At 41.4% G+C, this 71,889-nt stretch overlaps 3 protein-coding genes across 4 annotated transcripts; all 3 read left to right on the forward strand.

The window, feature by feature from the left end:
- Window positions 1–911: 911 nt before the first annotated feature.
- On the forward strand, window positions 912–17,961 carry rab3b (RAB3B, member RAS oncogene family). The gene is made up of 5 exons (XM_084922320.1): window positions 912–1,148; window positions 3,441–3,665; window positions 10,021–10,139; window positions 10,217–10,341; window positions 13,666–17,961. The coding sequence occupies exons 2-5, from the start codon at window positions 3,441–3,443 to the stop codon at window positions 13,848–13,850; spliced, it is 654 nt and encodes a 217-aa protein (XP_084778446.1). The 5' UTR covers window positions 912–1,148; the 3' UTR covers window positions 13,851–17,961.
- Window positions 17,962–18,965: 1,004 nt separating this feature from the next.
- On the forward strand, window positions 18,966–39,090 carry nrd1b (nardilysin b (N-arginine dibasic convertase)). Its single transcript, XM_084922316.1, has 31 exons — window positions 18,966–19,066; window positions 19,871–20,071; window positions 20,486–20,744; window positions 20,871–20,952; window positions 22,019–22,172; window positions 23,353–23,426; window positions 23,543–23,638; window positions 23,994–24,116; window positions 24,376–24,433; window positions 24,768–24,841; window positions 25,329–25,398; window positions 25,918–25,995; window positions 26,100–26,220; window positions 26,503–26,561; window positions 28,180–28,234; window positions 28,461–28,565; window positions 28,662–28,785; window positions 29,667–29,753; window positions 30,108–30,227; window positions 31,096–31,147; window positions 31,521–31,671; window positions 32,349–32,476; window positions 34,216–34,378; window positions 35,771–35,802; window positions 35,931–36,069; window positions 36,486–36,533; window positions 37,028–37,080; window positions 37,428–37,511; window positions 37,587–37,794; window positions 38,218–38,307; window positions 38,430–39,090. The coding sequence occupies exons 2-31, from the start codon at window positions 19,884–19,886 to the stop codon at window positions 38,634–38,636; spliced, it is 3,282 nt and encodes a 1,093-aa protein (XP_084778442.1). The 5' UTR covers window positions 18,966–19,066; window positions 19,871–19,883; the 3' UTR covers window positions 38,637–39,090.
- Window positions 39,091–45,140: 6,050 nt separating this feature from the next.
- On the forward strand, window positions 45,141–58,518 carry LOC146361838 (sterile alpha motif domain-containing protein 9-like). 2 transcript variants are annotated; one of them, XM_084922313.1, is made up of 4 exons: window positions 45,141–45,287; window positions 49,400–50,126; window positions 50,262–50,547; window positions 53,439–58,518. In XM_084922313.1, the coding sequence occupies exons 2-4, from the start codon at window positions 49,410–49,412 to the stop codon at window positions 57,056–57,058; spliced, it is 4,623 nt and encodes a 1,540-aa protein (XP_084778439.1). In that variant the 5' UTR covers window positions 45,141–45,287; window positions 49,400–49,409; the 3' UTR covers window positions 57,059–58,518. The 2 variants fall into 2 exon arrangements, with proteins under 2 accessions (XP_084778439.1, XP_084778440.1); XM_084922314.1 differs by having other exon boundaries at window positions 50,265–50,547.
- Window positions 58,519–71,889: the final 13,371 nt, after the last annotated feature.

The raw sequence follows: 71,889 nt of genomic DNA on the forward strand, positions 1-71,889 counted from the left end.
AGATGCCTGCATGGTTGTAGGTCTGTTGTAACTGCGTGGTCTCGACTGCAGAGGCTGCGCTACAAGGCAGATGCCCTGCAGATGGACTGCAACAGCTCTGCTCTGTGAGTGTTGGGGCAGCACATCTCTTTCTACTTGTTCTACTTGTTTATTCAGTGAGCTAGTTTCAGTCATTGTGTAAATTGTGTCTCTTTTTAAAATGCCAGCCCCGCCCCCTGCTGCTCCACCTGTTCTTACAGCACTGCACCATCTGCATGTGGTTCCTGCACATGCATGAACCGATCAGATCCCTCAGCTGAAGTTTCTCACAGTGTGAATCTGCAAGTGAAAGCTTTGTCTGCCTGCTGCTGCTGAGGATGATGATGCTGAAGATGATGATGAACGTAATGATGATGATGATGAAGATGAAGACGTTGATGATGAAGATGATGATGGAATGAAGATTATGAAAATGATGTGATGATGATGATGAAGATGATGTGATGATGATGGGATCAAGATGATGAAAATACTGATGATGAAAATGATGGTGATAAAGATGATGATGATGTGATGATGAGGAAGATGATAATATGATGATGTGATGAAGAGGATGATGAAGAGGATGAAGAAGATGATCATGTGATGAAGATTATGAAAATAATGATGATGACGAAGATCATGAAAATCATGTGATGATGATGATGTGATGATGATGAGATAATGATGTGATGAAGTTAATGAGAATGAAGACAATGGTGATGAAGAGGATGAAGATGATGATGGTGCAGTAGCTCCAACAGGCTGCTGTCCTCGCGCTCCTTCAGCCTCCTCCGTTGTTATGAGTCATCGCGCGCAGCGTCTGCGGAGCGGCGCGCTGTGATTGGTTGAAGAGGAGCCGCCTGCGCGCGCACGGAGCCGCTCGTTGACCGTGGAAGAGCCGCTGCTGGCGCGTGAGGAGCAGCAGGAGTTGTGTGCAGCATGTCATCCTGCCGCCGTGCGTGAAGCATCTGTGCGCGGACAGATTCAGACTCTTCAGCTCGTTTCACAGCAAACATCCGGTCTGCACGCGCCTCCTCCTCTCCCCAACACAGGAGCCACTGCTGAGAAGACACGGATTTTATCTGCACACCGAGACACCGAGAGAGCGTCCGATCCGCCCAGCAGAGGTGACACATACGGACACACACACACACATACGGACACACACACACTGATCCAGAAACGTCGGTCACACCTGCACCGGTGCGACACCGGGGCTCGTGCATCTCTGTGATTTTCCTCCAGCCTCATCATCATCATCTTCACATCATCGTCGGTGATCGATGGCTTCGATCCTTCTCTAATCGATGGTTTGTATTTTTCGACGCTGAAGCTTGATGACGTCCATGTGGGATGATGATGATGGTGATGATGAAGTCAGAGGTGCAGCTGGTCTGCGGGGATTCAGGCTGCTCCGTGGCTTCTCCTCCCTGCTGAGGCCCTATTGGAGGGATGGCTGCTCATTCTGATTATCAAACAGCACCTTCATCAACTTCACCTTTCATTTAGCGATAATAAGCGTGCTGATGTTAACCTGGTGATGATCAGATAATCCTCTCTGGTATGATGCTTCTGATCAGGAGAGCAGCACGTGAGCTCAGACCTGCTGGGTGTGATTCTGTGGTCCCTGATTGGTCCCGTGCCTTCACACACGTTTTACATGATACTTCATGAAGTTTAAACCTCTTTTGTTCGTTATACTTTTCAATCATTTTTATCCAAAGAAGCGAAAACGCGACTATTTCCATTGGCCTCTGCAGCATCTGTGTTAGTCATTGCACTCCATACAACGAGGTGACTGTTGTTGTGATTTGGTGCTATAGAAATAAAATAAAATTGATTAATTTTCTTATTCAGCTGACGAGTCTGTCCCAGCTGTCATAGGGTGACAGGCGGGGCACACCTGCACAGGTATCACAAGGTTAACTGAGAGAGAGAGACAACCATTCACACGTACAGCCAGTATAAAATCTCTATGGTGATTATTGAGTCATTAAACCACCAATTGTTGCTTCTTTAATGTGTTTATGACTTTAATGTTGCACCTTTGATGTGTTAATTAATTTATATTTTAAATCTACAGAAGAAGAAGAAACAAAGTATCACATCCAAAATAATTAAAGTGGCTGAGATCAGAAATACTTCAAGGATAAGTACATTAAGTACATTAAGACTGTATTTAAGTAAAGTACTTGAGTAAATGTACTCAGTTACATTATCTACAGTATGCTCTCCACTAGTGGTTGTTTTGGGGGGTAACAATCATATTGCATTATGACATGCGCTAATGGAAGCGGCACGAGATGGCTCGGGTTCAGCTTCACCTGATGGATATTTCCAGCTCGGGCTGAACCCTCTGCACCTGTAGTTCTTCTCTTCATGCTACACACAGTGCTTCCTCATGTTTTGATGTAACTTCCAGACCTTTGACCCCTGAATGGACCAAGCTGTGATGTGTCCTCTTCTGATGGATCTGCTTGATGTTTTCACCCTAAGAATGTCCTTTTTTATTCAGCTCCTTCAACCACACCTTCAAATCAAACACCTGGAATCATCTGCACATCTTTGACGATTTATTTACGATTTACATTGCACCGCGTCTTTCTGTGGAGGAGCAGGCAGATACTGGATGCCGTGCAGAAAACACCCACAGGCCGCAGAAAAGACTAACGCAGCTTCAGGTGTGAAAAATGAAGCCAGTGTGGAAAATGCCTTAAAGCTGCCTTCTTTTTAGTGGCCACCAGGGGGCGAGAGCTGTGGCTGCAAACAGACTTCGGTCCTGTAGAAGTCTATGAGATCTCTGACTTCTGTGTGTTTTATGTGCTCAGCCACTTGTTTTAGGTTGTACTGAATAAAACATGAAGTCAGTGTTGGTTATTCTACGTTTCCTTTGTCTGCATGTTATGGACTCACCAGTGAGGCAGTCGCTTGATGTTGTTGGTGGTGAAGCTGACTGGTTACACTAGGTTAAAACGACGCTCACGCCACCATGAAATCTGCTCCTGTAGTCCACACGTGCACAACACTCTGCATCCCACCTCAGAAACACCACTGAAACCATTAGTGCATCAGACCTGAGTGAGTTTTAGGCGACCACAGACGTCTGCTGTTCAGGTGTTCTCTTCACTAAATGTTGAATCACCTTCAAAGGATTTTCTTTACCCTTTTTCTATACATTCATGGGTCTAAATAATCAAGAGAGTTTGGAATACTGGGTGACAACACTGTAAGCAGACAGATTCTTCCCATCCCAACTGATCCCATCAAAGTAAAAGAGCTTTTATACCACTGACATGCTTAGACTGTGACATAAGCAAATGTAAACTCTGCAATCTCAGGTGAGACTTAAAAGAAGCTCTCAGTCTGGATGAAAATTCATGTTGCTGATTCTTGTGTTTTTGTCCTTTTCAAATCTTCAGATGGCAAAGGCAGACCAGCGTTTCGGCCAGCGGGATGGCTCTGACCAGAACTTCGACTACATGTTCAAGCTGCTGATCATCGGCAACAGCAGCGTGGGGAAGACGTCCTTCCTGTTCCGCTACGCCGACGACTCCTTCAGCAACTCCTTCGTCAGCACCGTGGGCATTGACTTCAAAGTGAAAACGGTGTATCGCAACGACAAGAGGATCAAGCTGCAGATCTGGGTGAGGACGGTTTGCTTGTCTGAGATGCCGGAGATGGACTGGCTTGTGAAAACAGATGCTGATGTCACAAATTATGCACATGGTGTCTTGTTGCATCGATGTCTTCACTCTCTGCCTCTGTGATATATATATTTTTTTTTTTTAGCTATGAAGTAAAAAATAATAGAAAGAAGTTGGAAGGCTGGTGGTTAGATGTTAAACCTGGTTCGCATTGACGTCAGAGGACACCTGCATTGGTGTCAGGCCTCAGAACCAGCCCCTCTGTTAGGAAGAAGTGGTTTTGCAACCACAAAATGTTTTAGTCATAAAATTAATTATTGATCATCAGATTATCAGTTTAAACTCTGTGTTTGTGTGTCTGTTTTTTTGTGTGGCTCTTTTGTTAGTCAGGGAATGCGATGGTAGCGTCAATTAGCAGTGAGGAGTCAGCAGGAACTTCTCTTTGTTTATATTTTGTCTCATTTGCATCACCCTTAACTGGGCAGGTGGTAGGGTCCATGCAGGTAAGGCTGAGACGCTGAAAGGTAATGCAACATTACCTGGATTCTGTAACAGCCCTTTAAAAAGTTGGTACCAAACAATAACCTCTTTCCCTCATACAGACTCAGGGCTCAACACTGATGGTCATTCAGGGACGTAACACACAGCTGCTTCAGTATCTCAGGATGTTGTTTAAAAGTGATGATAAAAGCATGAGATGCACCAATGGGTCAGTCGGACCTTGGACTTAATGCAAGCTTCTTATCGGTGTGTCGTGGTGACGATGAATGCTGAAGGCGGAGCTGGTTTACAGAAAGGTTTAAAGGGGGAATAATGATTTGATCCCAGTTGAAATGAAGAGTCTCTGTTTTTTTTATGGTGGTTTCATTTTAATGATGAGAGATGAATATCAACCAAAAATTTAAAAAAACACATTACATAAAAATTATAAACTGACTTGCATGTCTTGTTGGCGAGCAGAGCAGTAAGATGTTTCTTGTTGTTGGTGATCAGGTTTGCTCACTTCTCAAGTTGCCAACTCAAAGCCTTAGTAGCTTCACAGGACTTGCTTCTTCTTTAGCCACTCCTTTGTTGCCTTGGCGATATGTTTTGAGTCATTCTCATGCTGGAAGTCCCATCCTTGACCCATCTTCAGTGATCAGGCTGAGGGAAGGAGGTTCTGGTTCTAGTTTGGCTTCATACATCGGCCCCTCAGTGCGGTGAAATCATCATGTACCCGCAGCAGAAAAACAGCCCAAAGCATAATGTTTCCACCTCTGTGCCTGACTGTGGGGATGCTATTCTTTGAGTCGTACTCAGCATTTCTCTTCCTCTAACCTCAGCAGGAGCCCGATTTTGGTTTCATCTGACCACAGGTCTTTCTCCCAAGCCTTCTCTGATTCATTTAGGTGTTCACTGGTAAACTTAAGATGGGCCTGAACATGAGCCTCCTTGAAGATTCCAATCCATTACAGTGTAACACGATACCATTATCAAGCTCATCCCATGGAGTTCTGGGCTGATCCACCACTTTTCCTATGATTATCCTCATCGCATGAGGCAAGATCTCGCATGAAGCTCCAGACTTAGACTGATTGATGGTCACTGAGTTTTTGATTGATTGATTGATTGTAATCTGTTTGCCACATGGCAAACAGCCAGTCTGTAGGAGGTTCTGGCTGGTTCGCAGAGCATCAAATACTTATTTCCCTCAATGAACATACAGATGTATTTATAACATTTATGTAATGTCAATTTCTGGATTTTCAAATGATATTCCGTCTCTGTCCATTAAAATGAAACTATCATAAAAAAAATAGAGACAGTTCATTTATTTGTAAGTGAGCAAACTTACACATTCCTACCCCACATATGACCAAGAGCTGTAGGCAGTGATGGCAGACTGAGTATACAGGCAGCAGAAATGAGCTTCCTCTGAAGGTTGTCTGAGCTCACCAAATACAAAGTTAACCTCAGGTTACCGCTCAGATACAGTCACTGGAAGAGTGACACATTTTCTCCAAGGTCTCTCCTTTTTTTAGATGCATCTCTGTGCAAAAGTGAAGATGAACCATAGAGAAAGTCACAGTTTGTGAGCCAATCAGCCCCTCTTACAATGCTGAGCATCTCAGCTGACACAGCACCAAGTGAGCTGTTAACAAGAATGAAAGGTTTTCTAAGAGAGATCTTTCAGCTGAAAATGTTGTTGGGGAAATGGATGTCTGCTCACCTGCAGCCATTGGGAAAGTCTGGAGGTCGAGCCAGCTCCATGGACGCACCATGTTCCTCAACCTGTTCCTGGTGAGGTTTTGTGGTATGGCAGAACACGCTGTCCTGATGGGTCAGGAGGACGCTGACTGAGCGGACCCATTCTAAATACTGGAAATACTCCATGTGGTTTAGATGTTGAGCTGCAGAGCCAAAGTGCTTGAAGATGCACTTTTCACCAATCAGCAGAAATTCGGAAACACCTTAAAGCACTTGCCTGATCGGATCTTATGTGATTTAACTTCCTGTTCAAAGGGAGTTCTTTCTTCCTCCTGTTGCCACGTCCTGCTCACACAGGGGATCGTCTGATTGTTGGTGTTTTCTCTTTATCTTACACTATAAAGCATCATGGGGCAATTGTTGCTGTGAATTGGTGCTGTCTGAATTAAACTGAATTGAACTGGAGCAGTTATTGTGAAGAATTACTGAAATTAACTCTTTTTTTTTTTTTTTTTTTCTTTCATGTCCATAAATAAAAACTGCATGAATAGAATGATCTCACATTAAGTCGAGATCAGACCACAGCTTTCATGCATGCTACACCAAAACAATCAAAAACCTTCCACAAACTGACCACAGACATCATCTGATGTTCATTTGACAGCCCAATGCTGATCTAAGGTTTGATCGAATCTTTAGCCGCTGCAGATCGCACTGATGCTTCCTGCTCTGTTTTTTATTCGATTGGCTTGATTGATGTGGATTTTGAGCCTTTACTTGTTCCATTCGGGCAGTTTTTGTAAAATTGTCTGTTTATTCCTTCAAATTAAAGTTTAAAAAGCATCTTTTCCCTGCAGGTTAAACTTGTGCCTCCATCTTTGCTGATGCTGAATCTCTCAGAGGGTTCAGTGATGTGTCTCCTCGTCCTTTAATGTCTCTGCTCTCGCTGCTTTAATACACTGCGACGAAACGTTACAATTCTGTGACGTCAGCTGTAATGTTGAACGTGCTGTGACAGAGCGCACGTCTTCATAAAGCGCAGTAATGATCAGCTGCATGCGTTTAAAGTGGATCAGCAGACTGAGCTCTGCTTGCAGCAAAAACACACTCACAGCTCCTTTTATCAGTGGTGATGTTGTTGCCATGACAGCGGCCCTTTACGCTCACACACACAGGCACACAAACACACACTCCGTTACTGTGTTGACTTTAGTGGCAATTAAAAGGAGCTCTCAGGGTGGAGAGGTTGAGACCTGGCGGGAGACAAAGGGCCCTGAAGGTGTTTGTGTGCATTCATGTGTGTGTGTGCGTGTGTGTGTGTATGTGTGTTGACATAATTGGAGCCAATCAGAGCCAGCTGATTCAAACTGAAAGCATCGTTGTGAGTAAAAATAGACTGAACACAAACTGTTGGATGGAGAGCTATAACCAAAGCATCATGGGAGGTGTAGTTTATGGCTGTTAACTTCAACATGTTAACACAGATTTTAGATCACTGGCTCTGCTTACAGACACATGTAGTCACTACGGGCGACACCTCTGGTTGTCAAAAGTGTGATTGGATAGAAGTTTAAGAGGAGATTGATCCTCCCGCTCAGCCAAGCTCAGTGCAAACCTCTGATGAGTTTATGGCCTCAGGTCTTATGGAATAAAACATGATATTCATTTTGGACATTTTGGCTCTGTTAGTGTCATACAGGAGTAGGAAGTAGGAGAGTGTTTCAGCTGTCTGCATATTTTTGAGGCTGATCATCCTCCATCGTAAACACACACACACTCCACAGTCTGAATTAATTAATCGTATGCGAGCTCTCGCTGTGTCTCTCCGGATAAAGGCAGAATCAGGAAGTGTTGAGTCAGAGCTAAAATTAGCAGAGTGACTCGGGGCAGCTGTAGTGATACGGAGGATGAAGTGGTGGAGGACGGCGGCGTGAAAGTCACACCGTGGCCCGGCTGCTTGTTGCAGAGATCAATGGCCCGAGACTAGCTGAAAGAGTCTCTGGTGCTTTCTTAGATAATTTTTACTGATTGTCTTCAGTTTCCACAGTAATGATGTGTATTTAATCTGTCATATCACAAGTCAGAGTTATTAAAGCAGCACTGACACATATACATTAGCACAGGCAGGGATGCTGATGCCGTTAGCTGAATGACTGTTTTGCTTAAATACTAAAAACGAACTTTTTATTCATCACCCTTTACTCTTCAGAAGTTGTTCTTTCAAGCCTTTGAGCTTCTGCAGAAACCCAGCAGGTGTCTAAAGAAACACTTAAGCTGAATCAACGCACTCATATTTTAGGTTCCAAACAAATTATCTATAATGAACCTGCTGTGTAGTTTATGTATTCATGTATTTGTGAGGATGTTTGTTTCAGGAGTTTTTCCCCGCTGTGTCTCAGCGTCTTCCTCTCTTTTTCTTCTCCTGCAGATTTACAGACATTTTTACAGCTTTATTTCTGGAGCTTCAGCACTGATGGCTTCATCATGGTAGATTCATAGAGTGGACCTTAAATATGGATGCAGGCACGAAGTCTGGAAGTTTTGGAGTTTACTTTCGGCCTTCGCCGTGCTGTTTTTTTTTGTTTGTTTGTTTCCAGACCATATTCAGACGAGAGGCTGGAATGCTAAGTTATCAGCTAATGCTCTTGTTATCAGTATGCATCTACAGACTGTATGGGTACATCACACAGATACAGATACCTAGAATTTCACTTCCTAGATGGTCTGTTAGTACAGTAACCTCACAGCAGCCATATTATTGGTCACATAATGTCATTAAAAAGGCTCTAACAGCACAAACAGGGTCCAGAGGTATTGACTGGTAGCAGCTACAGCCACTTGTGTCACCATTTACCTGTCAGTCAAAGAGGCCACGCCTCTAATAATGCAAACTTTCTAGGGGAGTTCTAAAACCACTCCCCCCATACTGTTGTTATAAAGGGGGAAATTATCGATAGAGACCAGACAAGTTTGTGTATTGAGCTGTAAATATGTTTCTTTTTGCTGTAAACCTTTAAAATCGGAGTCTGAAGGGACTGACTCACTGCTGGAGCCTCTGCTGGACGTTGGAAGAATTGCAGATTTTAGTACTTGGGAGGCTGCTGATTAGTTAAAGTCTGTTTGCAGCTGGCACAGTCATGTGCAGTGTTGGTCAAGTTACTTGAAAAAAGTAATCAGTAACTAATTACTGATTACTTCCCCCCAAAAGTAATAGCGTTACTTTACTGATTACTTATTTTCAAAAGTAGTTAATTACTTAGTTACTTAGTTACTTTTTAAAAACATGATTTACAACCTGAATAGGAGATAAAGAAATAGATATTTCAGCCCAATTCTACTTTTTCTGCATAATCCATCATACAAAATGTAATCAAATGGAAAAGTCTCTTTTTAAAACTTGTTTTATTAGTTTTAACCTTTTAACTTTATGCATCAAGCAAAAATGTTATTACATGCAACATTCTCTGACTGGAAGAAATTTGTTTAACATTAAACCTATTTTCTGCACATTCCAGTATATAAAATAATTTTTTTGTGTGTTTTCACTCAGTCTTTCAAATAGATGCAAGTAAAACACAGCAGAAAATAAATAAAATCAAAGACTCTGTTGCTCTATTTTCACCTGTAAAGCAGGAGTGGGGTAGGCGGAGGTTTGCCCTGGTGCAGGTGTGTCGCAGCGGTCAGTTGAAGAATCCGCGAGTTTCTCTGTGAATTTCCCATTACGTCGTAGCGCACTCGGTGCTTGCTCTGAAGTTTAGGGGTTTTTTTCGCTATAAAAAGAAGTTTTCCTCCCACACACAACGGACGCTAATGTTTTTGTCACTTTTTACGAAATCAAACTCAAACTCAGGTCAGTACTTCCACGCTTTAAACGCTGCACGCTTGTACTCTGTCCCGCACTCCATATATTATCCATTGTTGATCTGCACACAGCTGTTGTCACGAACGTCGCACTCGCTTACGTCACTGTCATGAGACAATCTCGCAAAAAAAATCACGGTTTTAGTAACGCAGTAACGCAGCGTTCCTACGGGAAAGTAACGGTAATCTAATTACCTTTTTTTGCAATAGTAATCCCTTACTTTACTCGTTACTTGAAAAAAATAATCAGATTACAGTAACGCATGCCCATCTATGGTCATGTGACTAGCTGTGTGTTTGTTTTCAGGACACGGCCGGTCAGGAGCGTTACCGCACCATCACCACAGCCTACTACCGCGGTGCTATGGGCTTCATTCTCATGTATGACATCACCAACGAGGAATCCTTCAACGCCGTCCAGGACTGGTAGGTGATTGGCTGGAAGCCTGTGATTCAGCTCAGAAAGTGAAACTCAGCTCAGTCATGTTGCTGTGTGTTTGCAGGGCCACGCAGATCAAGACGTACTCGTGGGATAACGCCCAGGTGATCATGGTGGGCAACAAGTGCGACATGGACGAGGAGAGAGTGGTACCCCCTGAGAAGGGAAAACACCTGGCTGATCAGCTAGGTGAGACTCAGCTCTCTTTCACCTCAGGTGGTACAGACAGCAGAAGAAACGTTTCTTCTTCTTTAGTTGAGATGGTTGGAGTGAGAGAAAAACTGCCTCAGGACCCCAAAAAGGAACCTAAAGAGAAAATTATATATATGTGCTTATTTAGTTTAACTATTCAAAGAAAAGGGGATGGCTCATCTCTTCCTTCAGCAGCTCTGTGCTGAGGCTCATGGGACATGTAGTATGTATGATGTAGTAAAAAAGTAGAAAAACCCATAGTGTGATTAAAATACATACACACAATCCCTCCACTTCCTCATATTATCTAACATTTACCTGCAAACACCTGAGCATGAAGGCAGTGCAGGAGGAGCCTTCAGACTAACAGGGATGGTTTCTGCAAACAGTCAGGACAGGTGTGTTTTCACCAGGTGAGCCCTGTCTGCCGAAGAACTTTCTTTAAATTATACCTGTTGGAGGAAATCTGATTATAAGTTTATTTTATTTTTGCTTTTTCTTGGTCTGAACATTTAGAAAGTACTCAGTTTAGCTTTAATTTTTCTTTATGCACAAGAACACGAAGAACAAGAATATGAAAGCAGGTAAAAGCTGCGGCTCTCAGCACTGATGGGGCGAGTAGCTTTTTATTCCAGTAAAAGCAGCATTGCACTTTATTGTTGATAGATTTTATTAATGCACCACCCTATGTGAATTCATTTTCGCACACCGTGTGCTGACTGCAGAACAAAGAAATTTCTAACTGTGATTCAGAGCGCCAGCATTGATTTTTCTTTGTTTGATGGTGTTTAGCCTGAAAATTATTATTAATTAAAGCACACTCATGAAAACACCTTCAAACTTTTCATTCTTACATTATGTGGCAAATAAATTACTATTCTGGTTTTATTTATTTATAGTTAAGTTTGTGATACAAGAATGTCATTGTTATTCAAGTGTCTCAGCAAAAAGTCCCGACATGCATGATCGGCCTAATTTTACATATGATCAATAATGAACATGCAGAAAAATAGAAATAAACATTATCATGTCTGTACTTTACAGACTTCACTCCCAATGTTTTTAGACAAGCTCAGGTGTTATTCAGGGCCCTCTGTTCAGGTCACGTGTATTCAAAGCTGCTCTGAGGTCAGTCCATCAGAGAGCTGTGCTGACATTGAGCCGAAAGCCTGAAACACCTTAAACACACAAATATGGGATGAGATGCTTCACTCTTCATGCTTTCTGTCCTAATGCAGATAATAGAGCTGAAACTGAGCCTTGCTGCAGCTCTATTAACTGTTTAACTCACCTTTCATGTAGCCTGAGGAAGAGAGTGAATCAGATTCTCCACATCAGCTAAACGAGCGTCTGTTCAAGTGTCTGCTTCTCACACAGTCTGATTAAAAAAAAAAAACAGAAAATCATTTCCATGACACGGGAAAAACCTACTCGAAAAGAAATGAGTAGGACCTAGTGTCTGTCTGACAGCTCTTACATGAACCAATGTTCGCTCTCCAAACTTTAAGCTTTATTATATTAAGGATCTCTCTGGTATCAAATATGGAGTGTATTCCCTTTCATTTTTAAAACTAGAGCAGACATTGACACGTAGCTGAATGGCAACAGTTTTCATAAAGCAAACAGACAATATAAACAGTTACAGTTCAATATAAACAGCATCTATCTTACTAAAGCTCTAAAGCTAGAAGTGAAAATACTCAGCCACTTAAAAGAAGAAAACTCTTCTGGTTCTTTTCCAGTAAGCGCCTCCATCTCATTCTCAGGGTTTTTTGTCTTTACTCTTGCATTAATATTCAAGAATGTACTTAGTAAAAACATATATCTAAATGATCTTTCATATATAGCCCTTTTCTACTCTTGCAGAGCACTCAAAGCCTTTCATACAACATGTTGTATGTGCTTAAATTGTCACAATCTGGTTGTAGGAACTCAGGCGCAGAGCGTTTAGACGCCTCCAAAAAACAGTTTATTTACAGCACCAGTGCACAGTATATACAGTGAGGGGAATCCAAAACTCCAGGGAATCACAGGGTAGCTCTCTCACACTCGCTCACGTCTTCTTGCCCACACTCACACACGTTCACACGGCAGGGAGGTCACAGGTCCGGGGAGGAAGGTCTGAAGCAGAAGAGAAGGGAAGTCACAAACTAATCACGAATCTCAAATTACTAAGCACGAGTTCGCAGGAGCTGCGAGAAACACTAACGTCAGTAGTACAATCATCCAGCGACGAGAGGATCTGTGTTCCAGCCTCAAATAGTGCTCCCGGTGATGACAGGTGATTGTTGTCAGGTGTGTGGGCCAAGGGCGGGAGCCCACAGTGAGCTCCGCCCAGGCAGAGAGGGAGAGAGAGAGAGAGAGAACCAAAACAGCAAATGTAGCCTTGTGGGGCCGGCCCGGGCAGGCACGGAGACCATGACATAAATGTTTTCTATTGAACAGTCAAACTCAGGTTGATGCGTCAGACAGCACGATGAGGTTAGTGTCTTGCCCAAGATGCCGACTGGAGCAGTCAGGAATCAAGCCACCAACCTTCTGATTAGTAGATGACCTGCTTTACCTCCTGAGCTACAGCCACCCCATCTGAGCAATACAATGCATTGTCATCAGCATGGAAAGGAAAGGAGATTTTATGTTTCATTCATTAAATTAAAGAAATAAACCCATGAGAAAGTTGTTTTCCTGCATAAATTGGAAGGTGGAGGTGTTGGAAAGGGTCCAAATCCAGAACACCAAGGCAGGTAGTTGAAAGAAAGCCTTTATTTGTTGGAATATCCAAAATTTTGCAATCCAAAGAAAACCCATGGAGATGCAGGGCAGCACAACACAAAGCACAGATAAAAACCTAATCTGACAAGAACACAGAGGGAGACAGGACTGTTTACACACACTAGACGGGGGGGAGATAAGCCACAGTTAAACATATTCAAGACAATCAACAGACAGGAAGTAAAACCCAACAGAACCAGAAACACAGAAATAATGAAACACTACTGAAAGTGTGAACTGAAACTAAGTACGACCTAAAAACTAAAACAAATATCCATGAAAACACATCTGCATTACCACAAACTAACTTCAAAATGCTATAATAATAAAATCCAACAGAAAATTCAGAGAATTCAGACATATAAAACACTAGGACAATGACATTTCCACTGAGTTTAAAAGCACTTTGTTTATGAGCTATACAACATGGCATCATCAGCATAAAGGAGCATTTCGTTTATCACTAGTCTAATGTGATCCACTGAGTCCGACGCCTCTAAATGTTACTGCAGTGGTTTTTAAGTAAAACTCTTCTGCTTCCTCCCGCAGGCTTCGAGTACTACGAGGCAAGCGCCAAAGAGAACATCAATGTGCGGCAGGTGTTCGAGCGCTTGGTGGACATCATCTGTGTGAAGATGTCGGAGCGTGTGGACGTAGAGGCGCCGGCAGCTCCTGGTTCCAAGACCACCAGACTGACCGACAAACCTGCCCAGCTACCTCAGAAGTGCTGCTGATCGTCTGTCATCCCCCAAGCTCTCAAAATAAGAAAAAGAAAAAAAAATATATAGATTATCTATTGTAACATTCCTCTGCACACTCGCTCTGCTTCATGTTTGTGAGCGGCCATCCATTACTACGCCTTCTCCAGGCCCTGCTAACTAACATCTATATAACCACTTTTACCATCCCAAGTGTCCGTGGGAGGCCCTTTAGCTGTCAGCGTACTCCATGCTAATGTGGATTTGGTGTGTTTGAAAAGGTTATTGTGCTGCTGGTGGTGATATCACTGTGACCAGTGACTGTTTTCAAGGATTTTTCTCTTATGCAGAAACAAAAAAAGAACAAAGGCTTGATTATACTAGAAAGTGACACAGTTACAGACAGGCTGAAAAAGTGACATCAGGTACTTCCGGTTCGTTCTCTTAGCTGTCGCATGGATAATTAGCATCTGTTGATGAGCGTGCACGGTTTATTTCATAGTTGTGTTAGTTGAAATGCTGACATTCATGTGTGTGAAGTAGAGCCTTTTACTGTGGAGTGAGGAGTCAGAGGTCAGGACTGTGAGGAAGACTTTTGGTAAGTGGGGGGAATTTGTGAGTCAGGGGTGGAGAGTGGACTGTTTCCGCCAAGAAACAAATGCACTGAAGGTGTTTCCAACAGGATGATTAGATCTGCGCATTTTCTGTGCTGGTGTGACTTCAAGGTGGAAACAATTAATGTCTAAAAAGCTGCACAGCTGGTAACCACAGACTCAACTTCTTGCAAGCATGAAAGTCAAATCCAACAGAAGCTGATCCAGAATGCTGCACAGATGTGAAACATCCAGCAGGAAACCACTGCAGGTCAGAGGGACAATAGGATCCATCCAGTCCAGCTGCTGCAGAGACCAAACTGCAGATGATTGTTAACACTAGTAAAAGGCTTTTTTCTGCAAGCCGTTGCGTGCCACTCTGTAGTGCAGACTTCTTCACAGAGAAATAACCACTACAAGGTGGGTGGCTCTTGAGTTAAACTTTCCTTAACTTAAAGGTGAGCGGTTAAAGCAACTACCAGTGGAGTGAAGGACACCTCTGACTGACATATCAGGGGGTGGTAAATACATTAGAGGGCTACCTAAGCAACCACAGCCAGGAACAGCCATAATCTAGCTGCCATTAAAATGATGCAAGATGAGTGAATCACTTCCTGTGTGGACACCCCTTAAGAAGTGTGCTTCATTCGCATGCATCACAAAGATGCCGTCCGACTTCTCTATGTTACCCTGAAGATGCTCTCTTTGATTGCAGCACTGTGATGTTGACCGGGACACCGAGGGTGAATCTTCTTACTCTGCCTGAGATTAGACGCGATGATTGCCACCTGCTTGCTCTGTGCTGTAATGACACATGCAGTGAGGCAGCAGGCCTCTAACTGAGTAACACTGCGGGTCAAGTTTAGTGTCTCAAACACGCCAAATGCCCATTTAGTTGGAGTGTGATGTCAGCAGGGTCACAGGTCAGCACAGCACTGCCTTTCCTCTCAAAGTGTAGCACAACGCCACAGCTGCTCATGTGTTTACAGTCCTCCTCTGAGTCATCACTCATGCTGCTTCTCTACAGCTAGCGTTAGTTCCTCTGATATAACATGCCTATAGCCCACAAACTCTTACTGGCCTTATTCAGACAGACGCTTTAAGGCTGCACCACCAGCGCACAACTCTGACAGGGCTGCAGTCCAGTCGCTCGGGTCAGAGGAGCCGGGTCAGAGGTGAAGAGACAGCACCCCCTGGTGGTTGAACAGGGTCTTAAGATAACTACAGAAACTTCAATGAGAAGGAAAACACTTGAAATGGTGTTAAAACAAAGTATTACTGAGACAACACATACGTTTACATCCAAGAAAAAACCTCCATTGGGAGTTCTGATCTGTAAAACCTCAGATTAAATCATTATTTTCAAGAGTCATATCGGATGAACAGCTGTGAGTATTGATGACACCTGTAACCAGGTGTGAAATGAAGCTGTGTGATTGTGATTTTATGGATGTTTGTATGATGATTTCAGTCTTGGTTTCTGTGGAAACCAAACTGAGATACACAGATGCTCTTTGAGCATGTGCAAACCATCCACTAAAAAAAACTCTGAACTCTGACTCAGATTGTCTCCGTCGGGAAGATTATTAACAACAAACAGAACAAATATAAGTCTGATGTGAGCGTGTGCAGGAGCACAAACAATCCCTGTTTGTTATCTCTGTCCTCTCTAATCTGCAGCCTCCAACAGCTGCCCTCAGTTTGATGTTCTGCAGGACTTAACGTGATGCTGCCTGACTTTCAGCTCTCTTTGCATGTCCTTCATAGCTTATACAACCTTCCTGTTTCTGTCTGATGAAGCAGTCCTTCAGATCTTCACTCTTCCGGCCTTCAGTCAGTGTTTCTTCTCATTGACAGGAAGCCCCAAAACGTCTGCCGCTGTACCAGCTGTTTCCATTGTGTTGTGAAGGTGTGGAAGGATTTCTGAATGGACCAATGGGGTCCAAGACTTCCAAGGAATCAGAGGCCTCAGAGCCATTTTTATTTTTAAAGCCCGGTGTGGGTGTGGCTGCTGAAGCCTAAGTTCAGGTGCATTTTGCTGTAATGTAAGGCTGTGCTCAGAAGTGAGATGCAGAGTTCCTGCCTTCACAGAGCCGTAAGATTCTTTAAATACACGGCAGAGAATCAGTGATGACCCCGAATGAGATATGCTTTAAACTGAAACGCTGTCCTTCCTGTGGGACCGAAACTCTGGATTCACCTCTCTGACCTCTGAGCTTTAATTACAGAGAAACAGAGCACGAGTTAAGAAGACTGGAGTTATCTAAAGCCACTGAGACCTGACGACACAACCCAGAGCTGCAGCAGTCAAACCTTCCAGTAACACACAGCTTTTCTGGTTCAGGATCAAGCAAGCGGACTCACATTAATGGAAGCTGCAAACAGCAACAGGAACTCCAAAGTAACCGACATGCAGGAGGTTTGTTTCTGAGGTTAACTGACGACTGTCTGACCGTCATAGCTGAATGATCAGCCACTCCCTTTGGTGGTGTGAGCGTGCTCATAAGGGCTCAGTTCACATACAAATTCTGTTCCAGACAAATGGAGACATGCTTGGAGCTCTTTTTGGTGTTATTATGAAACAATCTGAGATGTAGAATGTTGTTTGCATTCACACTAATCATCAACCTTCAGGTGTGAAGTGAACCTGTTTGAATTGCACTTTGCTGGAAGCTGAGTCAGAGTTCACGAGTCATAGAAGAGTAAAAAGCATCCAGGGTCTCGCCTCTGGCCGGTGCTGGAGTGCGTGCTCGCTGTAGTTTTGGTTTCTATGTCGTGAACAGACTTCCATGTCTGCTTTTTTCCAAAATCACAGAAGAACAAAGACAGGAAAGGAGATCAGGATCAGAGACCCTGGCCCGGGCCACACTGAGCACTGCAGCCCTGCTTCATGGTGGCAATCAGCTTTTGCACCTGCGACCGTGCCGCCAAGGCCACACGGAGACTGATTTTTAGTCACGCACATACGTGAGTGGAACTGATGAGTGAGGAGAGCACGTCTCTCGCCCCCTTTAGCAGGTGTAGTCGCACAGCCGCCGTGTTTGCAGTGTTTCCTACATGAGTGTGTGTGTGCGTGTGTGTTCGTGTTGAGTATCATGATATTTATCGCGTGTTCAGTTGTACGGGTTCTTGTGATATTTTGAGATCCAGTGCGTTTGTTCATGGAAGACTTGAAGAAACATTTGTTCTTAAATATTCTGATAAACTTATATCCTGCCAAACTGTTGTATAGCAACCACAGCGCACGTTGGTGTGTGTAACTCCCTGCCGTGTGTCTTCATATGGATAAGAACTTACAATAACATGGACATCGTCTTCATATGATTATTTTCTAAGTGACTTTGTAAATGATAGAGGTAGATCTGATCCTGGTGTTGAGTTTATTTTTCTGCAGTGTAACCATGGACTAATTCTTAGAGAGTTCCTGTAAACTTGTTGTCTTACGGTTTGCTCCTGTTCGGGGAGAAGCACAAAGTGATTGTACAAAATATTGTGAATGTTTGTATATTATAGATCAGATTTAGTATAATAAAAATCACAATCTTTAATCAGAATGTGTGTCGCTTTTCCTTGGTAGAATTCATACGTACGCAGTCTTCACCATAGAATCTTTTAAAAATTACATAAATCTGCAAACAGTTCTGAAAGTTGTGTCGGACCTCTGTGCGATTTGCTCCACAGGAGTCTGCTGTACCACTCCTGTTCACTTCATAATCCTCTGATGGGTCACAACACCTACAGAAGAACTCTGGTTCTGCAGAGGTTGGATATCAGTGATGTCCAGGAGGACGGTACAGAATGTGAATAAAAGCAGAGAGATGGTGGTCAGCTTCAGAACGAAGATCAGGATGTGTGTGTGTGTTGGAGGAGTATCTGAGTGTTCACATCAACAACAGGCTGAACTGGAGGGATGACATAAGAAGGAGACAAGCAGGCTCTGTTTCCTAGGGAAGCCAAGATCCTTCACTGTGTGTAGCAAAATGATGGACATGTTCTATCAGTCAATGAGTTCTGCTGGAGAAGCGGCGTATTCAAGCTGACATAGGGCGAGAGGCAGGGTATACGCTGGACAGCTCGCCAGCCTGTGGCAGGGCTAACAGAGAGACAGAAAACCATTCAAGTCTAATTATTAATCATCAACTTCATACTATGGGGACGAAGCTAGAGTACCCGGACTGACATGTAACCTCCACACAGAACAACCTCAGAAACATCATGGATTTGAACCCATGACCTTCTTGCTGTGAAGCAGCAGTAATAACCACCACACGTGGTAGTTATTATCTGCATTATTGTTTTGGCTGCTGTAACAGCTTAACTGTGGATTTTCGCAGGGTTAAAAAATCAAATCAAAATACAATCAGCCGAAACGATGCAACTTTTTACTTAATAAAACAAACGTTTCTTTATTTTAATGACAACAATAACCGAGACTGTGACAAACAGGAGGCATCTATAATTTATTAATTATTATATTACTACCGGTGCCCCCCTCCCCAGCATGTTTCTCGCACAAGCTTTACAGCTCGATTAGTGGCAACCAATCAGACGGCCAGTCTTCTGTGATTAACGTGACCTCAGCCAATCAGAGGCCTTGTTTTGACCAGCTGGGTCGTACCGGGCTACTTCTCTTAAACTTCGGCGGCTTCAGAGACGAAGGTGAGTGTCTTATTCCTCCTAGCAGGTAAAAACGGCTCACTTCGTCCGTATGTTGGAGTCCAGGTGAAGCTGCTCCCAGCTGACGGACACACGGCCTCCACCTACCCAGCCCGGGCGGCTGGCTGACGCTACTTCCGAGTATCTGGAGTAGCTAGCATCCGCTAACCGCTAGGATTAAAGTATGTTGAATTTAATAGCTGTGAAACGAGCCGGCGGAGCCTCCACCTGAAGCTCACGGAGCTCGGTGTGTTTGTGGAGACGCCGTCGGCGGTTATATGAAGTTTGCTGCCTCGGTCAACCCGTTAGCGCCTCCGTTAGTTTCCTAACGGGGAAGCTAGCAGTTAAATAAACTGGATTTCACATGAGCTTCCGCTCAATTTAAATCCTTGTTAACGTTCAACGTTGTTCTCGCGAGAGACGATGCCGAGTCACCAAAATCCCCTCATAAAATCTGATATTTACCTTTTACCGAAAACCCTTACTTGCTGAAATAAAACCCGAGGTACTCTTAAAAGCAGGAGGCGTTGTTCTTCAATTCGGCATTCATTTAATCTATATATAGTATTTTATTATTGGCTACTTGATGCTGATTCTTTCTGTAAATTAGGAGTTTAGTTTTATGTATGAAGTGATTCCAATAACATCCATGATTAAATAAAATCTGCACAGTCTGGATTCATGTTTCTCCCACGCTGTCCTAAAGAAAAGTGACCAGTTTATACCGATTATCACAGTCAGCGCTGATACATTTATTTCCAGTGAATTAGTCATTGATAACTTGTTAATGTGTGTGTCTCACTGCAGAGGACTCTCCAAAATGCCTCAGACCAGCAAGTCGATGAGTGGTGCTGCCAGTCCAGCATCTGCGCCAGACCAAGGTGAGCCTCCGCCCCCAGAGGGCGCCAGGGCTCAGGTGGCTGCTGGAGACGGGGAGGAGGGAGCCACTGTAGACGACCAGGGAGACCCAGAGATCGTCAAATCACCCAGTGACCCAAAGAGATACAGGTGAGTGACACAAGCATTTATTCAACCCATGATGAGGGTTCAAATGCAACCAGAAAACTGCTGAGTCCAACTGACAGTTTAACCCCACAGACCTCCATTTCAGGTGTTTGCTTCACAAGTGAACTCCTACCTGTGATTGGTTGAAACAAAAGTGTTCCAGCCAGTGAACTGTTAGAAATACTTTGTTCTGGCCCCCCCAGGCTGTTATTTGTGTAAGGTCCTCCTGAAGGTTCATTTTATTTTTCATTTCAGAAAATTGCATGCAATGCATTTCTTTCAGGCTTTGCACTTTGTTCCTCTCAGTTTAGTCTGACGCCTCTCTGACAGGAACGTCAGTGTTTAAAGTTGTTACCTGAGATCCAGGTGTGACGTTACTTGAGCGTTCACTGTATGAACTCTTCTGGTCTCCTGCAGATACATCGAGCTGAGCAACGGCCTCCGAGCACTCCTCATTTCCGACTTTAGTGGGGCTGACGGGGAGGGAGGCGACGGAGAGTCGGCGGAGCAGGAGGAAGAGCAGGAAGAGGAGGAGGGTGGGGAAGAAGATGAAGGGGACTCAGGTGAGGGCTCAGAGGAGGAAGAAGGGGACAGAGCAGAGGAAGAGCAGGACAGCGACTTTGAAGAGCTGGAAGAGGAGAACCCAGTGAAGAAGAAGAAGAGCTCTGAGAAGCAGGTGGGTGTGTGGAGGATGGGTGATGAAGGCTCATCCTCTTCCTTCAAGTGTCTCTGAACAAAAACAGTTTAACTACGTCAGCTCTCTGTGACAGATCCACCGGCAGTGACCCTTATGTGTTTTCAGGCTGCAGCAGCTCTGTGCATTGGCGTGGGGAGTTTCAGTGACCCTGATGAGCTGCCCGGCCTCGCACACTTCCTGGAGCACAGTGAGTGTGAACGTCATCGCAAACATCACCTGAGCTTGTCTTACAAACGATCACCCATGGTTTTAATTAGAATAAAGCTTTATTAATGAGATATGATGTGACGTGAAAGTCAATGAACAGTCATCATCAGGTGTCTGTTTCCAGCGTCAAACCTACCCACCCAAATCTACCCACTCTCACGGTGCGCTCACACCAAACACGAAGCAATCGTACACCTCGCCTCACTCACATGAATACAGCTGCGTTGGCCCTCACAGCCAATGGGACAAGGAGGAGTCCAGCCAACAGCTGGAATCAAATTAAACATCCATGTTTTCAGAAGGGATTGCAAAGTCCTCACTTTCCTCCACGTGCTTTCATTGTTGAATCGTGCAGCTCCAGCTATCCCTTAAACAGCGTCACTAAACCTCGCCTCGCCACCTCAGGAGAATCCTGATGATGCAGCACAAAGAGACTTTATTACAGAAGCTAAAATGCAAATGCAAACTTGCCTCTGTTAGCAGTACCTGCTGTAAGTTATGAGTAAATAACATGAATTTACTGAAATCACTGGAGAAACTTTAATATTAAAATGCTGCCAAAATATTAGAAACATGCTTTTTTTCACTTGTATGAGTACTGCTGGAAAAAGAAGCTGTAAACGTGGTCAGTTCAGCCTGTGTGGCTTCGATCTGAGCCTCCAAAAGCACATCAGGAAGTCCTCACTATAAAAAAATGATTTTCCCTTTGAGAAATTTTTAAAAAGCTAAAGACTTCCTGCTGCAAAGGGAACATCTGGGTGCACAAATCAGCACAGTCTGACTCTTACAGGTTGTTCTGACGCGTGGTGACGCGGCACTGACTTTTTAAGTGGTATTTCCCACGTAGCTGCTTTCACCAGCAGCCTGAAATAATCCAGACGTCACCGTGAGGAGCCTCAAACATCTGAACGTTAACACGTTAACCTGCTGGACCTACAGACGATTACGTAGTTTAAACCCAGGATTGCGAGCTGCTGGCAACTTGTGATTGGCCAGCAGAGACATGCTCTGACCGCTCTGTGCTTCTTCCTCCTCCTCCCCCTCAGTGGTGTTCATGGGCAGTGAGAAATACCCGGCGGAGAACGGCTTCGACGCCTTCCTGAAGAAGCATGGCGGCAGTGACAACGCCTCCACAGACTGCGAGCGAACCATCTTCCAGTTCGATGTGCAGAGGAAGCATTTCAGAGACGCGCTCGACAGGTGAGCTCCTCGGGTTTCCTGTTACCTGCTGTTCATGGGATCCGCTGTGAGCTTTCAGGCGTGTGAAGGCAGCGCCCTCGCTGCGAGCGGACGGAAGCTCTTTGGGCCATCTGGACCTCTGATGGGAGGTCAGCTGTTCACTGCAGACGCTGTGAGGTAACATTGTCCTGAGGCTGTTTTTAGAGCAGCGGACAGACGGACGGCTGAGGACACGAGCGATCTGGAGGATGGAGAGGCTGTTATACCCACTGTTTCACGACATGAATTTGTGGTTCAGAAATATCAGAAACTGTTAAAAAGTTCCCACATTCCGCTGTCTCTGTGTGTACACTGCCAAAAACAGCTCTATTTGAAATAAGCCAAATACTCTTAAATCTGACAAAATTGTGTTGTTTTGAGAAGAAAAATCTGCCAGCAGCGGTTGCTCAAATCCAGGCCGGCCGCTCTCAGCTGTCAAATACAGTTCTTAAATTGAAAAGTTGTCTCGTTCTTCCAGAATAAGATTATTTTTCTTATTTAAAGAGTAAGGTTAGATTAATTTGCTAATTTTAAGGAGCAACATTTGCTTTCCCCATTGGCAGATTTTTTTTTTGTCAAAACAAAACAATTTTGTCAGATTTAAGAATATTTGGCTTATTTCAAGCAAAGCTGTGTTTGCAGTGTACCTTGTAACTGGTAAATAAAGCTGGAAATGAGCTGAAATATCTTATTGAGAAAAAGCTAGACATTTTTTTCTAGATTGAGCTTAATGTTCTTGTGCAAAACTTGCTTGTTAAGAATATGTTTTCTTTTTAGACAAAAAATAAGAAAAAAAGTCCGTAACCAAGGTTTTTTACTTTCTTGAAAATCGTTTTTTTGCAGTGTCGTCAGCTTATTTGTTTCCCATGTCCTCTGCTTGGCAGACATTTCCTTAACATTCAGGGACAAATGTTAACATTTCAAATGAAGAGGGTCGCCGTTTACAAAAAGGAGGAAAAGCAGCTTAACTGTTACACTCCAGCCGCCTGGTCGTTGTAAAAATCACACACATTAGTGTCATGAGCTTAAACTGTCCTATAACACACTGAGCTCTCCTACCAGACAAACTGTTGGACACAATATTTAAACTACACATATTGCTGCCTTTCTCAGTCTCAGCTGACACACCAGCTGTGGCTCTGACGTGCTGTCTGCGTTTCAGGTGGGCTCAGTTCTTCATCTGTCCTCTGATGATCGAGGACGCCGTCGACAGAGAGGTGGAGGCTGTCGACAGCGGTGAGTCCAAACATGTTTAAATATTAAAATCTGCCATACATTACGGCGCCCTCTCGCGGTCTTCTCCTCCCTCTCTTTACATCTCCCTCTGTGATGTCACTTCCTCTGATACTCAGAGTTTCAGCTGGCGAGGCCGTCCGACTCCCACCGGAAGGAGATGCTGTTTGGGAGTCTGGCCAAACCGGGACACCCGATGAGCAAGTTCTGCTGGGGTGAGAACACACACGCACGCATGCGCGCACACACACACACGCACACACACACACACGCACACACACACACACACACACACACACACACACACACAAGCTGACTCCACTGGCTTTGTTTGATGGTTCAGTCTGATCAGGGCTCAGTAACAGGGAACTTTTCATGAAGGTGCAGTAACACGTATTTAACAGATGTCTAAATCAGTGGGCTTGGGCTCATAGCCTGTAATCTGCTAGGTCTGTTTTCAGTTCTTTCGCTGCACCTGCTGCATTGTTTTCCTGCCCAGGCAGACCTGCACACACTTGTTGGTTGTGGACAGATTTTTGTGTTTAACAGGTGTCGTTTTGTTCCCGTCAGGTAACGCTCAGACATTAAAGCACGAGCCCCGAGAGAAGCAGATCAACTCCTACGAGCGGCTCAGGGACTTCTGGAGGAGATATTACTCAGCTCAGTACATGACACTCACTGTTCAGTCCAAAGGTAGCAGTAGAACCGCCGCTATGCCGGTCTGTCACGTGTTTTCACTCTGAGTCTGTGGGCAGGACTTGTCCTGCTGATGAGCTGAGTTCAGCCTTGCACCTGTTTATTCCTAATGTGTCACAGAAAGCAGCAAAAACACAAAGTGCCAACAGACTGGACTGAACGCTGTTTATTTATAGAGTAAAGTTCAGCTTTAAACTGAAACTGCGGATAGAAACGAGCTCTGTAACAGCTGGATCACAGTGTTTGTGTTCTTCAGAGACTCTGGACACGCTGGAGGAGTGGGTGAGGGAGATCTTCATCAGGGTGCCCAACAAGTAAGACACACACACACACACACACACACACACACACACACACACACACACACACACACAAATATTTAAGTGATGTCACATGTCTGCATCCAATCACGTGTTGCTGTAGAAACCCTGAACTTTGTTCTGTGTAGAATTAATAAACAGTGATCATCAGAATCTTTAAATGAATAAATGATGAGTTCTTTCATCAGTTAAACCTGTTGATCAGCTTCTTACCTGATCTGTTTAAAGTGAAGAGGTTTGATATTTATTGATATTGATTAGTGGACAGAGTGCTGATCAGATGGATCAGTAATGGAAATTACGTCAACGTGCGTGTGTTTGTTTCCAGCGGTGAACCTCGACCTGACTTCTCTCACCTGCAGCAGCCGTTTGACACGCCGGCCTTTAACAAACTCTACAGAGGTGACTCATACTGATTATTGATTATTATGTCATTTTGTTGTTATTATTAGCAGCAATCCTTTGGTTATGAATATGGAGCATGAGCACCTGCTGCTTCCAGGTGTGTTTCCTGTCCCTGTTGTAGCACCTGGTTTATCACCTGTGGCTCAGCGTCAGGTCGTCCTTAGTAAAGCTGAGAGAGGCAGAAATCTGAATCTAAATCTAAACACCTCACAGTCAGGAGGAGACCCACTGCCTGATCAATACAGTTTATCAGAATCAACCTGTAATCACTAATGTCAATCTCTCGGGCCAATAAGACTATAACACTTAGATAACACTTCCCCTCTCTGACTGGCCAGTCTTCCATCACCTGACAGCAGAGTTCCAGGAAGTGAAGCCATTCGGTTTCCTCCCACATTGTTTCCATGGAGACGTCCTGAAACTCTGATAGTAATGATGTTTCAGTGAGAAATTGGGATTGATGAAGACTGCTTGTGTGTTGCAGTGGTGCCTGTGAGGAAGGTTCATGCTCTGACCATCAGCTGGGCCGTCCCGCCACAGGGGAAGCATTACAGGTGAGTCACTTTCTGACCTTTAACCCTCGACTGTTCAGCGCAGCCGGCTGGGATGTATCACAAGTTAAAGAGCAGGAGTCTCAGTCAGCTCGCACTCAGATTTCATTGCACAGCAATCACTGATCACCATTTTGATCGTAACGCGCAGCCTGGCTAGTGCACGTGGCTGTAGTCTAACATCATAGTCACCATCAGTAAGACGAATCCTCACTTTGAAGCTGTTTACTCTCCTGAATGAATCTGAAAGTTTTCCTTGTGCATCAGGAAATAGACCAATTCAGACGTGTTCTCAATCAGGAAATACTCAGCGTGTTGCAGAAAACACGATGACCACTCACTCGCTTTGACATCACTGAACTCTTAAATGCTTTATCCTCACATCATCGCAGACCACCGTCACACAAAGCTTGTAGTGTTGAACGTCCGGTCTGATGTTTGTGTGTGTGTGGATTGCGGCTCGGTCATTTGAAATGTTCACAGCTGAGTGTGTGAACACGTTTGTTTGTGTTCCTGTGTCAGAGTGAAGCCTCTTCATTACATCTCCTGGCTCATCGGACATGAAGGGACCGGCAGCATCCTGTCTCTGCTCAGGAAGAAGTGAGTCATGAAAACAGATGTGTGAACGCAGGAAGGCACTGCCCTGTGTGTGTGTGTGTTCTGTGTTTATAAGTGTGTGTGTGTGTGTGTGTGTGTGTGTGTAGATGCTGGGCTCTGGCTCTGTTTGGAGGAAATAGTGAGACCGGCTTTGACCAGAACACCACCTACTCAATCTTCTCCATCTCCATCACTCTCACTGATCAGGGCTACCAGAACTTCTACCAGGTACACACACACACACACACACACACACACACACACACACACACACATGTTGGGTTTTCATATCTTGCTTTCCCTAGCCCCTTACCCTAACCATAACCATAACCTAACTGTAACCCTGACACTAAAACCACATTTTGAGTCTTAAAAAACTTAAAAGATATTAAACTTCTAATTTTTGGTTGCCACAAAGATATGAGTACATGCTCACACACACACACAAATGTGTTTGCTGATGTAAAAGCTTTGGTTTGGGGCCTCACCGTGCTGCTGTTCTCTCTGCAGGTCGTCCACTTTGTGTTCCAGTATCTGAAGATGCTGCAGACTCTGGGCCCCCAGCAGAGGTCAGGCTTAAAAACCTAATTCCCATCTCAGCTGCAGACGTCCATAGACGATGTTTTCTAGGTCAAATCTGGTCGTCATCATTTAAAAACAAATCTATTTAGGTTGTTGTTGAAAGACTATAAGTCATCTTTGCAAGCTGTTCCAAAGGTGTGAATTTAGCCCAATTCCAGCTGTGACTTCCTGTTTTCCCTCTGAGCATCTTCCTGTTGATTAGAGCTCTAATTGACATCTGATTGGCTCAGACGTAGAAGCTAAAATCTGTCACGTTTGGTTGAAAAGTGAGAGTTCAGCAGATGTCTCCGTTACACCATTCTTCTGTTGAAAATCAGGTGTGTTGTTGTTGACATTGTATTTATGTATGATCACGCCACCGCACACCATCCACTCAGTGTCCACCATCACTCATCTTTAAATCTACAAACATGTTTGTGTCGTTTCTCTTTATCTCCATGTAAGTTTCTGTATCATTGTGAGCAGCATGCTGAGATGATCCATGCAATGATCCATGAGTGTCTGATAGTCTGAACTTACTGTTCCCTCGTCCTCGTGCGGCGTGTTGCTGCAGCATTTAGTGAGGAAGAGGCATCCTCTCACTGAAAACCACACCCACACTGGACAGGAAATCTTTCTTCTACACATCACTTAACCTAAGTTGTCTATTTAGAGTTTAGAGACTCAGCTGCACATGCTCACATTCCGATACGCCATACAGGCATCAAACATGTTTTGCTCCTTTATATCTGCTGTTGCAGTGCTGGATGTTCATATTAAACCGTAGTAATAATGAGGTCAGTGTATGTGCAGTAGTCTCTGTGAGCCAGCAGCTCAGATTGCTCGTTACCTCGGTGAACTGACATCACCGTGTCACAGATTTCTTTCAGACACGGCACGCTCAGAAAGGAGAGAAGATCTACAGAGCACAGCAGAGGTTTCTGCTGCAGGTTCAGACTCTGGCGTGTTCAGATGGATCTGAGGAGGTTCAGGTTCACAGTTTGTTTTTTAGAACTTTCACACTGGCCAGATGAGTGGGTTGTGCTAACAAGCTCCAGCCCCTCTGCAGGCTTTCAGAAGCTGTCCAATCAGAAGAAAGTTGTATTGGAGTGGGAGGAGCTAAAGCATCACTTTTCAGACAGGATGAAGGAAGGATTATTTTGAAGTCTGAGAATAAAACTGTGGAACGGCTTTAATCAAACTAACACTAACTAACACTCATTAGATAAACTAACACTAACAGACACACAGTCTGCAGTACCACATCCAATCAGAAAATCCCATCTGTAATGAAAAGCACCGTAATTGGATCGATTTATTGTTAATTTTCTTCTGTAAAAGATGCTTAAACAGAACTTCAGTGAAGGGCAGAGTTCTTATCACACACTGAAGTCAGATGTTATATGATGAGGGGATATGGCACTTCTGGTGGGAGGAGCCAGACACTTGTTGAGGAAGCTATGATGTCATCAAACTTTGTGAAAAATGACGTCCAGGAAAAAAATCTTTTTAAGCATTAATCTGGGACGAAGTCACCGAGCTCTGAGATTATTTTATTTTATCTGCTTTTATTTCTTTTTCTTTGTCTGAATGAAATCCTCTGTTTCTGCTTTCTTTATTTTTCAGGATCTATGAGGAAATTCAGAAGATCGAAGCCAACGAGTTCCACTACCAGGAACAGGTAGAGGTATTGCACCACAGACACACAGTCAGGCTGAAGTGATGTGAGCTCAGGAGGAGAGCAGAGGCTGAAGGTAGACACTCAGAGGAGGAGAAGGCGCTTCATCAGGGACAGCAGAGACAGAGTAGGACAGAAATGATAGAGCCAAGCGTTGTATAACTCATGATGAGCTTCACTCTTTACTGTCTTTCTCTGTGAAACGCTCACTTCCAATTGTGTTGGGCAGACGGATCCCATCGAGTTTGTGGAGAACATCTGCGAGAACATGCAGCTGTTTCCCAAACAGGACTTCCTGACTGGAGACCAGCTCATGTTCGAGTACGACCCCCAGGTGAGCATCACTGTGATCCGGATCTTGATCCAGAATCAGTGCAGTAATCTGTCCTGTGCAGAGTTTACGCTCTCAGCGAACTGTTTGTGTTGTCAGGTGATCAACGCCGCTCTGTCCCTGCTGAAACCCGACAGAGCGAATCTGCTGCTGCTGTCGCCGGAAAACGAAGGCTGCTGCCTCCTCAAAGAGAAATGGTTCGGTACCTGCTACAGCATGGAGGGTACGACGCTTTAACCACAGCACAGTTACTCTGTTAGTCTGCACCAAGGAGCGCGTAGCTAAAAGCTAACCCTAACCCTGAGGCAGGGGGAGGTCGTCGTGGTGGGAGGGCATGAAGCGCTTATTATTTTCATCACTTAACTCACACAGACCATTTTTATACGCTACTATAGTAACATCAAACTTCACCTTCGAGAACGTGGAGGTCTGAGGTAAAACGACTGTTTAGTTTTTCAGCAAACAGTTGAACAAAATAACAACAAACGTTTGTGTGCATGAAGCTGCAAAATTTGTTCTGTCGACATTACTGATACGTGCGATTTTAAATCATTTATGGAGTAAATGTCTGCTTTGAAACGAAAGCTGTGAAGGCAACTTTGAGTCCTACCTGTTTGTGTAAAGGTCTCAAATTTAAAATGTCTGCTTTCAATAATAATGATAATAATAATAAACGTACAGCAGCCTGATAGCTCAAAATTTTAAAAAAGCCAGATCCAGTGTAATTTAGACTAAATGCAAATCAGCTGTTTATGTTTTCATGTACAGCTGATTCGGCTGTGAACCAAACATGCTTGTGTTTGGGCTGTGAGAGGAGGAACATGCATACTGCAGCACTCCTGTTTCTTCATCATAATAAAGATGAATGAAGAAATCTGCCGTTAAACCTGCTTCTTTGTTCACAAATGTCTTCATCATCGCCATTACTGCAAACTCTTCACAAGGTGGCAAAACAGGAAGTGACCGGACAAGCCAATCAGAATTAAGTGGTGTGAAGTTAGCGCAGAGTTTAAAGTTTCAGGGGGTCCTCAGCGGTGACAGTCTGACCCTGTGACTGCTTTCTGTTTGTCGCTAAATGTGGGTGTGTTTGTTTTGTCTCGTCAGATATCCCAGAGGAGTGGGCTGAGCGCTGGGCCGGAGACTTCGAACTCAACCCTGAACTCCACCTGCCTGCTGAGAACAAATTCATCGGTCAGTGTGAATGCATTTGGCAGCTTCAGATGATGAAGAGCAGCTCAGGCTGAGTCCACGTCAAGCTGATTTAGGATCAGCTGAAGGCTGAAAAGTTCAGATGTGCATCTCAGACTCCTACAGCAAAGCCAGGAACAAGTTTCCAGCCTTCGGAGAAGTTTAGATCTGAAATCAGTCAGGATTTAAGAATTTAAATAACAAAAAAAAAAACATTTTTACATCCTGTAACATCACGCTGTGACAGAAGTCACAGCGTAAAGCTGTACATCAGTACGTTTCAGTGCTTCAGTCATCACATCAACATTACTGACAACCAATAAACTCGATCTTCTGGGTTTTTTGTCGCTTCTGCAGCAACGGATTTCACCTTGAAAACGTCTGACTGTCCGGACACAGAGTATCCTGTGAGGATTGTGAACAGCGAGCGCGGCTGTCTGTGGTACAAGAAGGACAACAAGTTCAAGATCCCCAAAGGTGAGCTGGGCCGGCCAGGTCTGCTGATGGAGCTGAACCAGAAAAGGGAAACCAAAGTTTGGACCAACCAACAATTCAGAACCAAATAATCTCAAGTTTACCTTCATGTAAGACAAAAAAGCCATCACTGTTTAGCCCCGCCCTGAATCCTCTCCTGCTGCCTGGTCTTTTGCGACTCTAACGGGACCAAAATGAAGTTTGTGTTTTAGTGATTTAGACCTAACACCAGAAACTTATCAGGACAGACTTTCCTGAGCTCAGAGGCAGCTGAGCAGGAGGGTCACTTCCTTATAGACTTCTGTCCAGACAGACTTCTTTTTACAACCAGAGGAGTCGCCCCCTCCTGGACATTAGAAAGGGTTGCTGTTTAAGGAAATGCTTCCACCTTTATTTACAGTCTGTGTCTGACAGTGAGCGAGTGCGGCAGAGTTAGAGGAGTTAATGTGCTAGTCTGACCTCTGCTGAGTCTGCAGCATCTTCAGGCACTGAGCACAAAGATGACGACCTGCAGAGTAAAAACTTTCAGTCAGTGTTTCAGTCCAAGTTTAAACCATAAATAAGATCTATACTGGTTTAATCAGACAGACCAGTTTAAACTATCCACCTGAAAACTGCTCAGGCATTAAAGCTCAATTTTATCAGGACATGCCTGATAGGAAGCAGGTGGAACAGCTGCATCTTGTGGACACTTGATGTCATTACACTTTATCCAAATAAGAGTGATGCGGTGTGATGTCAGCTCAATTAAAAACTGTATTTATACCTACAGTTACACAAAACACGAATTAGCAAGACGATAACAGCTGGAAACAGTCAGCTGTATCAGAATCTGTTTGGATAAATAATCACTGATGTGTTTTTATTTCAGCCTACATTCGCTTCCACCTGATCTCCCCGATGATCCAGAAGAGCCCAGAGAAGTAAGAGCCACCGACACACCTGAACATATTAGATCCACCTGCAGTGCAGCACAGTGTTACCTGGAAACAGTGACTGACACAAACATAACTTCGTGTGCTACATATTCAGCATTTATTAAATTTGAGCGGCACAGATGGAGAGTGGGCTGAGCCTCGCTAAAGTCTCTAAATCTGTCGATGCAGTCACTGAGTTATGAACAGAGAGGTGAGCAGAGCGTGGCGATCACAGCTCAGAGTGAGAGTTGCGCTCGGTCTGACGTGGTTCAAACGGACACGTAAAGAATTCAGATCTAGCGGTTCATTCACATTCTGAGATGATCACGATGATGATCATGATGATGAAGGTAACTCTCTCTCTTCTCCTCCTCCTCAGCCTGGTTCTCTTCGACCTCTTCGTGAACATCCTGGCTCATAACCTAGCAGAGCCGGCCTACGAGGCCGACGTGGCTCAGCTGGAGTACAAACTGGTGGCCGGAGAGCACGGACTGATGATCCGGCTGAAAGGCTTCAACCACAAACTGCCTGTGAGGACACACACAGACACTCAGACACACACACACATTTGGTATGAAGGTTATTCCTGCTCTGCATGAACCTGCAGAGTCAGCACTTGCAGCTCTGACAGTCTCCGTCTCTGCTTTTATCTTCTTTATTCTGAAAACCAAAGATTGCAGGAAGTGTCCTGCAGATGAGCAGGTACTTATTTAGGCATTTATACTAAAGCTTTTTCTAAATTAACTTAAACTTCAATCATCACCAGTCACATGTGATAAACTACTGAAGGGTTGCCCCATAAAATAAAATCCCACCGTCTTCGTGTCACTGAATTCTCACAAACTTCAGGAACTGTGAGTGCCGGTCTCTCTGATAATTCAATTCAATTTTATTTATACAGCGCCTAATCACAACAACAGTCGCCTCAACACGTTCTATATTGTAGTATAGAGACCTACAATAACACAGAGGAAAAAAATAATCTCCAAAAGATAAAAGTCTCTACAAAACACATGGGTGAGTGCTCTATGCAGGTCTCATCAGCTTTTTTGTTGTGAAGGTTTGAATTTTGCTGAGAGTATTTCGATGCTGCTTGACTGTGAGGGTATCTGTTAGTTAAAGATGAAAGCACACAATAATGAAGTTGGTTTGATATCTGCGACTCGGAGTGTTAAACATCATTTCAGCTGCTTTGTTTTCCTTCCAGCTGCTGCTGCAGCTGATCGTGGATCAGCTGGCAGACTTCAGCACCGAGCCGAGCGTCTTCACCATGTTCTCAGAGCAGCTGAAGAAGACCTACTTCAATATCCTCATCAAGCCGGACAGGCTGGGCAAGTACGTCCACACAGGCCTTTTGAGTTCAGTATCTAGAGGAGCCAGGGGTTGAACCAGTGATTAGTGGATGACCTTCTGAGGCACAGCTGCTCCTGAACCAGTTCTGTTCTGTTTTAACAGTAAATCGTGTCACATTTTAATAAGCTAATCAGAAACTTTACCATCAAATAAATGATTCCCAGTGATTTCCATCAAGCTGTGTTCATCTTCTCTGCCCCGTGCTCAGTCAGAGCATGCTCACTGATGTCAGTATGTGGGCTCGTACATTTAAGAAGATAAGATAAGATAGAACTTTATTAATCCTTCGGGTGGATTGCTCTGCGAAATTCGGTTTCCAAATAGCACAGCACCAACAGAAGTTACAGAATGTGAGCAGAATACCATATATACACATATATAAATACAGAGACATATATAAATAAAGAGTATACAAAAGGGATAAGTAGAATAAATAGGAATAAGAATACAAGGGAATTGCACATTTCAAGTATTGAAGTCCCCAGTCGCAGGCTGAGATTGAAGACTCGTTGTAGCGGCTCCCCAAGTTCAGCAGCACACGCCTTTAGCATCCTCGGACACACCTTGTCTGGGCCTGCTGCCTTCCTGGGGCGAAGCTTCCTCAGTTGTCTCCTGACCTGATCCACTGTGACACTGGGAGATGATTGGAAGGGGGGGGGGGGATGCCCTGCTGTTGAGAGAGAGGTTGGAGGAGGGGGGTGTCATAGTGTCAGGAAGGGGGGAAGCGAGGGAGGTAGGGAAGTGGGGAGAGGGCTCTGTAGTAAGGGTGAGGGTGGGGGGGTTGTGGGCTGGTCAAACCTGTTGAAGAAGTTGTTGAGTTCGTTTGCCTTCTCCACAGTCCCCCCCCCCCCCCCCCCCCCCCCACACACACACACACACACACACACACACACACACACACTGTGCTGTTCTTGGTGTTGTGGCCCGTGATGGTTTTCACACCATTCCAGACCTCCCTCATATTGTTCCTCTCCAACTTCTGCTCCACCTTCCTCCTGTAGGTGTCCTTTGCTTCCCTCAGGCAGCTTTTCACCTCCCGCTGTGCTGCTTTCATCTCCTCCTTCACTTTGCTCCTGAAAGCCTTCTTCTTCCTGTTGAGGACAGCTTTGACTTCCTGTGTTACCCACGGTTTGTTATTAGGATAACACCGTACCGTCTTAGCAGGGGCGACCGTGTCCACACAAAAGTTGAGGTAGTCTGTCAGACAGTGTGTCGCCCCCTCTATGTCCTCACCATGTGGGCTCAGAAGCACATCCCAGTCTGTGGTGTCATAGCAGTCTCTCAGAGCATCCTCCTTTTCTGGGGTCCATCTCCTGATGGAGCGTGTTGTGACAGGCTGCCTTTGGACGAGGGGTGTGTATTGTGGCTGTAGGTAAACCAGGTTGTGGTCTGACTTCCCTAGTGGGGGGTGGCTCTGTATGCATCTCTCACATTGGCATACAGTAGGTCAATTGTCCTGTTGCTCCGTGTGGGACAATTCACAAACTGGTGAAAAGCAGCCAGAGTAGAATCCAGTGTGGCATGATTAAAGTCTCCAGATATAATAATGAAAGCCTCGGGGTGTTGTGTCTGCAGTCTTGCTGTAACTGTGTGTATTTCCTCTGTATTTCTGAAGGTTTGATCAGTATCGGCTCCCAAACTGAGCATTTCCTTTGAGGAGAGAGACTCCGTCTAAAGCGGAGCTGTAGGTGGATGTGATCAGTGTGGTGTTTCCTCTGCAGAGACATCCGTCTGCTGATCCTCGAGCACTGCCGCTGGTCCGTCATCCAGAAGTATCGCGCAGTCTCAAAAGGTCTCACTGTCGACGACCTCATGACCTTCGTCAGAGGGCTGAAGGCGGAGCTTTATGCTGAGGGGCTGGTGCAGGGAAACTTCACTAGTGCGGTGAGACACACACACACACAGACTTGTTTTCATATAGTGAGGACATCTAAGGCTACGTTCACACTGCAGGTCTTAATGCTCAATTCTGATTTTTTGATCAAATCCGATTTTTTTTGTCTGCTTGTTCACACTACAAATAAAATGCGACTGCAAACGCGCTCTAGTGTGAACGCTCAAAGCGGCCCGCATGCGCAAAAGAAGACGTCACACACAATGCGCTCTGTTTAGACCCAGAGCAAACAGTATTGTTTGACAGATGGCCCTTAATATAAAGACTTCGGACTTCACGTTTCCCAATTTTTGCTTTAAGTTATTTTGTTATTTACATAATAATGTAGATAACCTAATAATTATCCTTATTGCTGTTTTAGAGGAGCGGTGCTTCAAAGAATAGTTGCAGATTTCTGTCAGAATCTGCAGATTATACAGTACAAATAAAATGTTCACGTTTCTCCAACGTTGTCTTCCCAACAGTTTCACTGACATCTACACGGGATGGCCAGGAAGCGTTCGCGATGTCTTCTCGGGCGCTTCTCCGGCGCTGATAATTGGCGTCTGTCTTGTGTCAGTGACGTAAAAGACGGATTTAATGTGACTTCACCATTCAAACAGCAGTTGCTTTCTAAAACATCGGATATGTATCAGTACCACATACGAAAGTGACCCAGATCGGATTTGAAAATATCGGATTTGTGCCGTTCACACTGTCATACCATGATCGGATATGGGTCGCATAGGGTCAAAAAAATCGGATTTGATGCGCTTTTGCCTGCAGTGTGAACGTAGCCTAATTGACATAATACTTTCCCTAGCCGGTTACCCTAACCATGAAAAATGAATGACTAATCCTCAGCCTAAACCTAAATTTAACCATAACCTAACTGTAACTCTGACACTAAAACCACATTTAGAGTCTCAAAAATGCCTTCAAACTCATGGGGAAAGGGCATTTTGTCCTCAAAAGGGCTGTTGGTCCCCACAAGTATAGTAGCATTCCAATTTTTGGTCCTCACAAGTATGTATAAACATGGTTCACATAGACACACACGCACACAGAGCTGAGGTTAAAGGTAAAGTCTGTCAGCGTGTATCCTGGGACTGAGTTCCTCCTAAACAATATGCATCATAACAGATAAAACCTCCACAGCGGCGCTGCTATACAAGAAGAAGAAACAGGAAGTACAGAAAATGCTCTTTTCTCTAGGAAGTTTAATTTTTTTAAAACTCTAGAATCTCTGCTTCTCTAAGTCCTGATTGTGTCTTCAACCGCAACAGGTTACAAAGATCGAGGTGTGTTGAAACGCCACCGATGTGCAGATCAGAATCAAGTAGAAGAATATTTAGTTCAGGTTGAAGGTCTGAGCTCACTGATGATGTCATTTCCTCCCACAGGAGTCCAAAGGGTTTCTGCGCTACTTCACTGAGTGAGTATCTGCTGCTGTTCATCAGTTCACAGAGACATCTTCAGTCCTCTAAATGACATCAGCGAGGTTTTACAGATTCAGGGAAGAGTTCAGCTTTCTGCTCTGATGTCACACCAACCTGTGTGCAGGAAGCTGCAGTTCCAGCCGCTGCCTGCAGACGTCCCCGTGCTGTTCCGGGTGGTGGAGCTGCCGCTGAAACATCATCTCTGCAAAGTGAAATCTCTCAACAAAGGAGACGCCAACTCTGAGGTCACCGTCTACTACCAGGTAAAAAAACAAAAAACACAACACCACAGAACTGCTGATTCCCGCTTTGTCCAATAGGGGGCACTCTCAAGCTCGTCCAGAATGAACAAAACTGTAAATTTCATGATGTTCATCCTGGTTTTGATAGAAGAGCTCAAGACAACAGATATAATTCTATTTTTTATATTTTTGTGGTTTCTATTTCAGTAAAATGCCTTAGTGCGAGTATCGGGGACATCACAGCGCCACGAGTTGCTTTACAGCATCCTCTATTTTAATTTGGGGCATGAAGCCGGCAGCGGTCTCCTGATAGTATCACCTTCAATCACAACCAGCTGCTTCCTGCTGGGCTTTAATTCTGTTTGTGTGTGTGTGTGTGTGTGTGTGTGTGTGTGTGTGTGTGTGTGTGTGTGTGTGTGTGTGTGTGTGTGTTGCAGTCCGGGCTGAAGAAGCTCAGAGAGCACGCTCTCATGGAGCTGATGGTGGTGAGTGTCGCCTCAAACACTGAACACAAGTTTAACATTTAGGAGCAAACTGAATAAATCCAGATCGTTCAAGTTCACAAAGTTCTGTGACTCCGCCCATAAGAACCTGTAGCCGATGTAAAGATGGACAATCACCCCTCTAAGGTCGTCTCCCTGTGCACCTGCTCTGACCACTCACCCTGTAATTTGACCTCAAACACGTTCACAGAGCAAACACGAGCCTCTGCTCTGGTGAGGAAGGGGTGGTCAGCACAGGACTAACAGGAAGATATTTAAAAGGTTCAGAGGAGACCACCTTCAAGGAAAGATCATCCAGGTTTAAACAAGTGGGGTTTTTAAATCTGGGTGAAGTAATGAAGCTTTTAGATCACACCTCATACACATTAATTTTATCAAGCTAACACCTGTTCACTGGTACGTATTCTGACTGAAACTACAGGAAGTGAACTCGTTACAGCTTCCTGTTTGAAGTTTATGTGTGTGTGTGTTCACAGATGCACATGGAGGAGCCCTGCTTCGACTTCCTGAGGACGAAGGAGACGCTGGGGTGAGTGTTCTTCCGGTTAACTGTCACACTGATTCAAACCACAGCATCATCATGTTGATAAAGCAGGTTTCCTGAAACAGGTTTCCATAGCAACACAATCACTGATAATGAGAACCTCCATCAGTGAACAACTCTCCACCCTGAGCCAACAGGAAAGGAGATCCCACCTTGACGTCAGCTGAATAAAATCAGAAACCTTTAATAACAAACAATCACGTGTTCATATCTGTGTCACACAGACTGGAGTGTGAGCTGCTTTTACATTCAAAGAAACAGCAGGGGGCACTAAAACGCAGAACTCCCCACATCATCACTGAGTTTTTAACTTGCTGACCTCTGACTTCCAGGTACCAGGTGTACCCCACCTGCAGGAACACGTCGGGTGTGCTTGGATTCTCCGTCACCGTGGAAACTCAAGCCACAAAATTCAGGTGAGGATACCTGTGTGAATTTAGCTGAGGTTTTCAGGTGAGCCAGTTTAAAGCTTCTTTTCGTCCTCCTCACAGCTCCGAGTTCGTCGAGGCAAAGATCGAGGAGTTCCTGGTGAGTTTCGGTGAGCGTCTGTCGGGTCTGAGTGACGAGGCCTTTGGGACTCAGGTGACGGCGCTCATCAAGCTGAAGGAGTGCGAGGACGCACACCTGGGGGAGGAGGTGGACCGCAACTGGTTCGAGGTGGTCACGCAGCAGTACGTCTTCGACCGGCTCAACAAGGAGGTGACGCTCATGTTTCTGCATCTGCATGTTACTTTACCAACATCCACCCATCCATCCACCTAGTCTCTTTTCTGTTTATGTAATTCAGGGTTGCAGTGGAGGTGGAGCTTATCCCAGCTAAGTTGAGATGGATGAATGTGAATCTTACCAGAAGTCATGCTATGAAGTTTTCTCTCAGCACGTTCTACAGGCTCAGGTTTAACCAAACCAGCCAGTGACCGTGCCAGTGCTGGTGAATGGCCTACCGACCACTCACTCTTACATCTGGGATGGGCTCCTCCTTCCCTGAAACTCTGAACTGGATAAGTGGTAAAGGAAATGGATGGATGGATCTATTGCGAGTTTGGCCCAGGAATTTGATGCTGAGAGGCTGTGTTGCTGGTTCTGGTCCCAGTTGATGACCGACTGTGGTTTGCGTTGCAGATTGAGGTTCTGAAGACGTTCACCCAACAGGAGCTGGTCTCCTGGTTCCTGGAGCACAGAAACAACAGCAGCAGGAAGCTCAGCGTGCACGTGAGTAAACAGGAAGCAGTATTTCTCTCTGAGCTGCGTTTGTAAGGAACAAGCTGTTTCAGTAAAGTTGAGTTGTTAAAGTCACACTCTTTATTTTCCTTCCTGTTCCTGTCTGCACTCAGGTGGTCGGCTTCGGCGTGGAGGAAGGTGATCAGAGCGCCACCTGCAGCCCAGATTCTGCTACCTCGTCCTCGGCCTACGGTGAAGTGAGCGAGCTGACATTTGTGCCGACCGAGTCGCCATCTCTTCAGGACACCACGCTCATCACTGACATCAGAGCTTTCACCTCCTCCCTCCCCCTCAACCCCTACCACAAAATCATCAACTAGGCTCCACCCCATAAAAGTGAAACACCTACTGATTGGTCATGTTTCTGCTGTGTCCTTTTCCTCTCTGTGATTGGTTACAACAGTGCTACATTCACTTCTTGTGGGAACTGATATGCTCTGAGAATCAGATTTCAGGTCAGTTTTGGACAGAGTCCAGAAAAACTACAATCATGGCACCTTCATGGGTCCGATGAAATTCCCCTCCTTGTAGCTTTCAACTGTGAAATAATGATTTTTCCCACAAGACATGAATGCAGCGTGATGACTCAGGGCTGTGGTATCAATAAAGTCATTATTTTACTTGTAAACACACACGTGTTCTTCCTGTTATGCTCACTCCATGCTTCAGTTTGTCCTTCAGTAATAAAACATTTAAAGACATTTCATATTTCATCTCCAACTTCTTGTTTTCATTTGGAAAAAAATCAGAAATAAAGCAGACAAACAAAGGCAATCATTGACCTCCATTGATATCGCTGACTATAAAAACTATAATAAATCCTCAGATTTTTGGAATCCTGCAGTTTAGAAATTGGAATAACCACTAATAAAAATAACTCTTAGCTAGAATATGAGCTTAAATGAGTGGGAGTACATGCAGTGTTAAGTTTAACATATGCTTGGATAACGTGAAAAGACGCACAGGAGAACTGTTTCTTCTTTCTCGCCTTTTTATCCCCATTTATCACAGTATTTTATTAGTTATTTAGTTAGTCTGATAACCTTTTTAAAAAGGCACACATATGCAACAATCTCATTACTTAAGTTTACTGTTAATATAATCAGACAATGGACTCAGCCTAATCACCTCAGAGGGTCACAGCTCCATTTCAATGCAGTGGACTAAATGTCCTTTAGCAGCACAAACACTTCTCTAACCAGTCGGAGATGAATTTGCATTGCGTTTTTTCCAAGGACCAAAAGAATCACCGAAACTAAATGAGAAGCTAATTCAATAGCTCATCCAGCCTCGGAAAAGGTGATAGAATTCAAAACGAGGGGTGGAATCACCATTTTCAATGCCTGAAAAAAACGTATTAATCCTATTTTTAATTTGATTTTCTTAGCCGATTATTTATCTCTCTTTAAAAATGTAATAAAAATATTTTGAAAAGCTGTTTTTGTTTTCATTCTGAATTTAAAAATATGTTTTGAAATTCTGTTTTATTGAGAGTTTCATGTTTTTCCTGTAAATCCTCCATCTTTTTGATTTGAAGTATTCATTACTAGTTGGGTTTTTTTTTTGCACATTTATTTATTATTATATTATTTATTATTATATACTATTATATATATTATTATTATATACTTTTTAAAAACATGATAAACAACCTGAATACGTAATAAGCAATTTTTTATGCAAAATCCATTATATATATATATATATATATATATATATATATATCCAATATATATAATCAAATGGTAAGTCTCCTTTTAAAAATGGTTTTATGAGTGTTTTATGATCTTTTAATTTTATGCACATTGTATTAAGCAAAAATTAAATTAGCTGCAACTGTCTTTGACTTGAAGAAATTCTTTAACATTTAAACCTATTTTCTGCATATTCCAGCATAAATTAAAATAATGTTTTGTGTTTACACTCACTCTTTCTGTCAATTTCACATTCCCGTGGTAAGGTTCCTCAGTGCTTGCTCAGATTTGAAGTTTAATTTTTTGCTGTAACAAGAAGTTTTCTTCCCACGTAGAGTGTACAGCGGACGCTAATTTTTCTGTCACTTTTAAAGGACAAAAACTTAAAGTAATATAAGCACTTCCACGCTTTAAACGCTACATAGTCGTACTCTCTCCTACACTCCATATTATCCATTGTTGATCTACACCAATGACTGTAGAAGAGATCAAATGATCATTGTGCTCATTTTGTACTGTTTATAAGGTTGAGGAAACCTGCAGTCAGCTGAGAGTGAAGAGGTCATTTGGATGATGACGAAACGTTTCTCCTACTGAAAACGCTAAATCCAGATGAACAGAATCAACTATCTGTGAAAAAAACAGAGTCTTAACTGAACTACTAAAAGCATTTTAGACAGTTTGCTAAAACTGAGCAAGCTGACAGACCAGTAGTTTTTTTTTTGTTTGTTTGTTTTTTGTGGTGATTTGCACATGCTCATTGTGGATAAACTACTGATGGGAAATCAGCATGTCAGCTGCTGGCTCTGCTTTCACTGCTCTGAGATCAGTTATGATTTGCCCTTTGTGTGGAGACACAGCTAGCACTAGCATATAAACAAGCTTCAGTGATTTTTAATTGTAACAAATGAGTTTCTGTTTGCTTATTACCTCGACCAACATGTGTGATGTAGAGAACATGGGGGGTGGAAAATTTGTTATATAACTCATTTAGTACATTAGCAGGAAAGCTGGCAATGATGGAGAAGGGACGGAAGCTCTGAACATATCTGGTCTAATAAACAGGCAAGCTGACCAGTGCAGGTTCACCAGCACTTTCACATTAGCATCTCTGAGAATGTCTGAATGCAGTATCTGAATGCAGTATGTAACTGCTGTGCTGGCACGCCACTTGCCTGTATATATTTGTGTTTGTTTAATTGATTTTATGAGAAAATTACATTTGAAAAAAGTGCCACATATATGTGGCACATATATATAGATCTATCTATCTATCTATCTATCTATATATATATATATATATATAGATATATATATATAGATATACATATATATATACAACAGTGGAAAAAAAACACTAAAAGTTAGCTAAAAAAAGAAAAACTAAGACTGACATCGTGTTTGAGAGTAGTGTAAGTTACATTAATAAGTACACTTTAACTTTGAGGAATACAGCTACTTGAAGTCATAATACAAACGTGTGTTTGTGATCTTAATCCCGACAGGTGTGTTTACCTGTCATTGTGTGGATTAGCAAGCATAGATGGTGTTTCAGGAAAAAGGACCCAAATGCAAATATAGGACTGGTCCTAGGAAAAACGCGAGCCGTGTATTCAGGTTGGATGAAGTAAAGACAGATGATAATACATAAATACCCATTGAGTCCAAGTACCGAGTTAAATGTACATACAACCTGTTTAAAACACGTGTATGAGCTCAAACATTTTGTAAAACAAAACTGAACAACACACCTAATGCATGAACCAAAAAACAAAAAGCAATACAAAAACTGGACACATGGATGAACACAACACAATGATCCCTGAGTGACTGTTCCACAAGTATTTCATCTTTCCTTTGAAGTTTGCAAGACAGCAGTTAAAAATTCTTTAAAGAAAAATGAGTTAAATTCTACATGACCAGTGATGTTGTAGACAAGCGAATAAGGAATTGCAATTATAAGAAATAAAAGCTTTAATAAGCATCTTTAGGAAGAAAAACAAAAACTATACTTTTAACACATTTTTACCTTATTTTAAGGGTCAGATAACCAAGTAATTAAAATAGCATGATTTCATAATCACAATAGTACACCAGTGCTATGGTAAAGTTCTGTGGGTGATCTGCTTTTGGTAGTAAACGGTAAGAGAGACGGATGTTTTAAACAGGGCTGAAAGATGGGTACCCTGTGACAGATTCTCTCTGTTTCTGACAATGGAGCTCACTAAATCCTGTGCACAGGTATTGCATCAGTGATATACCACAGGCATAGATACACATATACAAATAGAAAACACAGGGGCAGAGATTAAACACCAAATACTTCTGAATGTAAGCAGGACAGCTTGAAGTAATTAACACACACGCATATGAGATACTTCAATTTAGGGTTTTAAATGGCAGTGACAGGTGATTATGCACTAAAATGTTTGGTCTTATGAGTATAACATTATATTGATTATAGTATTTTGATTTTCCAATATATAAGTAATTGTCAGTGACATTTATATTAATCAGGCTGAACTTTAATCATACTTTAGATCAACCTGTTTTACTTATTGTTTCATTTGTGCTTTGGTTTGGGAAGTTGTTTCTTTACTGATCTTTTCCTCTCTTCTGTTATTAGACTTGAGATATGACTGCTCTATGTTGTTGCTGTTCACGCCAGTCAATTCTATAAGACATGCTGTGTAAGTTTGGTCTGAATTTCTTAAAAGATTATATCCCACAAACTTAGTTTAGAGGGTCCACACTGTCTACACTGTATATAGTGAAGTCTGCAAGTTTTTGAACAGGGAAATTTGCTTCTGCGGATCATCACAATGAAAAATTATTGTCCATGTTTGCATATCCCTTTTTAAAAAACTTGTTTTCATGACATTATTGTGTGTCAGTGGTCAGAGCTATCCAGACTGACAAGTGGGACATTGAGTGTCACCTTTCCGGTGGGGAGGGAGCCTGAAATTGTCTAAATTGAGGTCTGTTCTATAGCAAATGCAGAAAAAATGTCTTAAGAAAGGAAATAAGTTGGTTTTCTAAAGAATATGATTGTTTGCTTGTGGACCACCAGGACAGATGAGTCCTCTGTCACATATAGTGTGGTCAGTGAGGATGGTCACCTGCACTTTTAAGGCCATTACATCTCTAATCCACATCCACTGCCACTGTACCTAAGGGTAGTTGGGACAATGTTAAAGACTTTCTTCTGCACTTGCATGTGGAACACCTAAATCCATGACAGTCATTCAGGCAGTAATACCAGGCCTGGAAACAAGCAATCCTTAAAATATTACAACATACCAAGCTTCTGTGTTTGAACGCAAAACAAATGTGTTGTTTGATCCAAAGACAATAAATACATTTATACTGATTATATAAGTAATGTAACTTGCAAAACAAAGTTGTGGAAAGCCTAAACTTGGATTCAGAATAACTAAATCTGAGACTTTTTTTCATTGTAAGATTATTACAATGATGGCAATGTAATTGTTTGTTGTTCAGCAGAGTCCAGTATGTTTGCTGATATACTTTTTTGCATTTGAAAATAAAAGTTGGGCTGATTTTAATACCATTACAGGAAGTGTTGTTAATTATTATTTTTGAATCATACTTGCATACAGTATAACATTAGTATAAGCGTTGTACTAGACATTTCAATGATAATAAAACTGTTTTTTAATCACATTAAGTTACCACAAATTGATTTTTAATTTAGTAGAACTTGAAATTTTAATCAGTGGGTAAACAATTAGTATGACACAGTCAGTCAAATTATTCTTGGTACTGTATACTTGCAATGAATAAGTTGTTCTAACATAGTTATCTTAAGTAAACATTACTAGTTCTGGGAACTAATTAGACTTTATAGTGTATTTGAAGCTGATGGTGTCTCTGGAGTCACGGTGTAAGATCCTTCAGAGGCTTGCAGTTGTGCATAAACCTGCCATTCAGCCATCCCTAACCAATACCCACAAGCAGAAGCAGTTGCAGTGGGCCCAGAAATGCATCAAGATTAATTTTCAAACAGTCTTGTTCACTGATGAGTAGTGGATGGCAACCATGTCCCAACTTGAGTGCAACATCAGCAAGGAGGTGGGGGAGTCATGTTCTGGGCTGGAATCACGGGGAGAGAGCTGCTAGGCCCCTTTTGGGTCCTGGAAGGTGTAAAAATGGTAAATTATATAGAGTTTCTGACTGAACACTTTATTTATGGTACAAAAGGAAGTGTGCATTCTGTAGCAAAATTATCTTCATGCATGACAATGCACCATCTCATGCTGGAAAGAATACCTCGGTGCCATTGGCTGCTATGGGAGAAAAACTAATGCTGTGGCCCCCATCTTCCCCTGACCTTACCCTTATTAAGAACCTTTGGAGCATCCTCAAGAAAAACATCTATGACGGTGGGAGGCAGTTCACATCCAAACAGCAGTTGTGGGAGGCTATTCGGACATCTTGCAAAGAAATTCAAGCATAAACTTTTTAAATATTCACAAATTCAATGGGTGCAAGAAATGTGAAGTTTATATCAAAGAAGGGGTCCTATATTAGCATGTAATTTGACCTGTTAAGATGTTTTTGATTTAAATAGCGTTTGGCTTCAGTAAATATGACCACCCTAATGCTGCAAATTCAAGAAATAACAGCTTTCAATTCTTTACAACCAATAAAATGTTTTTAAACTCTGTTGTGCATAATAATTTGGAACAGTGCATTTTGAGGTTTTTTTTCTTTTTTGCAAAAACGTAGATATCATTGGGAGGTTTGTATAATGCAATTTGAATTGTGCTCTAATGGCTGATGACTTGAAAATTATACAGACTGCCATTTGTATCAACTATATTATTTACATAATAATTTGGAACGCAGTGTGGCTAAGATTTAAGACTTTTCAGCCATTAATATATGGCTGAAAAGTGGGACATTGAGTCACAGATTTGACACATTTATAAATCTGGTTACACACAGACGGATTTCAATATGTACACATTTATTTCCACGCAGACCAAAATGCGCGCACACATTGCTAAAACAAAACCAAGTTAAACCACTTGTGGGTGGGTGCGACTATGATTTGAAACTGCACCTCACATGACTTCCTGTGAAAGGAGGCTCTTTCACGCAGACGCTTTGAGCATTTGAAGGAAAACAGAATGTAGGCTAAGTTTCTCGCTACGTAGTGCCTCCGTTATAATGACCGTGCACCTATATTTGTGCACACAGTAGACTCCATCATATTTCATATTCACTAAGTCGACTGCCAAAACGAAGCCTGAGGTGAGAATTTTGTTTATGATTTTTTTTCTTTTTTCTCTGTTCCTGTAAATCGGCTAAATGTTTAAGTAGAGGCAAAGAGAATCATTCAAGAATGAGTTAGTAGATATGATTGTGCAACGTTTTAATGTTTAGAAATTGCTAAAAGTATCGTTTTTAATGTGAGCGTGTGTTCTTTAACTTTAAACCGAGGTACCCGTCGATGAATTGTCTTATTATTAGGGAGGGGCTGTGCAAATGTTATGCTTACAGCAGCATTCCAGCCACATCCGATATACAGCTGATTGGCGCTGAGGAACTTGCAAAGTTTCTTATTATAGATTCTAAAGGAAAGTCTTTAAACACACTGAAACGGTAATTCAACACAGAAATATTGTTCACTTGGGGAGTTTTTCTTTACTCACTACCCTTTTAAAATGGCTGCTCGATAAATCTAATTCCCAGGGGTTTTTGTGTGTGTGTTTGTTTATTTGTTTTTATATAAAAATGTATTCTAAGTACTTTGGCAAAATAATTTGGAAAGATTTCAGTTAACTCTAGACTGACTTGTGCATTAATTTACATTGTGAACTTAGAACTGGTTAAGAACTGGAAACTACTATACTGAAATAGGTTTCTGATGTAGAAACTCATAATATTTTAATTCTAAAGCTGCCAACTACAATTATATGAATTTCATCTGTAGATCTAAAGAACACCTCCCTGTCTTTAGTCTTATTCATGACCTTTATTAGTTGTCTTCCAACATCCAGATATTTATGTAATGTGTTTCATAGTGTCTCATAGTGTCAAGCCTATGCAACAGCAGTCACTACATGACTGAAAGACAGACTTCACCTGTTTTAATAACGACATGCATGCATGCAGCTCATTCTGCTTGTTGAACACAAACAAACTGTTGAGATTTGAAAATGATTTTATTTTTATCTTTTACAATTCTAAAAATTACAATACACTGTCTGTATTTAGGATACATTTGAAGAAGTATAAAAAAATACATAATTTAATCCCTTGGTGTTCAGTGACTTTTACAGAAAGGCAAGCAGAGAGGATCCTTCAACATCCATATCTTCACCTTTCTGTATTCATTGCTGGCTGAAGAATAATTAAATAATATTACTTGTACTACTTGTATTGTTAAATAAATATGTACTGTATTGCAAAAAAATATTTGCTATTAGTAATGAGGAGTGGTGGAGGACTTTTTTTTAGAACCATTCCTTTAGTAAAATAAGCAATAAAACACTTTGAAAACACCCCACTACATATAAAACTGTATAACTGGAAAATTGTAAATAAATGAACAAAAAGTAAAATACTCTGCACAAAAATTTCATCTTTATTATATAGATCGATATTACTGCTAGATGTTTAAGTTTGAACCCATTTTAAATACTAAATTCTGTTTAATGTCCAGCATCATATTCTGTATAACCATGTTTGTAAAATATATTGATAACAAAAACATGACAAGTGAATTAAAAGATTTGCGCAGTTTGTGAAATGGTTAACTGCTAACAGGGAACAGGTTTATCCACAATGAGCTTGATTCATTGCTGGTCCAAAAATGCTGAAAATGCTCTTGCTTTTCTCCCTGGATTAAAAAATCTTTAATGTTAGTTTTAATCAAATCTGAGATTTTTTTTTTTTTTAAAAACTAGTATAACACATTTCTACATTGGGGAACTAAGGTTCAAATTAAATATTCAATTAAAAATATACTGACAGCTCCAGTAAGACATTAAAGTAAAAAAAAAAAAAAAATCCAATTATGAAGTTTAACTTTAATCTCAGCCAAGTACACTCAAGTGTGCTTGTTGAAAATACTCCCTTAAGTTGGACTTCCAATCTAAAAAGTCCAAGAAGCCCCTACAACTCCAACATTACAATCCAAGATAAAACTCACTAAATGAGCTATATGCTGAACACTGACCAGACTTTTGTTGGCTTCTTTGTATGAGGGAGAAGACAAATATGCTCAAAGTTTAAGTCTTGAAAATTTATTATCACACAGTTTGAATTTCAACCTAGTTTTTAAGCTGTCTTTAAAGGGACTGGAGAGACAAGAATGCCACACCCAAGCAGTAAACACTTTTTTATGAGACACCGGGGGGAGGGGATGCTTCCCTCTAACAAACACGCCATATTTATAGCCTTGTTTTCTTGCAGGTATTAGAACCACCCCACAAATTCTCTCTGTCTGTTAGTGTCAGTGTGTATAATTCTACTATCAATGCATATCTTTGTAGTATAAAAGATAAAACATAAATGTGTGGTAAAAATTATGAGATAGATAAGGTAAGCCGACCCTGAACCACTGAAAAGGCACAGTATTCATACTGGTACACAACAGGACAGAAGGGTACAACACTCAGTGGAGGGTATGGTTTTCATGTGGTAGTTAAACCTTGCTTTTCCAGCTTTACTGTTGGAACATTATCAACTCGAGTGATGGCACTCCCAGCTCCAACCATGGACTTCTGAGGCAAATAGACAGTATTACTGCAGCATCGTATTACCTCCTGTTCCTGTTTCAATGCACTGTGGTCTTCTTGTCGTTTAATTTGTGGGGCTTGATTAATTGCAAACTTTTGCACAGAGACTAATTTCATAGTGTACAACCCAAATTCCAGAAAAGTTGAGACATTCTTTAAATTTGAACAAAATGAAAACTAAGACTTTCAAATCATATGAGCCAATATTTTATTCACACCAGAACATAGATAAAATAACACGTTTAAACTGAGAAATTTCATAATTCTATGCTTCCTACAGATGGCTGAAAAAGCAAGAAAGTTAAAAAGATTCAGTTGGGAGAACATTTAGCAAGTAATTGAAATTAATTGATATCAGGTCTGTAATGTGATTAGCTATAAAAGGAATGTCTTGGAGAGGCAGAGTCTCTCAGAATTCAAGATGGGCAGAGACTCTCCACAGAGACTCTGTGAAAGAGTGTGTAAAAAGATTGTGGAATACTTCAAAAACAATGTTCCTCAAAATCAAATGGCAAAGGCTTGGTAACTTATATCATCTACACTGCACAACATCATTTGTGTTGTCAGATTTGTGCGGCAGCTAGTTGGGCATCACCGCACACTTTGTGCGGTTTTATCGGTTGGACGTTACAGCCCCTTCGGTGGCTCATACTGTCCTTTCTGCTGGGTCTACCACTCACTAAGGATGTGGTGGTCCGATTCCGGTTCCGTGGCTGCTCTGCTCTGCGTGTATATATGTCCCATACTTATGTGTTGTACCGAGTGAATCGACTGAAAGGGAACGAATAGTTATGTCTGTAACTTCTGTTCCCTGAAGCAGAGGAACGAGGTACAACACAAGGTGGCCCCACTGAGCAGTTTGGCTCAGTGAAGAGCGGCTATCGAACTGAGGGATGACTGTGATGACAGCAGCTATATGTGCAGGCGAAGCCGTGTGCGTGTCATCACACGTCATCTGCCTTAAAGGCGTGAATAAAGGTTTCTTCAGCCAGGACACGCGAGAGCGTGATATCCAATAGTTATGTGTTGTACCTCGTTCCTCTCCTTCAGGGAACAGAAGTTATAGACATAACTATTTGTTTGTTTGTACCTTCTCTCTTCAAGCCTCCGCTGTCTCACACTCTCCCTCTTTCTCCTCCTGTGTCCCTCACCTCTACATCCATCAGTCAGTCCATTAGTCTGGCTGACAAGCCAGCCAGCACCAGGCCAATCAGCTGATCTCTGGATTAAAGAACACGTGCATTGTGTAGCTGCTGCACTGAGGTCCAATTCCTCAATAAAAGTAACAGTTCCATGGCAACAAGGAGAACAAAAACTCTCTCAACCCACATGTTTAAGAGAAAGCTATTAAAACAAACTAACATTCTAAATAATATGTAAAGACAAAGTAAAAAAGAATAGCCAGTGCACACATTAATATTTGCCATTTAATTATTATTAGTTATCTGATAGCCACATCAGTCATTTTTTATTATTATTATTAACGTAGCAGCTAACAGACTTTACTTGGATAAAAGATAAATAATTGCTGCAGGCTGGAACGGGCGGAATATTGAGCCATGAAGGAGTGAAATATGGACACATAGAGATGATGTGTTAAACTTTTTTTCTCAAATTTAGGTGATCCAAAATGAACCAGTCAACAACAAGAAAACCACCTCCGATTGAAAAATGGACCACAGAGGATGTTCACCAGTGGCTGACGGCAGAGGTCAAAGTTCAACAGAGTTGTGCAGACAGATTTACTGAAGAGGAAGTGTCGGGGGCATGTTTAGTTTCCTTCGATAAAACAGACATTTTGGACTTCGGAATAAAACACGGTCCTGCTGTGAAAATCACAGCTTATCTGGAAAGTCTGAAAAAAGCATGTAAGCATCAATCAGAGTTCCCAGAATATGTGGAAAAATGGACCAAAGAGCAGGTGAGCCAGTGGTTAGTGCAGCATGTGAATGTATACAGCAAATATGCAGAACGACTCCAAGAGGAAGATGTGTCTGGAGATTGCCTTGTTTGCTTCAGGAAGCAGGATTTAGTGGATCTAGATGTAAAAGGTGGTCCTGCTGTAAGAATTATTTCAGCACTCAAACAACTGAACCAGAAACCGGAGCCAACTCTGCAACCTATTACAGACCAAAAAGAAGCTGCCAAACCTACTGAACCAGGAAATGCTCAGGCCAAAGAAATAAACCGTCCAGAATCATATGAAAACACTGAATCCAAAAGAGATGGGATAGTGGAAAAAGACTCCAAACAGATTCAGTTACCATTGGATAAAACTTCAGAGAAGAAAGAAATTCAACAACCAAAGCCACAGAACACAGGGGTCTGGAACAAAGGAACTGTTGTGGTAAAGTTTCTGTTATTATTTATACACCACACTACATCAAATATTATATACATATTAATATAGCTTTATACAAATGAAAATGAAAAAATAAAAATAAATAAAGCTGTTGGATTCTTAAATATTGCTTTCTTCCAGCAGACCACAGTGTCACCCGATGCATCCAGGATTACTGTGGAGATCGAGAAGATCCTTGCTGACCTTTTGAAAGTGGATCTTAAAACATTTATTTTTCATTTAAGATCACACACTGAATCCAAACGTAAACCTATTTGTCAGAGTAAACTGGAGGATAAGGACAGCATGGATATTGCTAATTTAATGACTGACCACTATGGAAGCAAGGAAGTTCCACAGGTCGCAATACAAACTCTAAAAAAGATGAATCAGCTGAAACTTGCCTGTCAGCTGGAAGAAAGAATAAGTAAGTAAGAATCAACTAACTCTTCAATTCATGGTTATGTAGTGGCTGAAGCCTGTTCCTAGTAAGAATGCATTCAAATAATAAAATGTGCAACTTAGGTATAAGCTATAAATTCCTGAGAGCTTTGGGATGTGGTTTAGAGTATAACCAACTGCACTCCTGTAGGAGTACTATACGACGGCATACCGCTGTTCAATATAACAATATATGTTGGATGACGGTATGAAAATGTCTACCGTTTCATATTACGCTATTGTTTGTTTCATGGTGTCGCAAAATAAACTAGTTATTCAGCCTGTCTGGGAAAGTAAATGGTAAATGGCCTGTATTTGTATAGCGCTTTTACTAGTCCCTAAGGACCCCAACGCGCTTTACACAACCAGTCATCCACCCATTCACACACACATTCACACACTGGTGAAGTAGTCTCATCATTCTTGACCCCCTGTCTAGGTTTGTAATTTGTCAGTGCCTGTACTCCCTGTCACATTCGCTTGGTATTTCCTGTCTCACAGAGGTGTCCCTGGATTCTCTCTGCATAAGTGCATTTTGCAGCCTTTATTTCTTTATTAGAGTGCAGACCTGGCCCAGCAATGAGCATTCTGATCCCCTGTCCTGAAAGCCACATCTCAGGCTGTCAGCTGTGAGCGCACCTATGTGGTCATCCAGGATTTCTGGTTGTCTGTTATGTCCAGCAATGTAGCAATCAGAATTATTGTCTGAAGGCCAAAATAAATTCAGAACAGATTTATTTTCCCAAGTTGACCCAATCTTTGGTGCTGTTATTGAGTCATCAGTGTTTTTGATTAAAAACTGATGGCTGCTTAATGTTGTCCTACTTTCTATTCACACTTTGCTCCTAGATACGTTTCCATTGCAGGTCTATTTTAAGTTCCAAATATGGGTGAAACACTCGCATTTACATGGTGACAACTGAGCACTACACAGCTGCGCATTAAAAGGAAACTTTAAAAGCAAATAATTTGTCTTATTTTTAATAATAAAATTATTCAAATTACTAATTGAATTGTTGCAGCCCCAGTTTAAATTACCATAGAAAGTACTTGTCAGGACATACTTGTATTCTATATACTGGAAAATTCAAAGTTTTGAGTGACAGATATTGTTAATTTTTATTTCTCTTATGATTTTATGAAAATCACAATAATATATAAAATACATCAAGCTGAACCGTTAACCTTCAGAGTGATCCTGTTTATGCTTTCTTTTGGGTCTGTGCTTGCAGGCCCCGCTGGTTCAGAGACTTATCACCTGTAAACAAAGCAAGACAAACAGCGATCCATTTTAACTTGCAAGGGAAGTCTGGTCAGAACCAGGCTCTTGGAGCTGAATGCTCTTCACCTGTTTCTCAGCCAACTTCAAAGAAAACGCCTTCCCTGCAGCCTTTTATTCAGTGAATACAAGCACCACCCATTGTAAAAAAAAAAAAAAAAAAACAAACCTGTGGTGCGTCATAAAATTAAGGCACTGTGTGTGTGTGTGTGTGTGTGTGTGTGTGTGTGTGTGTGTGTGAATGTGCGAGCGTGTGTGTGTGACTTCCTGCTGATCACCAGTGTTGGTCAAGTTACTTGAAAAAAGTAATTAGTAACTAATTACTGATTACTTCCCCAAAAAAGTAATCCCGTTGCTTTACTGATTACTTATTTTCAAAAGTAATTAATTACTTAGTTACTTTTTAAAAACACGATTTACAACCTGAATAGGTGATAAAGCGATAGATCTTTCAGCCCAATTCTACTTTTTCTGCATAATCCATCATACAAAATGTAATCAAATGGAAAAGTCTCTTTTTTTTTTTAACTTGTTTTATCAGTTTTAATCTTTTAACTTTATGCATCGAGTAAAAATTAAATTATATGCACCATTCTCTGACTTGAAGAAATGAGTTTAACATTTAAACCTATTTTCTGCACATTCCAGCACATAAAATAAAATATCTTTTTGTGTTTACACTCAGTCTTTCAAATAGATGCAAGTAAAACACAGCAGAAAATAAATAACATCAAAGACTAGCGGTCCTTTAACTCTATTTTCACCTGTAAAGCAGGAGTAGGGTAGGCGGAGGTTTACCCTGGTGCAGGTGTGCCGCAGCGGTCAGTGGAAGAATCCGCGAGTTTCTCTGTGAATTTCCCATTACGTCGTTGCGCACTCGGTGCTTGTTTAGGGGGGTTTTTTCGCTGTAAAAAGAAGTTTTCTTCCCACGCACAACGGACACTAATGTTTTTGTCACTTTTTATGGAATCAAACTCAAAGTAAGGTCAGTACTTCCACGCTTTAAACGCTGCGCGCTCATACTCTCTCCCGCACTCGATATATGATCCACTGTTGATCTGCACACAGCTGTTGTCACGAACGTCGCACTCGCTTACGTCACTGTCATGAGACACTCTCGCAAAAAAATCACGGTTTTAGTAACGCAGTAACGCAGCGTTCCTACAGGAAAGTAACGGTAATCTAATTACCGTTTTTGCGATAGTAATCCCTTACTTTACTCGTTACTTTAAAAAAGTAATCAGATTACAGTAACGCGTTACTGCCCATCTCTGCTGATCACAAAGGGCCATCTGCCCTCATCCTGTATATGGATTAATTCCTTTAAAGGTTCACCATACACAAGCATAGGTGAGGCCATAAAGGGCAGGAAGTAAACATCCTTACTAAAAAAGGACACCTAGAACCTTACATGCAATGTGCCTGCAGTTAAACACTTGTAGCTATTGCATCCCCCACCTAGAGACAGTGGAGGAACAGAAAAATATCTAAACATGCCATTTAGGACAAGGTTTACAAATTTAAGTACCACAATGGCAACATTTAACATACACTCTAACACTTTCTTTTTACTTTGATTTATTTTTCTGTTCATACAGGTCAGCTGATGCAGATGACTCTGTCAAAAGAATCTGTGAGGAAAGAAGCAAACCAGGGAGAAAAGCTGAAGACTTTATTAAGTTGTGGTGGAAACACACTTGATAACTATGACAAATTTGTTGTTGTTGTAAACAAGAGCAATCAAGAACAACTTCATTATCTTCAGTTTCTGACGAAGTTGAAACTGTTCTGCGTGTTAGACTTTGACCCCAGTTCTGCTGCCTCAGGTGGATTGTGTCACTCATACAGAGAGTCAAGGGTGGCCAACCTGCATACACCACCACAATTTCAAGGACAGACTGAGTCAGTGATAAAGAACCTCAACCTCTACAAACAGACCAGCTGGGTGTTCTGTAATGGCCGGCATGACTTGAACAGTGACTCAAACTTGGCGCTGGATTATAAGAACTGGCTCAGGAAATCCTGTAAAGATGTAGAACAGTTAGTTTCATTCATCTGCAACCCTGAAGTTCTCCTCCGTGGAAGATATCTGATCATCTTCCTCCTACTTTCACCTGTGGACACTGAGAAAGACCCAGTCTTTGATATCTACAAGTCATTCATAAAGCACACTGAGGAGGAAAACATCATTAGTGTATGTGAGTCTCAGAGCACATATCTGAAATGGAGGGAGCTGATCAGGGAGAAGTGTGACTTTGACATTGAGCATCTGTCCATAAATGAACTAACCCTGAGTGAGATCAATGGCACCATAATGGCGATGGGACCATTCAGTCAGTCATCTGTACGGCTGCTTCCCTCTTCTGGTTCCAGTACTGTTGTCCTAACACAGAAGGATGAAGACTTATTGACAGCTCTAGATGTTTTGTGTACGAACCAATGTGAAAGCGTATATGATGAAAACAGTTCAGAGTTTCATGAATTTAGAATCAGTGTTGAAAAAGAATTCTACAGAGGTGGCAAAGTGAAATGGTGGAACTTCTACTTCTGTGACAAAGACAAAGAGAAGCCATTTATCAAGAGAGACAAGTATGAGAATGTGATGAAGCTGATCAGATCTCAGTGGAGAGATTCAAACGACATGTGTGTTCTGCTCAACCTGTTTCACCATCCTGGCTGTGGCGGCACCACCTTAGCAATGCATGTGATGTGGGACCTCCGTCATGAATTCAGATGTGCCGTGCTGAAAGACAACTCCATGCCCAAAACAGAAGTTGCCATCCAAGTTATTAAACTAATGAAACTTGAAAGTGAGAAACCATCTCCAGTTCTGCTCTTAGTTGATTCAAAAGAAACGGATAATCCTTACGATCTTGTGATCTCCATACGTAAAGCTGCAGTAGAAGAAAACTTCAGTGTAAGTGCAGATGATGCACCAAACTGGAAAGTCATTATCCTTAACTGTGTTCGTTCCCATAGTCCAAAGCAGCAATACAGACAGCACAATCAAACACAGAATCAGTTCATAACTGCATCTTTGACCCCACAAGAGCAGAAAGATTTTGAAAAGAAACTCAAAGAGCTTGAAGAAACTCATGACAAACCTGAAAACTTTTACAGCTTCATGATCATGAAGAACAATTTTGACCAAAAATATATAGATGACCTTGCTCATAACACACTGGAGAATTTTGATTTCAGCAAAAAGGAGTCTGAGCTGTTTGCCTTTCTAGCTTTACTGAACACTTACGTGGAAGAATCAGAAATATCTCTCTCTCTCTGTGAGGATTTTTTGGGGATGAAATTTATTCGCTGGAGAGAGGACAGTGTTTTGGAAAGAATGAATCCGTATTCAAACCTTCTCATCATAGACAGGATTCAAGAATCGGGTGGATACGAAGGACTCCGGATACTTCATCAGACCATTGCATCTGCCTGTCTGGCTGAGTTGGAGAGAAGCTGCTACAAGAAAGTCAGTGAAATTACTATGCAGATGCTCCATTATGATCTGTTCTTCAGTACTTTCGTTGTGAAAAACAGACTGATGCGCTCAATTGAACGAATGTTGATTGAAAGGCAACGTAAAAAAGATGGAGATGAGAGAGAACTATTTTCTCCTCTCGTACACAAAATCCATAACCAGCAGGGGAGACAAACCATCCAAGAAATCTTTGTGAAAGCCTCATCCAGATTTGTGACAAGTGCATCTATTCCTCAGGCATTGGCGAGATATTTGTACATCAATGAGCGTGACTTCCCAGAGGCTCTGAAGTGGGCAGAAAAAGCCAAAGACATTAAAGAAAATCCTTACACCTTTGACACAATCGGACAAATTCACAAAAGCAATTTAAAGTCTAACATGGACAAAGAAAAGCAGGAGAAATCACACAACCCAGAGGACTTGGACACAAACATTAAAATAGCCATCAATGGTATGAAAGCTTTCGAAAGAGCCCAACAGCTGGCAGATAAGGAAGATGAACCACAAGAAGAACCACCTGATGATGACTCAGAGGACTACCCCAGAAAGTCATACAATGTTTATGGGTATGTGCGCATGCTAGAAATTGCTTTCTTGGTCTTTGAGATACTGAGCAGGTTGCCTTTCTTTGATGAACACAACCCAATGAAGAAAAAGTACCTGCAGAGTTTTCTTAGGGGAAATAAGCTCAACACTCTTTGTGACGAGGACAATGAGATCACCAATTGGTATGTCAAGATCATCAACGAACACGAGAGGTTTCTTGTTAAACTGAAGTCTGACGTCAAAGAAATATTTGATATCCTTAACTGTTACTTTGCCTACATTAAAGGGGTGTGTGAATTTGACTCAATGAATCATCGAATAGTCTGTGACCATTTTAAGAAGTATGTTCATCTTTTCTGTAGTACACCTGAAGAAATGACAAAAGAAAAAGAACATCAATCCAATCTCACTTTGAAATTGGATGTCCAGGAACAAAAGCTGTTTCTTGAAAAGAACCAAGCAGACACTTTCTCAGGAATACTTCAGCATTTGGACAAGCCTGCTGAAAAGATTGAAATGGTCACAGAATGCTACGCATTTCTGCAGAAAACTGGCAATCAAAAACAAAATGCACAAATGAAAATTAATTACATCTTATCAAACATTGTTCTTTACTTTTTGAAACCAAAATCTAAACATGTCAAGAGTTACAGATTCCTTTCTGGTCTACTTTCAGAAACTCTGCAGGAAATAGGACTATGCCATCATCTCCCAGATCCTTATTATCTGGCTCTGCTTTTATTCTGGCCAAGTCCTACAGAGGAAAACACAGAAATCGGGAAATATGTCACAGCCATTCGAAAGTCTTCCCACAAGCACCTGTCCAAGTTATTTAATAAGAGAAGCACTATTGCCCGCTTATACTTAGGAAAAGGGGAAGGACTAAAGAGGCTTGTTTCAAAACCTAAACTAGATGAGAGCTTTCTGCCAAAGATGCCTCGTGATACTTTGGCACAGCTTTGGTGGAACGGAGACATATTTAAGGAAAAAGCAATCATCAGCCGCCTCCACCGGGTCAGTGGGACTATTGAGCAAGGAGCAGTGTATGCAAACTATGGTCAACAGAAGATCCTGGTGCGTCCAGCTCGGTTAAGTGGAATCAGAAGTGGCTTTAGCACAGAAAAAGTGTCTTTCTACATTGGTTTTGCCATTAACGGACCGCTTGCATATGATATTAAGTATGAAAACTAAGAGGGAGACATTCATAATGCAACAAGTGAGCGAAGAAACTGAAGTGAAACAAGTCTAGCAGCTGGTGGATGACTGGTTGTGTAAAAGCGCTTTGGGGTCCTTAGGGACTAGTAAAGCGCTATACAAATACAGGCCATTTACAGGCCATTTGGTATTAGCTTTATCAAGAAAATGTAGAGAAAATGCAAAACAAAAGGTCTATAATGTTCCCTAGTCTTCCCTAACCAAAATAAAAGCAAACAATAGACAAATGTCTAAACTAAGCTCCTAACCAATAAACAGGAGTTCACCAAAAAGCCTTCTCACTTCTACTACTGCTGCAGTGTTCGACATATACAGTGTAATATTTACAATTATCTGTTTACAAACCTATTTACAAAAACTGGTGGGCTGCTCACTAACAGACTTTCAGATCAGAGTCCCCACACAGAATTGCTAACAAAGATGCTGTTGATTTTGGAGGCAACACAGGAGTGAGCTGGTGTTTATGAGGCTGGTGTCCATCTAGTCAACCAATCCTGAAACCAATTCAAATCAGCCACTCAGCAAACAGCTTTCTCAGCAAATACACTAAATTGGAGGAAAGAGAGAGAAAAGCATATACTAACATATACTGTGATGGGAGGAGCCGAACACAAAAACAACAGACATGATTCTGGATCATAACAGTATATTAATTTAGTGTGTTGATTGAATTCAGTGATTTGTAAGTGATATGTATACTCTGTTAAGATAAGTTTTTCAGATCACTGTGGTTCTGGTGTGGAATATTGACAAGCCATTTGGAACAGCTTGTTTTAATTATGTAAGAAATATAAAGTTGTTGCTTTTCCTTTGAAAAATATTGCAATACTAATCAGGTAACAGGAGCAATCTCTTTTTTTGACACTATTATTTGATTGTTGTGATTACTATGTAGCGATTTATATTTGTAAATGCTATCACATCTATGATGTAAAAATATATAAATGTGTATTTTGTCATTTTTTAATACGTAAACAACAGACAAATCTTATGTGTATTTATAATTTAGGAGGTCTTTGTTGAAACTTGAACATCTTGTTTGATGGGTTAAGGTTATGCACTTTGCAGTGATAAATGTTAGGAACTCTTTAGCTTCATATTCCTCCTGAAACCAAAGAAATGAAATAAACATGAATGTTTATTTTAAAATATTCTGTTTTTCATATTTATATCCAGCAGTAGTTGTGGACTCTCATTCAGAACTCGTAGTGTCTGTATAATTATGGCCTCATAAAATAAGGAAAATCTTTGCTTCTGCCATGATTCATATTTATGTTTCTAATGTTGATAAATAAAGGTTGGTTCAGAAAAATATTCAGGCTTTGTTTTAAAAATTGATCTCTATATCCAACCAGAGCATGTTCTGGTGAGATATACATTCTACATCAAGTCAAAACAGCATCAACTAAACTGTACAATAAATTAAAGTGAAAACAAAAGGCCTTATATCTAAGTTTGGTCTTTTTTTTTTCCATTAAAAATGTTTATTACTGTATTCCTACTCAAATCTTTTCGCACACTGAGGTCTAACTTATAGGCCCACCCTTTGCAGCTATAACAGCTTCAGCTGGTGTGGGAAGTGATTTTTCTGTAGAGGACCTCGAGTCCCAAAATGAATTAAATATAATGTAAATTTAAAAATTAAATATGTAAACGATTAATTTGAATTGGAAATAATTCATTAATTAACTATACAACTAATTAATTAAATATGCATTCATTTCATTGGTTTAATTAATTATATATTTAATCAATTCATTATTTTTTTAATTTTTTATATTTTTTATTGTCTGTCTTTTCTTTAAGAAAAGAAAAGCAGGTAAGTCATAAACTCTTTGATATGTTGATATTATGTCAGTAATTCTGTAAGTCTGAAGAATAATGTAAAATGTTCACTTTTTTATAGCACATCATTAAAAAAAAGACTCGGCAATAAGGCATGGATGAAACATTGCAGTTTCACTAGTCAGTCACAGGAAATGGTTTATGATAGTAATCCCTGCCTGTTGGATGACAGAATAAGAACCATATAGGCTTAGGCATGTGATCAGCCAAAAAAAGTCACATAAGTATTTAGTAAATAATAAAAATAACAGTAATTTAATAATTTGCACTCAGTAGCAGGCCTTTTACTTGCTTATATACTTACCTCCTTACTGCTAAATGGCTTGATTCAGGACAGAACAGAGCTGCTACCCTGAGGCTGAAGTTTCCCGTTTCTGTTTTCTTAATCGGCTCTTTTTTGACATTGTGCTGCAACTGCAAAATTAATACTGTACATCATAATTTAGGGTTAATCTATTTAAAATGTATAATATCAGTAAATGATATTATTGAGCTGATCTGGGGTTTTGAACTTGCATTCTTACATTTATACTGCTTGTATTATTGTGTAGTAATACTTCAGTCAGGTACTGTGCACAGTCTGACTCTGTCATCTCTGACCGTCTCTGTTGCGACTCAGATTTACATGCACACACACACACACACACACACTCAGAAAGAAAGCTCGCCTCACAGAGCGCCAAAAATTCATAATAACCCAAAAGTAATAAAAATGATGAAAAATCCATACAGTTTATGGAAATTCTGTACAGGCTGACATATATGACTCCAGATGGACTCATGAGCACTTCTTTTTGTGCTCAGACAAAGGCCCTAACCAATTCTGGACATCCAAACCAGGTCCACAATTTGGTCATCCAACCATGAGCAGACTTGGATGTCAATATGACATCTTTTTTTCAACATCTACTAAACTTCTAGTGTTGATGTCGATAGGGCCTCCATGCACGGTCCAAATATGGTCAATGTGCACGTCTTTTCAGTGTCAAATTTAAAATCATTGGTTTTATACTGCTTCTAGAGGCTCTGTAGTCCCGTGTTTCCAGAAGGTGTAAGGCATGTTTTTAGTAAAGAAACAGTTATGTGTGAAGGAGTGCAGAGTGATCAGCAGACATCTATGAGATTGCTGGCCTCCTGAGCTAAAACAAAAGTGAGCAGCTGCTCAGTGGATGTTGAGCAGAAATGTCCCCAGCTTCTCATAGACAGTTTCAAAATGTGAACGTCAACAAAGACGAGTAGATAGTCCAATTTATACATACACACTGAAACAAACTTCTTTCAGTCCTGCTACTGATCACAACTACATTTACTTCCTCTTACAAAGCTCTTCACAATAAAACAGGATACTTGTGAAAATGTAAAACCCCTCCCCAGCCCCCCACCCCATATATACTGAATAAAATATAAATAATCTGTATTCATATATACTATGTTGATAGCAGCAATGGTAATATTTGTAAATAAAAAAATGTATTGATCACGTAAGTTTCCTGCACCTGTCATAGACGTCCACCTGACATCCAAAAACATTATCCAGTCCAAAGTTCAAATGTTTAAGACCAATGGACTCAATATTGACATGATCTGCACGTCTCCCCAATGTCCAATGTTTAGTGGGAATGTAATATTTTTTAAAAATATCAACATTGTTATGCAATGCAAGTTCATATCTACAAAATGGAAATTGACTTGGTGTGTTAATGAGCACCAAGCAAAGATTATTTGCTTAATGCCTTCTTTATGACAGCAATTCGACTTCCGGTTGAGGCTGCGCCATGTGAGGATGTGGGTTTGTGAGCTCAGCACTTGAACCCTTGTATTTACAATATCACTCTTCAAAAATTACGTGATATTACTTCACACACGAGATCACGAACATATTGGAAAACAACCTTCCCGGTCTATGGACAATATGCCCCCAAAAATTCCAGCCAACAAGATGGAACAGGACACGAGGGCATATCTTGCCCAGATGCCACAGAGACAACTGGGGGCGAGCAGCAGACAATCCTGAAGGAGCTGCAGTTAATGAAGCAAGAATTGCTGGAGAAAATAGATGAAAAGGCTGCAGAGACACAAACGAAGCTGCATAGCGTCGTTGAGAGGCTCAATAAAGGACTGGATAAGGTCGAAAGCCACACATCTGAGTTGGAAAAGGGAGTCAGTGCTAATTCCGACTCTATTGCTTGTCTGGAAAAAGTACAGACTCTGGATAGGGCACACCGGACCCTCGCAGCAAACCAACACAAGATGACCAGCCACCAAGGGCATTTAACATATGGCATAGAAACTGAACATTTAACAGTGTTTCCTGAAAACCCTCTCCTGTCTGATCATTTCCTGATAACATTTACATTTACAATAATTGATTACACATCAGTGGAGAGTAGACTTTATCAAAGTAGAAGTTTAAGAATATAATCCACCCACTGTTATCATCTTCAATGCCCTGTACCAACATAGAGCAGAGCAGCTATCTGAACGCTACTCCAACAGAGGTCGATTATCTTGTTAATAATTTTACCTCCTCGCTACGTACGACTCTGGATACTGTAGCTCCTGTGAAAACTAAGGTCTCAAATCAGAAGTACCTGACTCCGTAGTATAATTCTCAAACACGTAGCCTAAAGCAGATAACTCGTAATCTGGAGAAGAAATGGCGTGTCACAAATTTAGAGGATCATCATTTAGCCTGGAGAAATAGTTTGCTGCTTTATAAGAAAGCCCTCCGCAAAGCCAGAACATCTTACTATTCGTCACTGATTGAAGAAAATAAGAACAACCCTCAGTTTCTCTTCAGCACTGTAGCCAAGCTGACAAACAGTCAGAGCTCTTTTGAGCCAACCATCCCTTTAACGTTAACTAGTAATGACTTCATGAACTTCTTCACAAATAAAATTTTTATCATTAGAGAAAAAATTACCAATAATCATCCCACAGATGTAATACTATCTACAGCTACTTTTAGTACCATCGATGTTAAGTTAGACTCTTTTTCTCCAATTGATCTTTCTGAGTTAACTTCAAGAATTACTTCCTCCAAACCTTCATGGGGTTTTTTAGACCCCATTCCTACAAAACTGCTCAAAGAAGTCCTGCCATTAATTAATTCTTCGATCTTAAAGATGATCAACCTATCTCTAATAATCGGCTACGTACCACAGGCCTTCAAGCTGGCTGTAGTTAAACCGTTACTTAAAAAGCCATCTCTAGACCCAGCAGTCTTAGCTAATTATAGGCCAATCTCCAACCTTCCTTTCATATCAAAAATCCTTGAAAGAGTAATAATAATAGATTGGATTTATAAAGCGCTTTTCAAGGCACCCAAAGCGCTTTACAATGCCATTATTCATTCACTCTCACACACTGGTGGAGGCAGCTACAGTTGTAGCCACAGCTGCCCTGGGGCAGACTAACAGAAGCGAGGCTGCCATATCGCGCCATCAGCCCCTCTGGCCAACACCAGTAGGATAAAGTGTCTTGCCCAAGGACACAACAACCAGGACAGAGAGCCCGGGGATCGAACCGGCAACAGATGCGCTTCCCAACCCCCAGCGCCACGGTCGCCCCGTAGTTGTCAAACAGCTAACAGATCATCTGCAGAGGAATGGCTTATTTGAAGAGTTTCAGTCAGGTTTCAGAGCTCATCACAGCACAGAAACAGCTTTAGTGAAGGTTACAAATGATCTTCTTATGGCCTCTAACAGTGGACTCATCTCTGTGCTTGTCCTGCTAGACCTTAGTGCAGCGTTCGATACTGTTGACCATAATATCCTATTAGAGCGATTAGAGCATGCTGTAGGTATTACAGGTACTGCGCTGCAGTGGTTTAAATCGTATCTATCTAATAGACTCCAATATGTTCATGTAAATGGAGCGATTAGAGCATGCTGTAGGTATTACAGGTAATGTACCGTTGGCCAGCTTCCCTCAGGGTCATTCCACGGTTGATTACATGGTCCACTATTGTAGCTCTGATGTCATCAGCAATTCTATTTCTTACTCTTCTTACCCTTCCTCTCCCCCCTCCTCGTCCTCCTCTCCCCCCGTCCTCGTCCTCCTCTCCCCCCTCCTCGTCCTCCTGTTGCTCCTCCTTGTCCTTGTCGTCTTCTTCGTCCTACTTCTTCACCTCCACGTCCTCCTCGGCCTCCTCTACTTCTCACTCTTCCTGCTCCCTCCATTGTACTCCACACACAGAGCTTACCTGTATTATAGTGCTTGGGCTGATTGCAAAGTAAACTAATTATCTAAAAAAGTTTTCACATGTGGCAGTGTGCCAGACAGTTGGCAAAATAGTGTAAATAATAGCCATAAATGTGTATAGTTTTGCTAGGAGTGCGTTGATCATTTGGAAATTGAGTGTAAAGCAGTGAGTTGTGTTTACAGTTCTGCAAAAAGAGTGCTGTGCAGTGGATTGTAGCTACAGGTTTGCAAAGTGTGTGTTACAAAATGGCAAACTGAGTGCAAAGCAGTGTTTGTGCTTTTAGTTTTGCAAACTCAGTGAGTGGTTTTGCTATAAGTATTAATAGTTTTAGAAATTGTGCTATAAGAATCACAGTTAGGGTTTAAGCATTCAGAAAAAACTGTAATAGACCTCTCTGCATTGAATCATATCTGTTATTAATCTCTGTCTCTCTTCCACAGCATGTCTTTCATCCTGTTTTCCTTCTCTCACCCCAACCGGTCGCAGCAGAGCCTGGTTCTGCCGGAGGTTTCTTCCTGTTAAAAGGGAGTTTTTCCTTCCGCCAAAGTGTTTGCTGGTCATATGGTCATATGATTGTTGGGTTTTTCTCTGTATCTACTGTACAATATAAAGCGCCTTGAGGCGACTTTTGTTGTGATTTGGCGCTATGTAAATAAAATTGAATTGAATTGAATTGAATTTGTAGTGAAATGTCATTACTTCACAGAAAAGGAACTACTTCTTAGAAAGGCAGCTCACTTTCACTCTTTTGCCGATGACATCCAGTTATAGCTCTCCTGCTGGCCTGATACCTCCCTCCCACCTTCTTCTCTTACAGAATGCTTATCTGAATTAAAATCCTGGTTCAGCTCTAATTTTCAAGCTCAGTGAGGTTTAAACTGAAATCCTTCTTATTGGCACTAAATCCAACCTACTGAAGGCAAATCATTTCACTCTCACTATTGAAAACTCCACGGTTCTCTCTTCACCTCAGGTTCAGAGCTGTAAAGGTCCATTTTTGTTTATTGGTATAAGCTGTATAGTTATGAGTAGTGTCCAGTAGAGGGCTCTGTCACATAGTTAGCGACAAGCTGCACTTCCCAGCTCAGACCGGAAAATCAAAGACTTGTGGTGTACATGTGCCAGAATGCTGCTCTCAATGAAGCGCAAAGCAGTGTGATACCAGAGTCTAACAAAGTAAACACATTGCGGCCCTTGGGAGGCGGAACCTGTACCTGATTGCTGAGTTGATATTTTGTTGTATTTATTACTTTGATTTATATTTGAGTTTATATTAATAATAAGCATCGAATAAGATGTATTTTGTGTTTCTGTTTAGTTTTCACGGTGCATTGGCACACCTCAGCACTGTTAGATTCTAATGAATCTTGAAGTAAAAACAATGTGAAATTCTAAATAATGTACAAGCTCCTTCTGCTCACCTTCAAGGCCCTTCATAACCTTGCTCCTCCTTACCTTTCTGACCTGTTAAGCACTACCTCTTCTGCCTACTCACTTCAATCTTCTTCTATCCAATGTGCTGTGCCTTCTTTCCATGTCAGCACCATGGGAAGCAGAGCTTTCGGTTGCTCAGCTCCCAGGCTGTGGAACTCTCTGCCCCCAGATATAAAAAACATTGGTTCCCTCCTCCTGTTTATTTGGGTTCAAGTCTGCATATTCACTGTGAAATGTTTATTTATTTTATCTTGTATTTTTTATTGTTCTTCATTTTGTCATTGTTCTACTATGTGTGCCCCAGTTACATCAGTGCAAAAAACCAACCAAACAATAAATATAAGAAGAGTAGGAAAATAAATATACACGTTAGGAGTAGGGGTAAAGGGGTCAATAACAAATTAAAATGTACAATTTTCAGTATGATGCTTTTGTTATTGTTAAGTGTCCTTGGGTGTCTTGAAAGGCGCTTTTAAATAACATTTATTATGATGATGATTATTTTTATTATTATTATTATTATTATTATTATTATTAATAATAATAATAATAATATCACTATAATAATAATATTGTTGTTGTTGTTGTTGTTGTTGTTATTGGAGCAAATTTGCAGTACAATAGACAGTTTGATGAAAAACAGCTGGACTGATACTGTTAACCCTTTTTGTTGTCACTTTTCTTTGATGGGCAGGGTTTGTGCTTTGAGGACCTTGACAACTATGAGAGTGGTGCCCAACAACTCACACGTCTATCTGTCCTGGACAGGTCAAAGGTGAGAAGCCAGGCAAAGGCAGACCCTGATCTTTGGACCTCAAGCTAAAAAGAACATCCTGTTGTGCAGTTGTGCTATGGCAACTGTAAAACCTAATAAAACCTAATGGATGGAAATATTTCTGGATGGAAATATGAAATCAGAGCTTTTTATACTTCAGCATAACAACACATATAATATACATAAAATAATGAAGACAACAGATGACGAACTTCATTTACATCACATGAATACTGTCACGGCTAGCGGGTCGGACTCAATTGGAGGCTACGGATCATGTTCACAGATATTAACTTTTAAACACCAGGTGCAATAAGTACAATGTGAAGGAATCAGGGAAGGACACGAGGGGTCGGCTGACAGGGGGGAAAAGAGGTACTGTGCTTCACACACTGCTCTCGCTTCACTCTCGTTCTCACACTCAGCTCCAGTCCTCCTCTCCACTTGACGTTCACACACACTCTTCCTCGCTGCCAGGCAGTCATGCTCAGTCTTCCACAAGAAAGCAGGGTTACTGGATGGTTCCGGGAATCTACAGACAAGATAGTGGGTAATCACCACTAGGATACTGATGAATCACACAAGTCTATAAAGCTGGGATTTACACTTAACAAGTTAACTCAATGAAGTGAGCTCCACCCTGGCCGAGTGATGCCGGAGAAGAGAGAGCAAAACATAAACAAAAACACATGTGGCCTCGCGGGGCCCCCCGGGCAGACATGGGGACCATAACAAATACTCTGAGGCAATGACACAGAAATCAACTCAAAACACCTCAAATGTAGAACAAACAAGAATCAGCTGGTTTTGGAATCTCAGTTATGTACGTGTGATTGGTCCTGGAATGCTTTATGCAAAGAGTGTATTATAAGATCAACACCTTGCATGTATACAGAGATGTCTTTCTACAGGCCTTTTTTCTCTTTCCATCAGTATCCATCTTGCATGTTCCCTTTTTCAGGTTGCCATCAAAAGTTTTGCTAAATTTAGATCCTTACTTACGTTGCCTTTGACTGCAGCAATTTTCATGGATTGCTCAACTTCATGCACTTCTTTACAAAACATTACTGGCCTGCCACTCTGTGTACAGCTATGAAGTATTTGGAAAACAACAAAGATGAAAGAAACTGCTTCATCCTCAAGACTCTTAGCTAAATAGCTTATTTACTCAAGAATAAAATGTTCTTTAACCATCTCTGTCACCATTTTCGTCTCTTCACAACTTGTTTGGCACTTAGAAAATGACACCCCTGCTTACTGGCTTATTTGCTCATCAAACATGCTAAATGTACAGTTGCTGTATTTCCAAGACATTAGCATGCAACACTCAAAGATTTTTAAAAAAAAATAACGACAAGAGATTATTTTCAAATAAAATAACTTTTCGGTAAATTATATTTGATTAACTATAATTTAACATGATCTGTTCCTAAAGTTATGCTTCTGTTTCATGTTGTTACACATTTTGCAGAACAAATAAATACAGTAATACTTTTGAGTTTCATGTATCTACAGTTTTTCCATGCTTGGATGAGTGCAGCTGGGCAGTAGTTACTGATTGTGGCTTACTCTGATGAACACGTCGACCCAACATGTCCCAGGCAGATGTGATAGGAGATATACAGTTAGATCCATATATATTTGGACACTAACACAAGTTTTGTTTTTTAACTGTTTACTGAAACATATTCCAATTATAGTTATATGGACATGGATATAATGTGGAGACTCTCAGCTTTAATTTGTCGGTATCCACATTGAAGTTGCATGAAGGGTTTAGGAGTTTCAGCTCCTTAACATGTGACACAGTCTTTTTAGAAGGACTAAAAGTAATTAGACAATTGACTCCAGGGCTATTTCATGGCCCGGTGGGGAATTCCTTTTGTTATAGCATTATCAGTTAAGCAAATAAAAGGCCTGAAGTTGATTTGACGCGTGGTGCATTTGGAAGATTTTGCTGTGATCAGACAACATGTGGTTAAAGGAGCTCTCCATGCAGGTGAAACAAGCCATCGTTAGGCTAAACAGAAGGAAAAAAAACCTAGAAATTGATACAATATTAGGAGTGGCAAATTCTACAGTTTGGTACTATGCAAAAAGACCTGGACGTCCACGGAAGGCGACATTGGTGGAAGATCTCAGAATCATTTCCATGGTAGGAGTATCAATATCCAAGTCTACCATAAAGAGAAGACTGAATGAAAGTAAATACAGAGGGTTTCACTGCAAGGTGCAAGTCACTCATAAGCCTCAAGAACAGAAAGGCTAGATTTGGGCATTATACAGATGGACAATGACCCAAAGAAACCCAGGAGTTTATTAAAGCAAAGAAGTGGAATATTCTTGAATGAGCAGGTCAGTTAACCCAACTGAGCATATCACTTGTTGAAGAATAAACCTTAGACAGAAAGGCCCACAAACACACAGGAGCTGAAAGCCGCTGCAGTAAAGGCCTGGCAGAGCATTAAAAGGAGGAAACCCGGCGTCTGGTGATGTCCATGAGTTCAAAACTTCAGGCTGTCAGCAAACCCAGCAAAGGGTTTTCAACCAAGCATTAGAAATAAACATTTTATTTTTCAGTTATTTAATTTGTCCGATTACTTTTGAGCCCTTGAAATGAAGGGATTGTGTTAAAAAACTTAAGTTCCTCATATTATTATGCAATCTTTTTCTAAAGCTGAAAGTCTGCACTTCATCTGCATCTGAGTTGTTTCATCATTTCATATCAGATTTTGTGGTTGATTTGAGTAGGGAGCACATCTTATAAGTGCAACTAACTTGAAGATAAGTTTTAGGACTTCAAACATGTCTCTTCTTCCAGTGTCTAAGTGTGTCTGTATCACAGTGCAAAGTTGCAGCTAATATTTTTCAGTGCAATGTCGTTTTAGTCATACAGTGTATCTGGCAGTTCTTCTAGGCTTTTATTAGAGGGGCACTGTTTGTACAAGTCAGCCTTTTTATCTAGTTTCATTTCTGGTCTGAAAATATCACCCATTAGCACTTTTTCTCTTCCTCTTCTCAAACGCTTTTATAGCTGTATCATATATAAAAGCAAACTGTGGGCTGTGACAACAGGAGCTATCATTACTAGTCCTGTACTGGGCCTATAGAAGTCTCATTATCCACTGAGCATGTGTTGTGTGTTGGATCTGCACTTCAGCAGACCCGCTAGTTCAGAGACTCATCACTCATGAAGAAAGCATGACAACGACAGAACTTACTTGCTAGCAAGGGAGGCTGGTCGGAACCCAAGCTCTTGGAGCTGAACGCTCCTCACCTGTTTCCTAGCCAACTTCAAATAAACAGCCTTTCTTGCAGCCTTTTTATTCTGTGACACACAGTTTACACCAACACCCATTGTAACCCCCCTATGGTCACAAAAGGTTAAAACACTCCGTGTGTGTGTGTGTGTGTGTGTGTGTGTGTGTGTGTGTGTGTGTGTGTGTGTGTGTGTGTGTGTGTGTGTGTATGCATGTGTGTGTGTGTGTTTGTGTGTGTGTGTGTACATGACTTCCTGCCACACAATATATGCTTACAGCTGTTTAACCACAGCTCCTCTCCTCTTGGAACAACCATTTCCACATAAATACTTCAACACAACCTCTTTTATAAATGATGTAATGCTTCTGAAGGTAAGAGTATCCCTGCACAGAAAGTACAATATAATGAAAATAGTGAGTCCCACATTATTATTTTTAAATGCTCCCTTGAATTTGAGTTTGAAAATAAAGTTCAGCTTACATTTTTTTATTTTATTTTGGGGTTTTTTGTTGTTTTGCTTTTCCTCCAGTTGAGCTCCAAGGCAAAGTTCAGTGAGAATGTGAAACCTATTCCTCTGGCGAGTCATGATGATGGTACTTTGCCAAAATCATGTATACTCTCTGGCTGGGGACGAACAGACCGGAATAGTAAATATTTGTCTCCCACACTTATGGAAACTAACGTAATACTGATTGACAATAAGAACTGCGCCATGGAAAACTTCTACTGCTCTCAGAGAGAGACTGCTCCAAGTGAGGTATGTACATCTTTATAAAATAAAGTGAACTGACTTCGTTCAGTTAACTCACTTTTGAAGCATCACTGCTTCACATGCTGAATATTTACTTCCAGGGAGATGCTGGTGGTCCATTTGTCTGTGAAGATGGAAAGGCATACGGCGTGATATCCACTGCAGTTACTCCACACTCAGGTGGCCCAGACATCTTCAGATTCACTAAAATTCCTGAATCCACTGAAACACAGCATCATGTTTGTATTAGACCTGCTGATTAGTCAGTTAATGTGGAAGTTGCAGAAATGAGAAATATCTAAGAAGTACCACGTCTTAATGCAAAATTAAGAAAAAATCTATAATCTAAAATAAAACATTGATTCTCAGGTTTACTAACAATTAAATTAATAATCTTTTGTTCCATTACTTTCTACAGTTTTTGGATAATTCTGGGGATTTGTTTTTTAAATGTTACCTTTACAACTGATTTCATATCTGCAGACGTCTGAAATCTGAATTTGGTTCAGTACATTGAATATTTTATGTCATTATTGTTCCATCTTCATATGTATTAAACAGATTCTTCAATCTAATGAGAAAATAAAATCCTCTAACGTTGTTTTATCTCATATTGTCTAAAAATAAACCTTTCGTACCTGTTTATACATTTCTCTTTTCAGCATTAATTAGAATCATTTGTATAATGACTTCTTTGTGACTGTTTGTATTTACTTTTTCAATTTAAATTGAACAGAGCCTAAAGAATAATGGAAAATGTTCACTTTTTATAGCACACCATTAAAAAAAAGACTCAGCAATAAGCCACGGATAACTTTGCATTCTTACATTTGTACTGCTTGTATTACTACAGTAATACGGAAGTATTTCTATTTTTATCTTAATTTTTTTTTACTTATTCAATGTATCATTTTTGGCATGTCAAGTGTACAGCACTTTGTCTTCAGCTGGGAGTTGCTCTGAAAGTGCAATATAAATAAATTCCTTGCTTCAGTCACGTACTTTGCACAATCTGACTCTGTCATTTCTGATCATCTCTGTTGCGACTCAGATTCACACACACACACACACACATAGAGCCCCCAAAAATTTATTATAATCCAAAAGTAATAGAAATCGATGAAAAAATCCATACAGTTTATGGAAATTCTGTACAGGCTGACATATATGACTCCAGATGGACTAATGAGCACTTCTTTTTGTGCTCAGACAAAGGCCCTAACCAATTCTGGACATCCAACCATGAGCCGACATAGACGTCAATATGACATCTTTATTTCATCGCCTATTAAACTTCTAGTGTTGACATCATTAGGGCCTCCATGCACGGGCTATTTATAGTCCAAATATGGTCATTGTGCACGTCTTTTCAGAGTCAAACTCCAACTCATTATAGATGTTGATTTTATACTGCTTCTAGAGGCTCTGTAGTCCCGTGTTTCCAGAGGGTGGAGGACAGAAACAGATATGTGTGAAAGTGTGCAGAGTGCTCAGCAGGCTAACACATAATAAATCAGGTTTGTTTATAAATATCTGTATTCATATATATCATATTGATAACAACAATGTTAATATTTGTAAATAAACAAATGTATTAATCCTGTACATTTCCTGCACCTGTCATAGATGTCCACATGACGTCCAAAAATATTACCCAGTCCAAAGTTCAAGTTTTAAGACCAACAGACTCAAGACAGACATGATCTGCACGTCTACCCGACGTCCAGTGTTTAGTGAGAATGTAATATTTTTACAAATATCTACAGAAGACATGGTTTTCTGTAAAACTGCTGTGATAAACAGTGGATCAGTGTAACAAAGGCTTCCTGGTGTTATGCTCTTCAGTGCAGGGATGTTTGCAGAGGTGCGTCACTGAAGCTGGCTCGAGTACACTAGTGACATGCAAGAGAAGATAAGGAACCACAAAGAGAAATTATATCAGATGTCAGAGGTCGAGGGCTTATCGTAGTCAGCAGCAGCTGGGTGCACTCTCATAAAAAGGTTTCCATGCTCTCTTCATGGCAGTATAGCAAGTCAAAACTGTATCTGCTAAAAATGCTAAGTCTCATTGTTTTTTCTACATTGACATAAGCATTCTGAAATCAGCTGAGTTTGTTGCTTTTAATAAAGATTTCAATATAATAACAACAAAATCATTAAAAGGCTTGTTCACTGTGTGACGTGGTTAACTGTCAATACGTTGGTTGAGCTGAGCACCATAAGTTATCTAAGTTATCTCTCTACACCACAGGAATGTTGAAGACATTGCTGTTTACTGCAGACACTGGGCGAGTTAGCATGTACAGACATTCTGTACTTAAGAAAAAGTACAGATACTAGTGTTAAAAAATACTACAGTAAAAGTAGAAGTACTTATTATACTTTATTCAAGTAAAAGTGAAAAAGTAAAGGCATAGAGGTTCTCGCGTTTCTCTTTTCTGACCTCTGCAAACTACATTGATCCTTGATCCCTTCTTTCTCCTTTGCCTACTGTCTGCATTACTGCACGCTCTCTTCTCTGTTGGCCGTCAGCGGTA

Source organism: Perissodus microlepis, chromosome 23, assembly GCF_051167445.1.
Source record: "Perissodus microlepis isolate ML-2025 ecotype Zambia chromosome 23, ASM5116744v1, whole genome shotgun sequence".
In the NCBI taxonomy this organism is placed as follows: domain Eukaryota; kingdom Metazoa; phylum Chordata; class Actinopteri; order Cichliformes; family Cichlidae; genus Perissodus; species Perissodus microlepis.

Coding starts and splice junctions, on each gene's coding strand:
- rab3b (XM_084922320.1), top strand. CDS start 3,441: ATGGCAAAGGCAGACCAGCGTTTCGGCCAGCGGGATGGCTCTGACCAG. Junction 3,666..10,020: donor GGATCAAGCTGCAGATCTGG/GTGAGGACGGTT, acceptor GTTTGTTTTCAG/GACACGGCCGGTCAGGAGCG. Junction 10,140..10,216: donor TTCAACGCCGTCCAGGACTG/GTAGGTGATTGG, acceptor GTGTGTTTGCAG/GGCCACGCAGATCAAGACGT.
- nrd1b (XM_084922316.1), top strand. CDS start 19,884: ATGCCTCAGACCAGCAAGTCGATGAGTGGTGCTGCCAGTCCAGCATCT. Junction 28,235..28,460: donor AGTTCCACTACCAGGAACAG/GTAGAGGTATTG, acceptor TGTGTTGGGCAG/ACGGATCCCATCGAGTTTGT. Junction 37,081..37,427: donor AGGACGAAGGAGACGCTGGG/GTGAGTGTTCTT, acceptor TCTGACTTCCAG/GTACCAGGTGTACCCCACCT.
- LOC146361838 (XM_084922313.1), top strand. CDS start 49,410: ATGAACCAGTCAACAACAAGAAAACCACCTCCGATTGAAAAATGGACC. Junction 50,127..50,261: donor GGAACAAAGGAACTGTTGTG/GTAAAGTTTCTG, acceptor GCTTTCTTCCAG/CAGACCACAGTGTCACCCGA. Junction 50,548..53,438: donor TCAGCTGGAAGAAAGAATAA/GTAAGTAAGAAT, acceptor CTGTTCATACAG/GTCAGCTGATGCAGATGACT.